This window comes from Myotis yumanensis, unplaced genomic scaffold (genome assembly GCF_028538775.1).
Source record: "Myotis yumanensis isolate MYYU_CA2020_CCGP unplaced genomic scaffold, mMyoYum1.0.hap1 SCAF_1, whole genome shotgun sequence".
NCBI classification, from domain to species: Eukaryota; Metazoa; Chordata; class Mammalia; order Chiroptera; family Vespertilionidae; genus Myotis; species Myotis yumanensis.
In genome coordinates this window covers 132,641,414-132,713,502 of record NW_027223752.1, presented here as the reverse complement: position 1 = coordinate 132,713,502, position 72,089 = coordinate 132,641,414, and the positions used below count along the sequence as shown (strand labels likewise).

Genomic DNA, 72,089 nt, shown 5'->3' with positions numbered 1-72,089 from the left:
AGCTTCTGCACAGCAAAAGAATCCATCAACGGAAGAACAAGAAAGCCCACTGCATGGCAAAACATATTTGCCAATTTTATCTCCGATAAGGATTTAATCTCCAAAATTTATAGGGAACTCATACAACTTCATAAAAGGAAGATAAACAATCCCATCCAAAAATGGGCAAAGGACCTAAATAGACACTTTTCAAAAGAGAACATACAGAAGGCCAATATGAAAACACTATTGCCCAGGGCACGGATTAGTGCACATTGAAAGGAAATTAATTAGAAGAAATATTTTAATATTACTCTTCGCCCTGTCTTTATAAGTGTCAGAGATGAAAGAAAATTAGTAAAATCATCACACAGATGGCCAGTCACTTAGCATTATATATAGACTAGAGACCTGGTGCACGAAATTCATGCACAGGGAGTGGGGGAAATGTCCCTCAGCCCAGGCTGCGCCCTCTCCAATCCGGGTCCTCTCAGGAGATCCCCTGTGGGATCAGGCCTAAACTGGCAGTCAGATATCCCTTTCACAATCTGGGACCACTGGTAGCTAACTGCTCACCTGTCTGGCAGCCTGATTGCAGCTAACTGCTCTCCCCTTCCGGCCTGGTCGCCCCTATGCGCCGCTGCCTCGGCCCCTACCATCATGGCTTTGTGCAGAAGGACATCCGGAATGATGTCTGGAAGATGTCCAGTCTAATGAGCATATTACCCTTTTATTAATATAGATCATACAACATAACCTTTAAGGCAGAGTTGCATTAGTAGAAATGAAGAGACATTTCATTTAAAAATGTATATTAGTTTGCTATGATTCAAATCCACTTGTTTATGACAAAAATCAAGCCTTTAAGCATAAGATTGCTTGTCCTAGCTGGTTTTGCTCAGTGGCTAGAGCTTCAGCCTGAGGACGGAAGGGTCCCAGCTTCGATTCTGGTCAAGAGCACATGCCTGGGTTGTGGGCTCGATCCCCAGTAGGATGCGTGCAGGAGGCAGCCGATCAATGATTCTCTCTCATCATTGATGTTTCTATCTCTCTTCCTCTCCCTTCCTCTCTGAAACCAATAAAAATGTACTTAAAAAAATAAAAGAATAAGATTGCTTTGCTATCAAAGCCAAGTAAGGTGTGTCATTTGATGTCTCTGATGAAGTCTGAGCAGCTCAGTTGCTAAGCAACTTCACTGGGTTCTTATCAAATGAAATCCGTGGAGAAGCAACTAAACCCACCATGAATTTAGGCTATAAAGACCGAAATTTGTGGAGGACAGAGTGTTTCTGGGGCTGGAGACAGTGAGGGTCAGTGGCCTGGGTGCAGGGTAGATGCCAGAATGCGCAGTGCCTGGAAGTACTGGAGGGTCTCTGATATGCAAATCTTCTGGGGGTGGGGTCAGGCCCTGTACTCCCTTAGGTCAGGTCTAGATGGAGGGCAGGGGTGCAGTTCCAGGGTGTCCCCGTCCTGCAGGGCTCCTCCACCTCCCCTTAACCCCCTAACCTGTCCTTTTGGATAAAGTGGGTGGGAAGCAGGTACACAATGTCTGGGCAAGAGGTCCCTCAGTCCCAGATCTCTCCAGGGCAGGGAGGGGTGTTTGTATTGGTTTATTTGATTCTTCTTACATGTTGGTTGAAGGGGGTAGCACGGGAGTGTCTGCCAGACATGGTTTCCTTCCACTTGCTCGCCAGAGCTGCCCCACATGATGCCTTTTCCCTTCTGACTGAGCTAATGCACATGACATCGCCAGGGATGAAACTGGGGCCCCCTTGTATTACCTGGAGATTGCACTCCACAGAAACCTGCCTGTTCGAGGGAGGGCTGGCGTCATTCACTGCTGGAGAGGCTCAATTTAAACCAAGCCTCCGCTTGCCACAGCTTAGATAGGCGCTGGCTGAGTTTGAGGAGGGTTTATCATCCCTTCTGGCTTTTTCCTTGGGAACCACAAACTCAAGATAGCAGAGCTCGGATCCTTCACATCTCAGCACCTGCTCTCCTCAGTCAGCTGCTGAATTTACTTGAAGGATGTAGAATAATTTGTAAACAATACTAAAGTGTGTACAATTAGGCCAAAGCATTATGCAATTGTTTCCTATTAATTTGTATGACTTAGGGTCCTGAGTGTTTGAGGATGTCAGCTCTTACAGATCATAGTGATTTTAAATATTGAATTTAACCAGAGTTTTCAGTGACTCCTTCAGCTGGGCGGCCTCCAGCCCGGATGCAGGGTGCCTGCTTGCACCTCTGCCAATGGCCACTTCTGCCTGGAGCAGCGCCTAGGCCAGGCAGTGAGGCTTGCCTCTTTGTGACTCCTAGCGGGGTAGCCTCAGAGCTGAGCGGCGCCCCTGATGGTGGCCACTTCCTCTGGGGGCCACTCCCGGGCTGCACCTAACAGGTTGTGATTATTAAGCACCTGACTGGTCATAACTAATTAGTACATCTGGGCTAATTAGCATATTCCTCTTCTATTATATAGGATATATATAGGAATGTGAGAGGGCATTCTTCAAAGTTGCTGTCCTACAGGCTGTGAAACACAAACACAGGTGTACAGTAAAACAGATTCAGGGCCAACAGTGCCCCAGCAGCGCAATCCAGAGCCTCCGCCCACCCCAGCATGGGATCCGGGCCTGTCGTGTGTGGGGCGGAGCGGGAGGCAGCATGATCTGACTGGCCACCCTACCCAACTCGGGATCCGGGCCTGCCATCTGCGACCAGGAGAGACGGGGCAGATACTGCGGTATTGGGCGTGCCAGCGGCCACCAGAGGAGCAGGCCTAAGCCAGCAGGTGGTTATCTCTCGAGGGGTCCCAGACTGTGAGAGGGCACAGGTTGGGCTGAGGGACTCCCCCCCGCCCCGCCCCCGCCAGTGCACAAATTACTGTGCACCGGGCATCTAGTATATTTATAGATGCTCAAAGTCAGTAATCATCTGAGAGATGCAAATCAAAAGAGCAATGAGATACCATCTCACACCTGTCAGAATGGCTATCGTCAACAAATCAAGAAACGACAAGTGCTGGAGAGGATGCGGAGAAAAAGGAACCCTCTTACACTGCTGGTGGGAATGCAGACTAGTGCTGCCACTATGGAAACAGTATGGTGTTTCCTCAAAAAATTAAAAATGGAACTCCCATTTGACCCAGTGATCCCACTTCTAGGAATATGTCTCAAGACAACAGAAACAATTATCAGAAAGGATACATGCATCCCTATGTTCATAGCAGCACAATTTACCATAGCTAAGATTTGGAAACAGCGTAATTGCCCATCAGCAGATGAGTGGATTAGAAAACTGGAGTACATCTACCCAATGGAATACTATGCTGCAGTAAAAAAGAAGGAATTCTTACCATTGGCAACAGCATTGATGGAACTGGAGAGCACTATGCTAAGCAAAATAAGATATTCAGAGAAAGAAAAATATCACACGATCTCATTCATTTGTGGAATATAATGAACATAAACTGGTGAACAAAAATAGAACCAGAGTCATAGAAGCATTTAACAGACTGTGGAACCTGTGAGGGAAGGCAGGGGGTGAGGGGGTAAGAGAGCAACCAAAGGACTTTTATGCAAGCATATGAGCATAACCAATGGACACAAACAGTAGGCGTGTGAGGGCATATGCTGGGGGTGGGGGCGGCCAGGCAGAGGTCAATGGGGGGAAAGAGAGACTTATGTAATTCTTTAAACAATAAAGAATTTAAAAATAGAATAAAAGGAAAACATTTACAATAACATTTAGGATTAGATTAAAGTAACATAAATAGTATTGCCAAGTAACATGAACAGAGAATAATGATGCTTATCTCAGATACATTTAATGATGTGACCTGTGGTTTTTCATAGTCTCACACTTCATTTAGTGATCATTTTTATGCCGAAATTGCCTGGTTAGACCATCTTATAGAAGACCACAATTGCAAGTTTAAACTGCACAGGCTCGTAAACTTTGCAGGCACAAAGCACTATCCATTAGGAATCCATAGTGATTGATCCTTGGTGAGCAAAGGCATGACAATTTAGAATCCAGAAATTACAGCACACTGAAATAGGGAGCAGCCAATGACCTCACTGGGGTCTCCACTGAAGGAGCCAACATGATCTATCTAATACCTAATATTAAAATAATTCACATATTGTATTCTAATATTTGTAGAATAATTTAGTGTACTCTATACAAACTGATCAAATAGTGTGAAACTCTTTTTGAACTTTAACGTATAGGATACATCTTCACATTCCTCCCATACCCCCAACTTTATAGCTTTGAGCTCCTATTGTATTTTTCTTGTTCCAGTGCCATACTGGAGACATTGCTGCTAACACCTACATTGCAATGCAGTTAGGCCCCAAACAAAAACAACCTTGCTAATCCTGCCCACAATCATTCATTCAAAAAACAGATCAGGGTTTACCAAGTGGCAAGGAATAGAACTACATACATGCATTAAGGCAGCTCCTACTCTAGAGAAAATAATAATCAAGTGGAGAATATAAAATAGCCTCAAAATAATCTTAGCACTTTCCTTTAATTCCTTTCAATGCAACATAGGCCTAATTACTTTGATTCTGCATGCCTACTGAATATTAATTAGAAAATGTCAAACATTTCCAAAGACAAAAAAATTACCCATTCATTCTCATATTACATAGATATAATTTATATACATATTACCTCAATCTTTTGTTTATAAAGATATTTAACATCTCAACTTTGTTTCTTTTAAAACAAGTCCCTATAAACTGAGCCTTTGGTCCTATTTCAGTCATAGTCAAGATTTCTGGTTCCCCTGGTTACTTTTTAAAAAATTTATCTTTATTGTTGAAAGTATTACAGCTGTCTCCCCCACTCTCCCCTCCCCAATAAGCACCTCCACCCTATATATGTCCATTGCAGGTCTTCATCACACTATTGTCTGTGTCCCAGGGCTATGCATGTATACATATGAGTTGCCCTGGTTACTGTCTCCCCACCCATATCCTACCCCTACCTTCCCTCAGATTCCTCAGACTATTCCATGCTTCTGTGTCTCTGGATCTATTTTGTCCATCAGTTTATTTTGCTCATTAGATTCCCTGGTTCCTTCTTATCTTTGTTTTGCTTTTCAATTTAGTTTTATTGTGGTGAACTATGCCTAACAAAATGTATTATTTTAACCATTTTTAAATGTATAATTCAGTGGCATGAAGCACAGTCACAATATTGTGTAACCATCATCCACTATCGTTTCCAGAACTTTTTATCATAACTAACAGATATTCTATACAAATTAAACACTAACTTCTCATTTCTCCCTACGTCCAGGGCCTTGTAATCTCTATTCAACTTTCCATCTCTTTGAATTTGTCCACTGTAGATATCCCATAGAAATGGAATCATATTTGTCCTTTTTTTCCCCGGCTTACTTCATACTTACCATGTTTTCAAGGTTCACCTACGGCAGCATGAATCAGAATTTCATTACCTTTGTAAAATGAATAATATTCTGTTGTATGTATATACAACTGTTGTTGGTCCATTCCTCTGTTGATAGACATTTAGGTTATTTCCGCCTCTACATTATTGTAAATAATGCTTCTATGAGCCTTGGTGGACACATGTCCATTTGAGTTCCAGATTTCAAGTCCTTTTAGTGTATACCATAAAATGGAATTGTTGGGCCCTGGCCAGTGGGGCTCAGATGATTGGACACCATCCCTTGCACTTAAAGGTTGCCCATTTGATTCCTGGTCAGGGCACATATCCAGGTTGTGGGCTCCATCCCTGGTAGGGGCACATACAGAAGGCAACAAATTGATGTATCTCTGTAACATCAATGCTCTTTCTCTTTCCCTCCCTCCCTCCCTTGTTCACTCCCTCTCCCATTTTCTCTCTAAGCATGTCCTTGGGTGAGGATAAAAAAAAAAAAAAGCTGTGGTACATATACACATGGAATACTACTTGACCATTAAAAAGCAATCTTACCTTTTGTGACAGCATGAATAGACCCAAGAGGTATTATGCTTAGTGAAATAAGTCAGGTAAAGAAAGACAAATACCGTATGATTTCCCTTACATATGAAATCTAAAGAACAAAATAAGCAAGAAAATAGAAACAGATTCACAGATACAGACAACAGAGTGTCAATTGACAGAGGAGATGAATGCTGTGGGCACTGGGTGAAAAAGGTGAAGGGACTAAGAAGTACAAATTGGTAGTTAGAGAATAGTCCCAGGGATGTAAATTATAGCACAGGGACTAATCAATATCGTAATAACTATGTATAGGGCCATGTAGGTACTTGAAATATTGGGGGAACCAGTCTGTAAATTACATGATTTTCTAACCACTATGCTGTACATCTGAAAGTATTCTATACATGTTTAAAAACCCAGTGACCAGAACGCTGTAATGACTGGAACAACTGATCACTATGACGCCCTCTGTGGCCAACGAAAGGGCCGTTCCGGGGTTTGGCCCCCTAGCCAAACTCTCCTGGCCTTTCCTCCTGGCCAGCCCCGCCCCTGATGGGCTCACCCTGTGCCTGATTGCCCCCCCACCCCAATAGGAGGTGGGGCTGGTGGCCAACCTCCTGCAGCCCCTCCTCCTAGCCAGCCCCAACCACAATGGTCCCCCACCACCCTGCTCAGCCTGCAGCCCCTCTCCCCAGCTGGTCCTGCCCCTGATCGAAACCCTCTACCCCAATAAGGGGCGGGGCAGACAACCAACCTCCTGCAGCCCCACCCCATTCCTTGCCCCACCCCCAATTGGCACCCCCACCCCAATTGGGGGCGGGGCCCACAGGCCAATCACCCACAGCCTCTTCCCCCATCTGGCCTGGCCCAGATCGGAGCAGTCTCGCTGGACACCCTGCCACCTTCTCCTCCTCCCGACAGGCCCAGCCCTGATCCACCCCAATCGGGGCCTGGCCAGCTGGACTGCACCCATGCACAAATACATGCACTTGGCTTCTAGTACAGAATAATATTAAATGTAAATGTAACTGAAAATAAAAGTAGTATATCTTAAGTATAGGCAAGGTGTTGAAAACACAATTGTCTTTGATCTCAAAGAACTTATAAAGGAGCTGTGAGAGGTAAACAAATGCAACACATTATGATGTATGCAACGAAATGTGAAGTAGAGTGCTCTGCACACATATCCAAGAGTAGGCTTTAAAGAACACAGAAAAGGCAACCCAGGAGCAGTGACATCTAACTTGACAGCTGAAGGTATTTGTGAAGATTGCCTGCTAAAAATCTGGAGGGAGTAGAGAGGTAAGTGGAGTGGAGAGTATTCCGACCAGAAGGAACTATATAAATGAAGCTCAAAACAAAAAAGTTGGATGAGCTGACAAAACTGAGACTGCAGTATGACTACAGTGTAAGAGTGGAGAGAGAAGGTTATAGAAAGAAGGCTAAGAAATTAACAGAAACCGAAAGCCTGAAGTATTTTGAACTGAATCTGAACATTAATGACAGTATGGTGACAGAATCAGATTTGCACTTTGTAGAGGAGGCTCCCTCTGACTACGCTGGGAAGAAAGGATAAACACAGGCAAGATTGGAGGCAGGAAGACCACTTGTTCACCTTCAAGTCACCTATACTTAGAACATACCCTGGCACATAATAAGCATTTGGTAATTATTTGTTGACTAAGTGAACGATGCAAAAATAATATCCAGGGTCAAGAACTGCTGAGAATACCTCATTGTAATTATTGCCTCAATGATCATTACAAGACATACCCAAGACACAGGAAAATGAGAGAGGGAATGATACAATACCTTACAATGTTATCATCCTATCTAATAAAGAGGGAATATGCAAATTGACCATCACACCATCAAGGAGATGGCAGTGCCCACAGCGGAGGCGGGGTTTCCGTAACAAAAAAGACTGCACTCACAGCAGAGGCTGAGTTCCTGTAAGAAGCCTTAATGAGCAATCAGCAGGGACCTGAGGCTGCTTGGTGCTGTGCCTGGGCAGGGGACCTGACGCTGCACCCCCTGCCTAGTGGGGCTTGACAGGGAACCTCAGGCCATGACCCCCACCCCAGCCCAGGGGACCTCAGGCCATACCCCCTGCCCAGCAGGGCTTGACGGGGGACCTCAGGCTGAACCCCCGACCCCAGCGCTGGGGCAGGGGATCTCAGACCTTGCCCCCCACCCTGGCACTGGGCCAGGGGACCTGAGGTGGCACCCCCCATCCAGTGGGGCTTGACAGGGGATCTCAAGTTACACCCCCTGCCCAGATGCTGGGCTGGGAATCCTCCGGCTGCTCCCCCTGCCCTGGGCTGGGAGACCTAGGGCTGCACCCTCCACCAGGCAGGGCTTGATGGGGTCCTGAGGCTGTGCCCCCCCAACAGGCAGGGCATGACGAGGTACCTCAGGCCATGCCACCCGCACTGGTGCCAGGCCAAGGGACCTCAGGACATGCACCCTGGTCTGGTTCTGGGCCAAGGGACCTGAGTGTGCACTTGGGGACCTGAGGATGCACCCCCTGCCTGGTTCCAGGCCAGGGGACTTGAGGCTGCACCCCCCCACCTGGTGGGGCTTGACAAAGGTGGGGCTGGCTGGGTCTGGATCTCACCCAATGGTGGTGGGGCTGGCGGGGTCTGAGTCTGGGTTTCTGGCGATTTTGGTAGGCGGGGACTTGACTCAGTCCCACGGTGCACCCCAGACTCTCATAGGAGAAAGACTTTCATATACATTTTACTAATTGTCTTTTATCTCTGACAATTCTATTATAGAGAAAGGGCAAATAGCAATATTAAATTATTTCTTCTAATTAATCCCCTTTTAATGTGCATGAATTTTGTGCACCAGGCCCTTAGTTTCATTATAATCACCTTTAGAATGAAAGTGGTGAGAATTTCTGCCTCCCAAGTTGGTTGTTAGATTTAAAATATAAAGGACTGTAGAGGTAGCACAGGCAGGGACATTTTGAAGCTCTTATTCTTGCCTGGGCAGGGGAGGAGGGTGACTGTACTCAAACTTTCATCTTGCTGTCAATCTTCCTCTTGTTCTCTGTAATCACCCTGTATAATACAGCGGTTCTCAACCTGTAGTCGCGACCCCATTGGTGGTCAAACAACCATATCACAGGGGTCGCCAAAGACCATCCTGCATATCTGATATTTACATTACGATTCGTAATAGTAGCAACACTACAGTTATGAAGTAGCAACGATAATAATTTTATGGATGCGTCACAACATGAGGAACTGAATTTAAAGGGCCAGAAGGTTGAGAACCACTGGATACAACCCAAATTAGAAAGATATGAGGAAACTTGTTACTACATAGCTTTTTCTCAAAGCTTGATTCATGATTGCTTTATTTTTTCCAAAGCCCATAACTTGCTCTACTAACAAGACAAAAGATGTCCAAATGCCTAGCAACCCATTTCCCACTTTTATTTTATAAATAAAAGGTGCACCTTTTATTTATTGTTTCATTGGTTGTTTTTTTTTCCTTTCTTTTTCTTTATTTCTTTTCATTAAATTTTTTGAGGTGACATTAGTTAACATGCACATTTAGGTTTAACGTGTGGATTACTAAGTTGGTGCACCTTTTAGTAGTGACCAGTCAAGGACTCACCATCAAGGACTCACCATGCGGGAAAGGCTTTTCTCCAGGAGCAAGTGGGAGATACTGCTTTTGAACATCAGTTTCAGTTCAAGGTTTCCAGACACTCAATGCCAAATCTTCTAGCCAGAGATGTCCTCGCAAGTTCCTATAGGTACAACCATTTTGAAAATCAGTGAGCTCCTGCATTTTCCATTCCAACTTAGCCATAATGCCCTGACGTAGCCAGGCAGACCAAGAGATGACAATGGGGCAAGGGAGAGAGAACCCAGACTGTCTCTGCAAAGTCAGAAGCACTGCTTAGAGTTCACGCAAACGGGTCCCGTCAGCATTAATGTGCTGGGTATTTATTTCCTTGTTGGAAACTCAGCTCCCTCATCTATAAGCTGAGGCCATTGGAATGGATTCCCTATATATCTATTTCAGAGCTAATCTCCGGTGTCCTGCATTGAACATTCATCCAAGTGAAAGCACTGTGTCTGAAGGTTCTCCTCAGCCTTCTGCTTTATTAACGTTGTAGTTTGTGTTTTAAGAAAAGAATGTCTCTAGTTTGCCTGGGGCCTGTGGACAGCCATGGATGATGGGGACGAATGTGTTAGGGTTGGGGGAGGCCAGGTCCTGGTTTAGTGGCCTAGCTACAGCAAGTAACCAGTGGTGCGGCTCAATTAATCGCTTTGCTGGTCTGAGTGCCATTTTCCTTCACTCTAAGATAAGCCAGAGGACACATAAGGATCGATAACCTTAGTTGCCCCTAGACAGAGCTTTGTTAGCTGGAGAGCGGTTTTAGGTTTCCGCTGTACCCTTGTAACTCTCGTATCCTGTGAGTTTTACACACACACTTGTACCACCTTGTCATTAAGCAAATACATGTTTAAAAATCTGTAACCTAGGAGTTGACGTATTTCCTTCCATTGGCAAAACCTGTGGTTGTATTCCTAGCCCACGATCTATATGCTTCCGAGGGTGTATAGGGCCCCCTTCATTTATCGTCGTCATGATTTTATGAACAAAACTTGAATCTGGCTCTAAGAAAACTAAGTAAAATGACAAAGAAAGCAGCCCATTCTGATGCAGGTCATAAGCAGGAATGAGGAGGCCCAAAGCTGTTCCCCAGCTTGGAGCACTCATTCCACAGCTGGCAGCACAAAGCACAGTGACACTGCCATGTAACCGCACCTTCTTAATTGGGAGTGTTCTTGCAGGGGCAGCCAAGATGTTCCTGTTGAAGGAATGCTGCCGCCACAAAGACAGCCAGGCTGCCAGACAGAATTTTCACTGTCATCGCATGGAAATTGGTTTAGTTAATATAATAAATTCCATCCCCAACTTCATTTTATAGGAAATGCCTACTATCTGGAACCTGTGCACTAATGCCTGGTGATTTTCCACAGGGGTTTGAGCTTCATTTTGTGGGAAAATGTAATGTATGTATGTGTCATATATATATTCTCTCAGATGTGTATGTCTGAGAGTACGGAGGATAGAGGAAACAGAATTTGGAAACTTGGCAGCAACATCTCAGAAGCAAGATGTGCAAAAGATTCTATCTAGATGATAATTTCCCAAGTCTAACACAGTCAATTTCCAGAAACATGGCCCACCTTTCATGTTGACAGGAAGATGGCTCTTTCACTGCAGGCTGTTTTATGTGAATCTTTTTGACCCCTGACCTTGGCGCATCCTCTGCGTGTCTATCTTCGAGATTTGAAACCTGAGTGCCAGAGACATGCTGGCTGTTCACAATCGGCAAAAGCAAAGCGATGTGCAGGATTCCAGGGATAAGTTTTTGTTTTGTTTTGCTTGATTTTTAGAGAGTGGAGGGGAGAGAGATAGAGAGATAGAAACATTGAGGAGAGAGGAACATCACTGGTCAGCTGCCTCCTACATGCCCCACACTAGGGATTGTGTCCACAACCCAGGCATGTGCCTCAACCGGAATCAAACAGACAACCTTCTGGTTCCTGGGACTATGCTCAACCACTGAGCGACACTGGCAGGACAAAGTTTTGTTTAATCGCTTGGTGTAGGCAGGAAGAAACCATCTCAGAGAGGTTGGGCACTCCCCTGTGGTCACACAGCCAGCAGGGGGAAAGCAGGAACTACAATGCTTTCAATACCTTTGATGGCTCCCAAGCGCTTCCCATCTCTGGCAGGTGAACATGTGACTTTTCCAGGTCGGGAAGAGAAGTTGGGCAGCTGTTAAAGGTAGGGTCTTCCCCAAAGAAGTGACCATAGAAACAGCATGCAGTGGAGGATTTGTCCGGGCCATTCATGGTTTCTGAATTGTGTCATCTGAATCTTTATCCTTTTTAACAAGTGTTAGATTCCAAGAAGGACTGTTGCTGTAGACCCTGCTCTCCGAATGCACCAGCAAGGCAATAATTTTGCAGCGCTGGCAGCTGTACTGAGGGCTCTGTGTTTTACCCCGTCTCTGACCTACCAAGGATTGTGAGGTGGCCAGATGCTCTGCGCTTCCATGGGAAAGACTAAGCAGACCCATTATTTCAATGAAACTCTTGAGTGAAGTAATCACCTTCAAAAAACAGACACAGGATGGGAAGAGGGGATACGGCCATGCAGGTAAGGACCCTGACTGGGCCCAGGCCAGGTGTGGTGAAGGCATGCTCAGTGAGCACAGTGATACCCTGGGCCCTGTGAGGACCCGGGTGGGTGTGACACTGCAGTTCCCAGTGCAGCAGGATAAAGAGGAGAGCAAATAGCCATACGCAGGTTGTGGGCAGTGCCTATCCCAGCAGTGAGGATGTTCTAATGCTAACCTATCTTGACGGTTCTGGGTGGCAGGTCTAACCCAGTTACAGACCTACTGTGTATCTGTGTGGGCCCCTGGAGGCACTGTGAAGGTGGGAACAGGCTGAGAGGTGGGTCTGAGGGCAGGAGGGAGAAGCTGGGGCAGGTGGGAGATGCTGGGGCAGGAGGGAGAAGCTGGAGCAGGAGGGAGGCCTGAGAGACCACCCCGACACTCCTACCCCCCATCCCATCCCCTGCAGCAGGAATCCAGTTTCCTCCAGGGAACAGGACTGCACACAGGGGGCTGGAAAGGACAGGCGGCCTCTGAGAGAACAGGGCACACCCCTGTCCAGGTGCCCTGCTTGCCCAAGTCCACCAAGCTGGTGCACCCGCAGGTGCAGATCCCATGGCCTCCCCCAGGCCCGGTAGCAGGTCCACCTCAGCCCCCAAGACAAGTGGTGCAGGACCAGCCTCCCCTCCCCAGCATACCCAACAGGCACAGACATCACTCCTGTGGACAGACAGCTTCACTCCTGCGGGGCAACCGAGCCATGGCTTCTGACAAATGGGAGAAAGAGACCCACAGGGACGCCTGGAGTGAGACCTTCGTCCTTTCACCCACACTGGTGGTGGTAGCTCCCCTGGGGCTCTGCTTACCTGCAGGTCCCCGCAGGGCAGGGTGGTCACAGCCACCCCCAGGAGCCTTCCGCCTGGAATAAAGGGAGCACAGGGACCACAGGGTGTCACCACGTGCACAGGCCTCCCTGACCCAAGTGCTCCACTCCCGCAGCTCCTGCCCAGGAGGTCCAGAGCAAGTGCCCAGGGCATCAGACCATATGCACTGTGCGTCAATACGCGTTCCCTGTGCATCAGAGCGCGTGTTCCCAGTGTCAAAGTGCATGCCCCCAGCGTGGACAGCGTGTGCCCCTGATGTCAAGAGCGCATGTGGCTTCCCCTCACCACCAGGCATCTAGAGCAGAACAGAGGTCGCTTCCGCAGGACCCCTTTCAGGACAACATACCAGAGACAGTAGAGAAAGCTGTTGAGCCGGGGGAGCTCCCAGGGCGGAGGGGCCACTGAGCACTGCAGTCCAGGCGCTGGGCCCTTTCTGGGGGCTGGCGGCCAGGGTGGGAAAGGCTTGCGCGGTGTGGCGGGCTTGAGCCACCTGGTGGACAGGTCAGGGGTTAGGGAAGAGAAACAGCGGAAAGGGCCATGCAGCATGCAGCAAATTTTCCTGGCTAAAGATTCACGTCTAGAAAACGCGAATTTTGAGGATTATGTCTGCCAAAGTCAGCTGGAAAGCTGGTCAAACCCCACACGGAGGGAGAACCAGGGCGTCCAGGTCTCACATGGAGATTTCCAGTCCCGTCCGCGGGAAATGGGAACTTGGTTCTTACTGAGGAGATGGGATGGTCAGCTCCAGCCTCCAGAGATCACAGGGGCCCTATGGGGCTGGGCCTGCCCACCAGGTGTGCACTCACCTGCCTTCCAGCTCAGGCACAGCTGTGTCCCCACCTGCCAGCCAGGCTCCCCGAGGCTGCCCAGTCCCCCAGCCATCACATGCCTGCCTTCCTGGGGTGCTGGGCCCCTGCCCAGTCTGCCTTGTGCTGTGGGAAGACCAGCGAGGGTTACACTGAGTCCTCCCTGGGGAAGGGGGTCCTAGGCTCAGGGCGTCTGGTCCTTGTGGATTCAGAATTCAGGGAAGGCTGCAGACCCTGGCCCTGGAGGCCGGGCATGTTCTCTGGGCGGTGGCAGGGTCCAAGCTGCTGACTCCTGGCTGGGTGGTTTGCTGCAGGGCTAGGCTCTTCGGGGTGCTATGCACAATGGGAGGAGTCTGGCAGATGTGGATGTGGCAGGGATGTGCCCTTTCTCCAGCCCACAAGCAGATTCTATGGATACCCCCTCTCCTGGATGGAGGTGCGGAGACCTTCCTTCCCAGGTCTGTGTCCACCTGGATCCATGGAGCCTGCCTGTCCAGGAGAAGCCTCAGACACTATGGCAACAGGACGCCTTACCCTGAGCGCCAGGCCCTGGCTCCCTGGGATCTGGCAGCAGTGTTTGGGGCGCTGTCAGAAAGTAGAAGGGGGTGGGGAGAGTGGGCTCCAGGTGTTGTAGGGACAGGCTTATGCCCTCTGGCACAGGCTTTCTCCTTGCTGATCCTGGGAAGGGAAGGTGGGAGGAAGGGCGCAGTCTGCAGAAAGAGCACGTGTTCTTAGGTTTCTGGGGCCTGGAGGGAAAACCTTAAATGTCTGGCAATTGAAGTCTGAGTTTTGTTGTGCGCGTCTCTGGCGTTAAGTGCAGGCACTGTTTACAACATAATCTTCAGTGTTGTCTCAAGCTTCCAAGAGCCATCCAAAATGCTATCTAATGACATTCCTAGGACTTTAGACAATAATATTATTAATAGCATCCAGTTAAATCCAGGTTCTAAGGACGTAACTAGATGCTATTTAAAAGAAACTGAAATTCATCAGGTCATTTCCCATTCCACTGTGGTCTCCACATGTTAACATCTTGCTCATTCTTTTTTTTTTTTTTTTTTTTAATATATTTTATTGATTTTTTACAGAGAGGAAGGGAGAGAGATAGTTAGAAACATCGATGAGAGAGAAACATCGACCAGCTGCCTCCTGCACATCTCCTACTGGGGATGTGCCCGCAACCCAGGTATATGCCCTTGACCGGAATCGAACCTGGGACCTTTCAGTCCGCAGGCCTACGCTCTATCCACTGAGCCAAACCGGTTTCGGCAACATCTTGCTCATTCTTGTCACCAGACATATCTCTTATACTGTTGAATATTAATAATCTCTGTTTCCCTGATTTTTTGAGGTGACCTTTTTCTCCTATTCTTTTAATAAAGGAAAACACTCCCTCTGGTCCTTTGGGGGGGCAACTATTTGATTGAAGGGTTTCTAAATGTCTGTACATTTTGCAATTACTGTACACATCTTTTTCTTCTTGATTTTTTTCTGTTTTTCTCCAAAACGTGTACAGTAACTGAAAAATGTATTCACTTCTTGGCCATCGCCAAGGGCATTTGCAGGTTTCCTGCCCTCCTGACAACATTTGAGTGTGTTTAGGAAATGCTGTTTGGAGCCCGAGGCTGGGCCACATGAGTGCGCTGGGAGAGGGGATAGAGGGCCTACAGGGCAGGGAGACCAGCATTCTGACCCACTGCCTTCCCTGCCAGGTGGGCACATGGAGGGAACGCTGCCGTGATTGGTCCCTCGTAACCAGGTGACCACAGAATGTGTTCTGGTTGGCTGGGGCCCGCCAGGAGCTCTGCCTTCAGTTGAGAAGCAGTTGTGGCAGGCGGTGGAGCTTTGGCTGTGCTCTCTTCTTGCAGTGGTTGTGATTCTCAGCAGTTGCCTGATCAGCACACCTTTTAAATACTTGAGACTGCTGGCTGTCCTCACAGACTAGTCAACTCTGTGGAGGCGGCAGCAGCTGACAGCTGGGCGGGGGCGGCGGGGGCCCCTGGGTTTGCCCTTTTGGGGGTTGGGCGGGGCGGGGGGTGGTTAGGGGGACTGTTGAGTGAAGGCAGTGACAGCAGCAGGAGTAGAGGTTCCTCATGGGGAACAAATTCAGCTGCTGCCTGAAGCCCAATGCCAGCCCCAAGGTGGGCCAGAGCTTGGAGTGGGTGAATCCGCACCCTGAGTCTGATGCCTGTGAGGTGACTCAAGCTGCCTGGGCACATGAGGACTTGGGTCTCCTGTTCTGCAAATGCCACCCTGTGCTGCGCCTCAGTAACCGGCAAACGCCCAAAGGTAAGGAGTGACAGGGGTTCGCTGATCTCAGTCACACCTCTGGGCTCTGCTGACCCCAGGACCCCCTAGATGGGCACCACCTCAGACTCCTCCTTGCCTTCTTTCTGGCATCCCGAACCTTTATTTCCCCACCCCCGTCATGTCTGGCCAGTTTCTTTCCCTGTTCAGTACCCAACTACCCAGTTCTTTCTTCCATCCCCATTCAGCCTGAGACACTCCAGTTGGCCCATCCTGTTCCTGGCTTTCTGTAGTGTCTCCTGGGACTCCAGGAAGAATTGTGGGTATATTTTCTCCTTTTTCTCAGTGAAAACTTTAACATCCCAACTTCCAAGGTTCCATCTCATCTCCCTGTCCTTACCTAGCCTTTTGGTTCTTAGTGAAGGAATCAGGTAGGGCCCAGTGATACCCTTGTTTCCACCTGTTAAGACAGTTGATACTCTGAACAGTTCTGCTGCAAAGATTTTAGGGGTTGTTAGGTAAACTCAAAATCGATAACCGACAGAGAACCTATATAGTGTTATTACATTGGCTGTTTTCAGTTGCCTGGATAGAAGCTATTTATTCCTTCCAACTTATAATTTGAACACAGAAGGAAATGGTGGGAGAGGGAACTCAAAATTTCTCGAATCATGTGAAATGTTACTGCCAGTCCTACAGAGAATAGTTGCCTGTTTGTTTTTTTACTTATAGCAGAACCCAGGGAGTTCTGATTACTTTGATATGTCCACGTTGACACAAAATTTCCTCAGTCTTCCTTCAGTGACCTAACAGACTTCCCTGTCACATTGTTTGTCCCAAAGGAGCGGGTATGGTTCACAATAGTGTTGGTCAAAAGTTTCTAAAGAGAACACACATATGTAGACTTTAGTTTGTAACATAAAGTCTTGGCAGTTAAGATGTAAAATTGTGTGCAAGAATGTTTGTCCTCATCGTCTCCCGTACTGCCAGCAGGTTCCTGTTTAACTGTAAGAATGTTGAGGTCAAAGTTCTGAAGACCAGATGCCTGAAGAGGGGTTTGGGGAGTGGAGAAGTGGGAGGAGAGAGGGAGAAGTGTGGAAATATGGTACTTGGTTTAAAATAATTCTGGGTAACAAATATAGCTAATGAAGACTGTGATTTGTGAAGTAGGAAACATACATTTACAAAGATGTTAAAGCCTCTTTGGCCCTTTTTTTTTCATTTAAATGGTAGAGATTATTTCATAGAGAAAACACATCATAGCTCTTATTCTATTTAAACTCTAGTTTAGCTTTTAATTTCTTTAAAAGTTAGAAAAATTAAGCCTAGGGTTTCACCTGGATGGTGGCTATGTCTTTATAACTGAAAAGTACTCCCTGTTCAGTATATTAAAATAGTATGAAAAAACAAGCAACTTATGTGACTTAATGAATTGTACCTTTAAACACAAAACAAGTGAGAACCTGTGAAATTTTCTGTTCACTCTGTTTGGTGCTATAAGGTAAGCCTCTGTCTGAGTGGTTTTATAAACCAGTTAGTAGATGGGTAGTGTTGGATGAGAGACCAAAATAGGACCTTTATATATTTAAGATTTACAGCTCACTCCCATGTATAGCCCATTTGGTCCTTCTAACTGCAAACAAGTCCCGTGTATATTCTTCTATTGCTGATGAAGAAACTGAGACTTAGAGATGTGAACGGATGTGTAACCAGCTGCTGAACAGGACAGGCTGACATGCTGGTGATTGATGTGCCAAATTCAATTTGTTGATGCACACAGCGCTCCTTAGAATGCAGCCTATATGTTATAAACTCTCCACAAAGTGAGCCTATTTAACTTGCTCCAGTCTTGATTATTTCCATTTGATATTATTGTATACAACTCAGAAACAACAATTACCACTCCATCTATGTCTAAAACATCAACAACAACAAACTGATGAACAAAATAGATCCAGAGACATAGAAATATGAAATAGCTGATGAATCTCAGAGGGAAGGCTGGAGTGGGTGGGTGGGTAGGACTAGATCAAGCAAAGAATGCAAGTGAAAACTTTCACATATATGCATAACCCATGGACACAGACAATAGGGGGGTGACGGCCTGGGCGTGGGCTAGAAGGGGACAATTGTGGAAAATAGGGGACATCTGTAATACTTTGAACAATAAAGATTGAAAAAAATCACTTTGATGAAAGTGTAAAAAGTCACTGTCGTGAAAGTTTCCCCGTAGATTAAAACATTGAGCTTTTATACTACCCTTTTAAACGTGCCACGATGAATAGCCCCAAGTAAGCCACAGCTAACTAAATAAGTTCATTTTGTGAATGGAGTTAGAATTAGCCAAATGGTAAAGAACATTTGCCAAATATAGCTCATGACTTGGGCATATTTGATGTAATAGCAGGTACCTGACAGTAATTGGCCACAGTTTAATTTGTTTCTTAACACGGTTTCTGAAATGGGCTGGTAATATCAGCGTGAAAGAGACTGACTATATTTCTAATTGATAAGTAGAAGTGGGGAAACACATAAATAATCCATAGATTATTTAGGTGCAAGTTAGAAAAAAAAGTCTAAGACATAGCCGGGTTTTACTGCACATGTATAGCAAGATTCTGCAATTTTGAATTTTCTGAGTAGAATTTTTATATTGTTGCCTTTACTAAAATCGGCTGATTACCATTACTTAAAACGTATTCCCATGCCCTAACCGGTTTCCCTCAGTGGATAGAGTGTTGGCTTGTGGATTCAAGGGTCCCAGGTTCAATTCCTGTCAAGGGCATGTACCTTGGTTGCGGGCACATCCCCAGGAGGGGATGTGCAGGAGGCAGCTGGTCTATGTTTCTCTCTCATCAATGTTTCTAACTCTCTTTCCCTCTCCCTTACTCTCTGTAAAAAATCAATAAAATATATTTTTAAAAAAGTCTTCCCAACAGGAAGTGATACAAGTTGATGTGTAGCTATTTTTTAAATTACCAATTTTTCTACTCAGCAAAATTGTATGCCTTTTCTCTTCTTCCTTCAGGTTTAATCCCTTCTGGCCATCCTGGGGCTGGCACAATTTTCCGGAAGAAATGTCAAATGATTGGTAAGTCAAGATAGGATTTAGGTCACAGGTTTTTGTTTGAACAAATAAAAAACATTTCACTTGTTTACATATGAGGATTGAATTTGTGATCTTACATAGTGCTCAAGCACAGGATCCTGTCCCATATTAGAATTTGAAGCTATTCAAACTCTCTCCCCTATGTAATGCTGCCAGAGTACCTCAGAGGAACAGAGCCCTATGGGGTTCCCAGAAGCCAAGCAGGAGCACCTACAACTATGTCAATTTCCTGTGTCCTGTTTGTTTTAGGATAAGAACCAGAACTGTAGGACTTTAATGCTTCTGCTTGCCTGCTTATTTCCTTAATGTTATGTTCAATCGAGTTTACTTGCTTAAAAAGGCACAAGGATCGAGTCTCAGTTGATTGTGACAGCAGAAGTACAGGCAGGGAAGGGTCCATCTTATTTGCATCCATGCAGCTCAATACAAAGTGGGGGTTTTAACATGCGTTTTCATGGCATGTGTGCATGACTGTCTGGAGCTGATCATTTTGCTTAGGATTGCTGCATTTCTCAGTTTCTTCCAGAGCCAGGGGCTGCTCAGCTGTAGAGACAGGGTGAGAGACTAAAGGAAGTGCTATCCCATGCCCCTCTCCTCAGTCCTAAGGAATGTGTGCCTATGATGCCCCTGCCACGTTAAAGGAGGCAGAGTGGGAAGCAGAGTTCAGCCCAAGACCCTCTTTGGAGCTTTTATTTTTCTTCAGATCTTTATTGGAGCAAAATGATTTTGTGTGTTGTACACTTGTTTACTTAGCTTAGCCCCATCATTTTAAAGTTTAAATTGGATAGGTTACTTTGCAGTTGAGTAGAGATGCATTTAATTTCTTAGTAAGATATTCTAGGTGGTTACCTAAGGGTTCGGGATGCTTGCAGGTGCCTGGCCAGAAACTGGTTCTTAGAGCCCTCAACTGTTAGATCCTCGTGGGTCAAGTACAGAGGGTATCCGTGTAGAATTGGAAACTACGACTGAGTAGTGGCTCAGAGGCACAACAGATAAGTTTTTTTATTAGCCAAGTTTCTCCCCTGGCTTTGCCCTTTGCCCTTTCCTTCTGGACATGAGAGACTTTTATTTGTACCTAAAACAGAATATCCATTAGGTCAAAAGTATAAAACTTAGTTTTAAGATACTGCTTATGCGACTCATCTTGCCAGCTGCTTTAAATTTTAAATTTTGTTGGAAGTTATAAAAGAAATGGAATAAAATTTGGTCTTATCTATATATATAAAAAGCCAGCGACTAGAACACCATAATGGGTGGGATCAGGCCAGTCCTTTTGACGCCCACTGTGGCCAGTGAACTGACCAGATTGTGGGGGGGCTGGCTGGCCAACCTCCTGCAGCCCCTACCCCAGGCCCGCATCACCCCTGCTGGGCCCCCACCACTCCCAGTAGCCTGCAGCTCCTATCCCAGGATGGTCCTTCCCCCTGATTGCTCCCCCTCCCCAATAGGGCACTAGGCTGGCCAGCCAATCTCCTGCAGCTCTAATCCCCAGTCAGCCCACTCCTGATCACCCACCACCACCCTGATCGCCCGTGGCCCCTCCCCACAGCCAGCTCTGCCCCTGATCACTGCCCCACACACATCCAGCCCCTCCCCACAGCTGGCCCCACCCTCAATTGGCCTCCCCCACCCCAATTGGGGGCGGGAATTCTGGACATTCACCCATGGCCCCTCCCCGCAGACAGCTTGGCCCTAATCAGGCCCCAGTCAGGGAAGGCTGGCTGGCCAACCTTCTGCCATTTCCTCCTCTCAACTGGCCCGCCCACATCTGTCCTGATTGGGGCCTGGCCAGCCAGACTCCACCCTTGCACGAATTCCTTCACTGGGCCTCTAGTTTTGTATATTAATAATCTTTCAGAAAATCAGTAACTTCTGTTTTTCTGTGGCATTTGTATCAGTATTGATCAGTTCATTCTTTGTATTCTTAGTGGGAGAAAAGAGGAAGAACAACTATTTCTACCATGTAAGTACATACTCAAAAAGTTATGTAAGAAATTAATAATTTGAATTAAAAATTGTCTGCCATAATTGTTAAAAATCTATTATGAGTCCAGTATCATTAGCATGAACCTGTTTTGGAAGATTTTCTTAATCACTTCTGTTACCTTAATTAACAAGTTTACATATGCAGGAAAGTTTTGGTTTAGTAATGGTCATTTTTAAGGGGTTCTGACCTTTAAGTTAAATGTCAGTAACATGGTTGTGATAAAAAGATCTACCTTAATTTTTTGCCTTAACTTTTAATTTTGTTTTTTTAACAAAAGTAACAACCATATAATAGCTACGGCAATTTTTGTGTTATCTATTGACTTGTTGTTTTAGCAGCTGACAGCTTAGCTTCCTCCCTCCAGTGTGGTGTTCTTTCCCTCCTTCTGTTCTCCCAACATGTATCATGGTTGTTAGTAAATCTGAATCAGTGTTTCTGTTATCATGACTATGCAAATGTTTGTTACCGTTGAGCCCTCTAGTTCTCTGGCTGTGCCTTTTCCTTGTATGCCCTTCATTCTTTTGATCAAAAAATGTATACGCACTCTGCATGATTATGTTGGTGTTTATTAACTTACTTGAGGCCCCATGCCTGTGATTCAGGCCCTGGTGGGGGGTGAGGCCTGTGGGGATTGGCCCGCTGTGGGAGCCGCCAAGCGGCACTCCCACTGTGGGAGTGCAGTGACCACCAGGGGGCAGCTCCTGCATTGAGCGCCTGCCCCCCACTAGTCAGTGCACATCATAGCGACTGGTCATTCCACCGTTTGGTCGTTTTCCACATTAGGCTTTTATTATATAGGATAGTTCATTTTCAAAATTTGAAAGAATCTTCAGAAGTGAATAATTTTGTGAATACCTGTTTTCAAACTGATGGCCATTCTGGTCCAGGCACTGCTAACAAAACTAAGCAGTGGAATTGCAAATGTCAAGAATTAATATTTTAGTCGATATTTGTGTGCCCTCAATTTGTCACCTATTGCTGGTTTTCTATCTCCCTCTTAAAAAAAAGTCTAGTCAGAGATTAGAATAAGTTTTCTTTATTCAAAGCATAGTCTGACTTTACCTATTATTTTGAATCAATTAAACCTGAAAAGGAGTGAAAATTGAGTTATCATCTGTTAAAATGTGTATTCATTTTTGGGACCCCCTGGATTACTGAAATTTGAGCACTGCTACTCTTCTTCAGAATAATCCAAACCCCTCTCCCTCGTCAACATGATCTCAGGTAGTCAAAGGCAGCAGGTAGGCTGGTCTCTCTGATTTCAGAAATAACTGCTTTATATCTAACAATCTAGTAACTTGGCAGAGAAAGATAACTGTTGGACAAAAACTCTACATTTATGCTACATTAACATAATACCTAGTAAGTTTTCATTTTTATGTAGTGAAGTTAATTTTTTTAGTGTATTCACTTCTTCTTTTCTATTTTTTTTCCCAAACATGCTGTGACATTTGTCACAGGCCTGTCAAAAATATTTTCCACGTACTGACCACATTTGTTCCATTTGTCATTGGAAGCCATCTCCCTAGCCTTTTGTTATCCTCCTCTACTATGCACTTGTTCTCTGAAGGCCTGCTCTGTGTCTGCTTTGAAGCATATTTCTTTAAAGTCATCTGGGATCTCACATACTGCTCTCTTATGTTGGATCCCCGATTTCTTAGATCAGCGATTTTCAACCTTTTTCATCTCATGGAATGCATAAACTAATGACTAAAATTCTGTGACACTCCAAAAAAATATGTGTCTTACCAATCTAAAAAAAAAATGTATAATTGTGATTCATTCACTTTTGGCATCTATCGTGGTGTTGGTTGTTGTCATTTTGTTATTTGACAATGTAAGGGAAAATGTCAATGCCCCTGCCCAAATAGTCAGGTATTCCATTTTGTAAATATTCTTGCCACACACCAGTGTGCTGGGTGGTACACTGGTTGAAAATCTTTGTCCCGTGTTTATGTTTTCCTCTGTGTTGTTATTCTCCTTTGTTTCACTGAAGCACTTTTTGCTGGGAAAGGATACATGGGCAGAAATTGTTTGAAGATCTAGCCCCTCTGAAATGCCTCCTACTTAACAAAGCAGAGAATTCTAGGTTGAAATTAATTTTTGCAGTTCTAAAGACATTTCTACTGTTTTCTCATTATAGTGTTGCTCTTAAATATATTGGCAATGTATGATACACTGTATATTTGCAATTTCAATAATTTCCTCCACCCTTTCTTCTCTGGAAATGTTTAGAAGCTTATCTATTCCTGGGATTATGAAATTTGATGGTATGTTTTGGTATGCACCTTTTCATTTAATTGTGGCCATCAAGACTCCAGGTCTTATCTACTTTCAGGGGATATTTTTGTTTCTTTTATACATTCTTTACTCCTTCTTTTTCCTAACAGTCCCATTACTCAGACATTGGAACTCTTAGACCAGTATTCCTGGACAAAGCTCTAAATATTTCCCCCCTCTTATTTCCCATTTTGTCTTTTTCTGCTTCCTGGAGGTTTCCTTGACTTTGTTCACCAACCTCCTTTTTTAAAAATTTTTATTGATTTCAGAGAGGAATGGAAAAATAGAAACATCAATGATAAAAGATAATCATTGATTGGCTGCTTTCTGCACGACCCCTACTGGGGATTGAGCCCGCCACCTGGGCATGTGCCCTTAACCAGAATCAAGCCCGGGACCCTTCGGTCTGCAGGCCAATTCTCTATCCACCAAACCAAATTGGCTAGGGCCACCAATACTTTATAATTCTGTTTTGTTTATCTAGTTTTTAATTGATAGTGTTCTCTTATACCCTGTCATTTTTTATAGCATTTCATTCTTTTACCAATGCAATGTTTTGCTTTTCTGAAGTTTATTTATTTATTTGTTTTTTTGTTTACTAGAGAGCTGGTGTACAAAGTCGTGCTCAGGTGGGGTCCCTCGGTATTTGGGACGGATGGGGGGTGCGGCTAGCAGGAGGGAGGGACCTTGGGAAGTTGGCCAGCCAGCCCCCCCTTATTGCCAGCAGCAAGCAAGGCACGGTTAAGGCACGGCCAATTCCATGAGGAATCGGGCTCCCTCCTCCCTCCTGTCTGGGTCCGGGGTGAGGGTGAACCAGATTTGAGGATGTCAGGGCCCCAGCTGCAAGGCCTGGGTCAGTGCGCATCATAGCTACAGGATAGTGGTCCAGTTGTTCCGGTTGTTGGGCTTTTATATAGAAAATTTTAATCTTGACCTGAAGATACTTTTCTATTGCTTTTCAGAGAGAGTAGAAGAATGGGAGGTAGGAAGCGGGAGAGGGGAGAGAGAGAGAGAGAGAGAGAGAGAGAGAGAGAGAGAAACATCTATGTGAGAAATACATCCACTGACTGCCTCTCAAATGCTCCCCAACCAGGGGAAGGGAGTGAATCTAAAACCCAGGTACTTGCCCTTGACTAGGAACCAAACCCTAGACCTTTTGGTGCAAAGGACAATGCTCTAACTACTGAACATCACTGGCCAAAGGAAGACTGGATCAGGGTGGGGGAAGCCTGCAGGGTGGAAGGGCCCCTGGGGCAGGGGCTGTGGGGTTTTCAAACTGGCCCTGCCCCCAAACTGAGTGGAGGTCCCCAATGGGGGCAGGGCTGACCTGGGCGAGGGGTCTGGGGAAGTTTGCAGGCTGACCTTGCCCCCAATTGGGGTGGGGGTCCCTGCTTGGCGGCGGGACTGGTCTGGGTGAGGGGCTGAGGGTAGTTTTCAGGCCAGCCACAATCCCAATTGGGTTGGGGTCCCCACTGGGGGCGGAGCCGGCCTGGGTGAGGGGCCTAGGTGGTTTGCAAGCTGACGTCATCTCCAATCAGGGTGGGGGGGTCCCTGCTGGGGGTGGGGCTGGCCTAGGCAAGGGTCCTGGGGTAGTTTACAGGCCATCCAAGTCCCCTGCTTTGTCAGGACAGTCCTGTGGAAGATGCCCGGTCTAATTAGCATATTACTCTTTTATTAGTATAGACTAGAGGCCCAGTGCACAAAAATTTGTGCACTCGGGGGAGATGGGGGGGGTCCCTTAGCCCGGCCTGTGCCCTCTTGCTGTCTGGGACCCCTCGAGAGATAACGACCTGCTGGCTTAGGCCTGCTCCCGGGTGGCAGAGGGCAGGACCAATCCCTAGGTGCAGGCCCTGGTCTGGCTCAGAGCAGGGCTGATTGGGGAGTTGGAGCGCTGCCCCCTGTCATGCACAGAGCAGGGCGGATCAGGGGGTTGGGGCGCCACACCCTGTCACACTCAGGGCAGTTCCGATGGGGAGGTTATGGCTCTACACTGTCAGACAAAGAGCAGGGCCCGTGGTGGGTGGGGTTTGGGCGCTGCACCCTGTCACACACAGAGCAGGGCCGATCAGGGGGTTAGGGCGCCGCACCCTGTTACACACAGAGCCGCAGGGCAATCAGGCGGTTGGGGAGCTCCCCCCTATCAGGCACAGAGCAGGGCTGATCAGGGGGTTGGGGCACCTTCCCCTGTCACAAACAGAGCAGGGCGATCAGGGGGTTTGGGCGCTGCCCCCTGTCACGCTGATCCCATTGCCTGGAGGCCTCGCGGCGCCACTGATCCCGGTGCTGGGAGACATATTACCCTTTTACTATATAGGATAGAGGCCTGGTGCATGGGTGGGGGCCAGCTGGTTTGCCCTGAACGGTGTCCTGGATCAGCGTGGGGATCCACACTGGGGTTCCTGGCCAGTCTGGGTGAGGGGCTGAGGGCTCTTTTCAGGCTGGCGGGTGACTGAAGCTCCCAACCGCTCCTTTTTTTCTTTTTCTTTTTTTTTTTTTTAATTCTGGGCCAGCTTTAGCTCTGAGGCTTGGCTCCAGCTCTTAGACCTCAGCTGTTGAAAGCAGATATCTGGCTTGTTTGTGTTCTATCATCGAAACACTGTTTCAACTCCAGCTCTGAGATCCCGGCTGGCTGAAAGTAGGTTCCTGGAGTTTGTTTAGCTTCTATATTTGTAACAATGTTTCAAACTGCAAGCTCAGAGGCCGGCAGCAGCAGGAGGGGAACGTTGGAGTCCTCCATCACTGAAGCAAGCAAGCCTAATGTTTGCTTCAAGATGCCTGGCTGCCGGCCACCATCTTGGCTGGCCGTTAATTTGCACATCGCCCTGATTTGCCAATGGGAAGGGTAGCGGAGGTACGGCTAATTACCATGTTTCTCTTTTATTAGATAGGATAGGACAACCCATTTGCTGATACCACAGATTCTAAATTGTTCTATGAAAGTAATAACTAAGAAATATGATGTTCTTAGCATGTAGATTTTAGGAAATGCTTTCAATCTGCTTTTTGTTTATAAGTTCAGATTTTTTAAATTAAATTCATTGGGGTGACATTGGTTAAAATCCTTATTTAGATTTCAAGTGTACATGTCTCTGATACATGATCGCTACATTGCATTGTGTGTCCACCACCTAAAGTCAAATAATCTTCCCTCAGCATATATTTGGTCCCCTTTACCCTTTACTTACCCCCACACCCCTTCCCTCTGGTAAACACCATACTGTTGTCTATGTCTATGAGTTTTAGTTTTATTTTCCACATATGAGTGAGTGCATATGCTCCTTAGCTTTTTCTGTCTGACTTCATTTAGCATATAATACCCATGTTGTGACAAATGGCAGTTCTTCCTCCTTTCTTATGGCTGAGTAGTAGCATCATACACACACACACACACACGCACACACACGCACACCACATCTTCTTTATCCAAACATTTACTGAAGGACACTTTATTTTCATGTTTTGGCCATCAGGAATAATGTTACAATGAACATATACCTTTGCAAATAAATGTTTTTTCAATTTTTCTGGTAGATAACCAAAAGAGGGGTTGTTGGATCATATGGTAATTCTATTCTTGTTTTTGTGAGGTAATTACATACACTTTTCCATAGTGGATGTACAGTTTATGTTCCTACCAGCAGTGAATGAAGGTTCCTTTTTCTCCATAACTTCTACAACACTTGTGATTACCATTCTGCTTTGGTCTGTCTTTCTTGTTGGCTTCCTTCAGATGTGTGGTGGTCCCTGGCTGTCTTTTTATATCTAACAAGAGGCTCAGTACACAAAATTCGTGCACTGGGGGGTGGCGGGGGTTGTCCCTGAGCCTGGCTGCACCCTCTCCAATCTGGGACTTCCCCCTCATCACAATCCAGTACTGCTGGCTCCTAACCAATCGCCTGCCTGCCTGCCTGCCTGATTGCCCCTAACCACTTCTGCCTGCCAGCCTTATCACTCCCTAACCACTCTCCTGCCAGCCTGATTGCCCCCTAACCGCTCCCGTGCCGACCTGATTGATACCTAACTGCTCCCCTTACAGCCCGATCACCCCCAACTGCCCTCCCCTGCTGGCCCAATCGCCCCCAACTGCCCTACAGGCCTGGTCAGCTCCAATTGCCCTCCCCTGCAGGCCTGGTCACCCCTAACACCCTCCCCTGCAGGCTTGGTCACCCCTAACTGCCCTCTCCTGCCTGCCTGTTTGACCCCGAATGCCCACCCTGCCAGCCTGATCGCCTGCAACTGCTGTCCCCTGCCAGCCATCTTGTGACTTCCATCTTGTTACAGCCATCTTGTGACAACGTCGCGTGACACTACCTAGGCTTTTATTATATAGGATATGTTAAGATGAGGCAGTAGGCAGGATTTCAACAGGTACTTGATACTAAGGTTTGAGTTGTCACTTAGACTCTTAGGCATGATAATTTTTCTAGCCTTTGCTATTGAACTTAAATCTGAGGAACCCTGGGTTCTCTGTTCTATTCCATTAGTCTATTTGTCTTTTCTTGTCCCAGTACCAGGCAGTTGTGAGAACCATGTCTTGCTGTTATAGCTTCATTTCTGGTATTGTGATCCCTCCAACTTTGTTCTTCTTTCTCAGCATTGCTGTGGTTATTCAGGGTCTTTTTTTATTCCATATAAATTTTAGAAAAGTTTGTTAAAGATCTTTGAAATGTGCAGTTGGTATTTTAATGGGGATTGCATTGAATCTGTAGATTGCTTTGGGTAGTATGGACATTTTAATGATGTTGATTCTACCAATCCATGTGCATAATATGTTCTTCCATTTGTTTAGATCTTCCTCTATCTCTTTTTTCAATGTCCTGTAGTTTTCTGAGTAGAGGTCTTTTACCTCCTTAGTTAAATTTATTCCTAGTTATCTTAATTTTTTTGGTGCACTGATAAATGGGATTTTTTTTTCATTTCTCTTTCTGTGAGTTCATTAACCTATATAATAAGAGAGAAACATGCAAATTAACCATCTCTCTGCTATGCCCAAGCCACGCCCACAAGCCAATCCGAGTGACTATGCAAATTATCCAACAAGGATGGCGGTTAATTTGCATACGCAGGTGTCAAGTGCCCCAGAAGGCAACGGTGGCCGCAGCCACGGGCTCCTGGGACCTTCACCAGCCCCAGGAGGCACGCCAAGCCACACCATGGGCTCCCAGGACTTTCACCAACTCTGGGACCATCACTTCTGTTATGCTCACCAGCCAATCAGGATGAGTATGCAAATTAACCCAACAAAGATGGCAGGCCTGTGGGCAGCGTGCATGTGCATAGGCACCCAGCGCCTTCGGGCAGGTGTCTCATCCTGGCCGCTCCGTGTCAGTGTGCAATGCGTGGAGGCATGGAGCAGCCGGCCACAGCAGGTCGGGATGCCTGGCTTCCACTCCATCCCAGCCGTTGTGGGTAGGTGAGCAGCACACGCCAGCGTCCCGCCCCGCCCAGACTGCTCTGGGCCTGTGGTCAGTGCGTAAGAAGAGCCTCTGGACAGGGGAGGGCGGCCAGTACTCCCCACATGGTGGCAATGGCAGCTGTGAGCGTGCCATCCGGAGCCTGTGGGTCGAGGTGAAGTGCCAAGAAGTGGCTGCACAAGTCCCACCTCCTGGCCCAGTAGGTGTGTGATCACAAGGACAGCCACCATGGAGGGCCAGATTGATGTCCTCCTGGCCACACCCTGGAGGTTTGCATATCTGCAAAGCCATAGGCCTCCGGTATACATATCCTCTCCTCCCCCCCTTGCATGTGAACATCCCCCAAGGTGTTGTCACCCTTGTGTGCCTGCAACAGTCCTGGAACAAGGCGGACTCAAGTTCTCCCCACCCCTCCACTGCACTTCCATCAACCCTAGCATGCCTAAGACCCCACAGGATGTGCACTCGTCCCCTCCGACACGCTCACGTCCTTTGGAGAGTGGCTGAGTGTTCTGGGTGCTGAGGGTGCGCGCCTGTGAGATGACAGTGAGAGGGTGGAGTGGTGATGCCCTGTTCCCGTGGAGGCCAGTGCAGCTTGAAATCACCTCTGTGGGGCTAATGCAGGTGCCTAGGTGGGAGCAGGTGCAGACAGACACACCTGGTGGGCACGGGCGGCCCTCACTGAGGTGCCTTTGGTCAGCATTCAAGATCAAGAACCCAGAGGAGGCGAAGAGGTCCGTCCTCTCACTGAAACAGTGGGATAGTCGGGGTGATTGCAGAGGAGGAATGTGCATTTTGGGTGCCAGCACCCATGAGCAAAGGCTGGCCTGACTGAGCCTCGCTCGTATGGGTCCTAGCGCACACCTGCCAGGGGGCGGGTGACAGAATGTGCTTTTCTGAGTTAATGAGAGAAAACATTGATTCTCCCGCTCCCCGTGAAGGTGGAAAGTGAAGTGGGGAGACATGTGGAGAGTGAGCGTGGTTCCCTGTCTGGGGGTTCCAAATCCGCTGTTGGTTCCTTTCACCGCTGACTAGAGATAGACAGAGTGTCCTCCCAAAATGTATACACACTTTGAATACCTACTAATTCCAATTGTTTTAAGCATGAGAAGAAAGAAACAACAGTGGAGCTGTCATCTGTTAAAAGTGTAGGAACAAACAGGCAGTCGGACATTCCCCGAGGTCTCCTGGATTGGAGACGGTGTAGGCCATACTGAGGGTCCCCCTTTCCCTCCCACCCCCATGCATGAATTTTTGCACTGGGCTACTAGTCTATACATACAAAGAGCCAGGGTCCATAATACAAAACAGCTGAAGGGACAACCGAACACCACACTTCACATGCAGCAGGCTCGGGTGAGCAGGGACTGGCGAGCGGGTTGAACTGCTGACCTCTCAGAAAACGGGAGAGACAGGGCTGATCAGCTGCTGTAGGTTCTGGTGAGGCCCAGAGAGAGAAGCAGGGTCTGATCCGCAGCCTCCGTGGCAGCTGCTGATCAGCCCTTGCCTCTCTCTCTCTCTGGGCCTCACCAGCAGCCGCAGCTCGCTCTCTCTGAGAGGTCAGCAGTTCAGCCTGCTTGCCAGAAGCCTGGGGTGGCTGCTGTTCAGCCACGCCTCTCTGGTCAGGCCCAGAGATAGGCCCAGAGATGCTGACTGGCATAGAAACTGACCAATCATACAAATCTGGGTGAACTGAGAAGAGCCAATGGCTGCCTAGGAGGCAGAGCTTTTGATGCTGACTGGCATAGAAATTGGCCAATCAAAACCTAATCTGGGTGAACTGTGAAGGCAGAACTTAAGGTGGGGGCTGAGGAGAGGTTTTAAGGGCAAAGGTTGTTTGGTGTAAGGTGTAAAGTGTAAAAAAGCGGTTCAATTTTTTAATGATAAGTTTGGCTGTACAGTGCATAGGGCTGGCTCTCAATCAAGATACAGTGATTATGTATTTTTGTCTGCCAAGTGCATCTCCTCCTGCTGAAAAAGGCTTCCCTCCCCCCTTTAAGCAATCCTATCCTATATAATTTATTTATACTAATAAAAGGGTAATATGTTAATTAGACTGAGTTGACCCACCATCTTCTGGATGTCCAAATTCCTTCTGGACAAAGCCATGGTGGTAGGGGCCAAGGCAGATGCAGTTAGGGGTAATCAGGCTGGTAGGGGAGTGCAGTTGGGGGTGAGATTACGCTGGCAGGGGAGAGCAGTTGGACGAAACCAGGCCAGCAGGGGAGGGCCATTGAGGGCAAGATCAGCCCATCAGGGGAGGGCAGTTGGGGGCAATTGGGCCAGCAGGCAGAAGCAGTTAGGGGCAATCAGGCAGGCAAGCAGGCGAGTGGTTAGGAGCCAGCAGTCCCAGATTGTGAAAGGGATGTCCAACTGCCGGTGTATGGATTGGGCTTAAACGAGCAGTCGGATAACCCCTAGGGTTTCCAGATTGGAGAGGGTGCAGGCTGGGCTGAGGGACACCACCCCCAGTGCACAAATTTCATGCACCGTGCCTCTAGTGCTGCTATAAAAAAGAAGGAACTTTTACCATTTGCAACAGCACAGATGGAACTGGAGAGCATTATGCTAAGCGAAATAAGCCAGTCAGAGAAAGATAAATATCACATGATCTCACTCATATGTATGATATAATGATGAACATAATTTGATAAACAAGAATAGATCCAGAGACAAATGGCAGCGGGGGCGGAGGGGTGGTAAGAAGAGAAACCAAAAGACTTGTATGCATACATATTAGCATAACCAATGGACACAGACACTGGGGCGGTAGGGGCTTGCCCACCCGGCGTGGGAATGGCAGGGGCAGTCAATTGAGGAAAAAGTAGACATGAAAAAATTTAGACAATAAAAAAGAACCATAATAATAAATAAGTAAATCTAAGGAACCGCTTCCCTTTCTTGAAAAGATTGTAAAAGTCAATCTATTCTACCATTTGTTCTGAATGAGTGAACATACAGTAGGATTTTTGCCTTGTGTATTCTAGTGACCTACTGAAATACCTACAAAGACTATCTTGTCATTAGCATTTAGGTTCTTTGATTCTTTTTTAGTATTTGCATTTTTATCTCTATGGTTTTCTGTGGAGTTTATTGAGTTTATTGAGGTTGTAAGCCAGCAACAGTAAAGTTTTAACCATAAAGAACAATTGTTTTACATATTCAAGCAAGATGAGAGGAACATAATCATCTGGCAGCCAGTATATCCAGGATTTGCTATGAGATTTAATTCTGCCACCATAGTGGGTACTAGATACTTGGTACTGGAAATTTTGAAAAATTGGGAGTAGACCTGGACTGATGGGGAAGTACTCAGTGTTGCTTTGATTGGATCTAACAGTACTATAATGTAAAGTGTTGCTTTACTAAATGAACCCCCATAGACCTGTGAGCCCATGTCTGATTAAAAGTTTTCAGTGTTTTAGCACTATTTTCAAATAGAACACAATGTACATTTATAATGGAAAAAAATTTAAATAGAGGAAATGGAAACAAATATCACCCAAAGTTTTACTAACTAGTCTATATTTTGGTGCATTTATTCCTATTCTTTTTACTCCCCCCTATATAGGTTTCTGGTCATAATTGACTTTATTATGGTGTATTATATGCCATATTGCAGCTGTATAGTAGTAAACCTTCCATTTAGTAAAAAAGTATTTGGATGAGTTTTCATATTTTAAGCTGTATTTGTCTGATGAGATCCGAAAAGTAAAGTATATGTTAACGGCATGGCTTAAGAAACATATCAGAGTTTTAGCTATAGTTAAGATATTTCTAGCTTGAAGGAGAATTTATTCCTCCAAATAATGATTGTTTTCAAATTATGCCATCTGGAGCTTCTGGTTACTGAGGAGTCAGTGGCTTTAAAGGGAAGCATCTGAAACAGGCAAATTGATATTTTATCTATAATAATAAAAGTATAATATACTAATTTGACCCCACATCCTCCTGGACAACCAACTTCCAGATGAAGCCAGGGCTGCGAGGGAAGCCTGGGTCCCGGGTGCCAGAGGGAAGCTGGTGCTGGCAGCAAGGGAAAGGAAGGCCTACTCCTGCATGAATTTTGTGTATCTGGCCTCTAGTATAATATAAAGATATTTCTGATTATTGGCTACTGGCAGTTTTTAAATGCTCTGTATTTTAAAAGATATCAACCGGATAATCTCCCTTCCTGTCTTTTGTGTATATGAGGGGCACACTGGTGGGAAAGTGTGACAGCATGATGAAAGCTATTTTACAGGAATATGAGGAAGGAAGGCTTATCTGAATTAGTTTATAATAACACAAGAAAACTGATTCAGTAGGCAGTGAGGCAGACACGAACAGAGTAGGAACGATAGGCCAAGTATGTCACCAAAATAGAAAGCTGTTGGTGCCTAGCAATGGGCAAAACTGGGAAACCAAGTATTGTAGGGTGGGACCTCACCCAAGGGTGACCTTTCCTCCCTTAGCATATCACCGGTCATGCAGTTTACAACCCCTGAACTTTCATATCTCTGGTCCCCTCACCTTTCCGCCCCAGCATATGGACACCCTTAAAGAGAAACAAAGGGCCCAGAGAATAGCCTCATACAACTTCCATGCATGCCCTTGCATCCTGACTCCCGTAGCATTAAGCCCTGAGGACAAAAGAGGTTCTGGCCTGATTCTAAAAATCTTAGTAACAAAGCCTCCAGTCTGCTGAGCTTAGAGACAGAGTTTTGGTCAAAGTAGAAGTAATATCTAGGCCTCAGTTGGTTTCAGCTTCAGGCCCAGCTTAGGTCCCCTAAGACCATCCCTAAAATTTCTGCCTTTAGGTAAAAGCCCTTAAGATGAAGGACCCAGCACCTGTGCTCTCTCCCTTGAGCATGCCTGTAGTTTTCCCCGCCCTCTTCTCAGGTGCTCTCACTCTGGAGCATGCCCTTGCCTTCCCCGTCTTGTTCCCCCGGTCGTGTATATTCTTCCTTCCTTACTTCTAAGTTCCAGGGGCCCTTCTTCTGCCTCTGTAACTTGTGTGTTGAGCCCACGCAGCAACAATGGCTCACTTCTACCTCTGTGACTTTCTAAATATACTTTCTCTTATAATTTAAGTTCTTGGCTCTAAATTCTTCCTCAGCAAAACTCAACGACAAAAGTCAAACCTCTGGTGCCATTTTGCCACTAACAAAATGAAGCTTATTAAAATTGTTGGTATTCTGTCATATTAAAGAATACTACTATTACTTTCAACTACTTACAGTGACTAGAATTGGGTTTTGGTTTTACTCTAAGAGGATTTTTGTAACATCGTTTGGGCTATTTCCATATTTGATTATTGCTGTATTGTTGGGCTCTTAAATTAATGGGTACTTCTAAAAGACATGAATATTTCTAGTGTTTTAAAGATAATTTATTCTCTAGCATATCTCAAAAAATCATTGTCATATGTCTGACACCACTGCAGGTAAATTCTAATTTGTATCAGTAGGAGGATTTGCCTTCCAGTTGCAATTGATTTTAGACAATTGGTCAAACACTTGTGGCACGCTTAATTTGCCCCAGATTCTGTCCTGAGAAGGTTGGAGGTATAAGAGGAGTGAAAGTCCTGTCTTCCCTAGAGAAGCTCACTTTTTATGAGAGGGATGCCCTGGAAGCAGTTGATACCATGTAACAAGTAGTAACTCAGGTGTGTGAGTGCAGAGAAAGGGACAGTTGTTTCGTGTGGCTACTGGCAGAGGTGTCCTGGAGGTAGATGGGAAGTGGGGTTAACCTTGCTGAGAAACAGTGGAAGAAAAAGGCCTTGTAGTCAGAGAGAGCATCTGAGTGAGGCAGGGTCCTGATAAGTATCATGTAGCTTAGGAAATCTATATATATAAAAGCCTAACCAACCGAACAACCAGTAGCTATGATGCATACTGACCACCAGGGGACAGACACTCAATGCAGGAGCTGCCCCCTGGTGGTCAATGTGCTTCCACAGCCAATGTCCCACAAACCCTCCCCCCACCAGCCAGCCAGCCTGATGGCCCCGATGGCCTGGCCAATCTCCCGCAGTCTCTCCCTTGGGCCGGGCAAACTCCCATAGCCCCTCCCCCCACGTGACTGGCCAACCCTTTGCAGCACCTCCCGCTGACCAACCAACTTCCCATGGCCGTAACCCAAGGCTGGTTGACCAACATCCCACGTTTCCTCCCTCCAGCTGGCCCCAATGGTCCTGATTGAAACCTCCAATGACCCCTCCCCTGGTCAGCTGGCCCCAATGGCCCTGATCAGGCTGGCTGGCCAACCTTTCATGTCCCGTCCCGCCTGCCAACCTCCCACAGCCCCAATCAGCCCTGATTGAGGTACCCTACTCGTACATGAACTCATGCATTGGATCTAGTATATATATATATATATATATATATATATATATATATATATATATAAATAAAAGCCTAAAAGACCGTTACAACCAGTCAACCTGTCGCTATGATGCCCACTGACCACCAGGGGGCAGACACTCAATGCAGGAGCTGCCCCTGGTGGTAAGTGTGCTCCCAAAGCCAACCTCCTGTGGCCGGCCAACCTCCCATAGTCCCTTCCCCTGGCTGGTTGGCCCTGATCAGCCCGGATCAGGACTGGGCAAGACAGCCCCAATGGGCCCTGATTGGCGGGCAGGCCAAGGGACCCCCTACCTGTGCATAAATTTGTGCACCAGGCCTCTAGTAGAATTTGTAATATCATGTTAAGTACCGTATTATCTGAGGTTCTCTTTTGAGTAATGTAATAATAGTCTTATTTCAACATGAGGAGAGAGTTAAATTCTCAGAGTTGTTTGATCTATTTTTGGATGTGAGAGAATCTTAAAACAATACTTTTTAATTCTCAAGGTAAGGAAACTGAGGCCCAGAGAGAACTCTGGTCCCTAACTTGTGAGCCGCAGGCCAGCCCCAGCACACACACACCTCTGCCTCAGATACATGTATTTTGTCACACTGTCTCCTGAACTAACATTTATCATTGGCTTTTATGTACTTCAGTAAAAGCTCTTGCTTCAATATTATAGAAGGCAGTATGTCTTAATGTAGAAAATAAATAGTAGAAATAGAAATCTTGGCAGGATTCATTTCTCAAGGAAAAAACACTAAAATCTTATTTTAAATGTTTTACATTGTTATAAAGGGAATTAATCATAGGTGTTTGCCAAGTTGGATTATAGGTAGTATGTCAAGGGCAGCATTTGATGACCCCCTCGTCAATTCTCATCATTGGAAGAGAGAGCATGCAGTGTGTTTACCGTAGAGCTGCACATGGTATTGCACTGAAGCAGTTCATAGGGTATGAGAACAATTGTAATGCTTAATTGTCTGACATTTTAACCAAGGAAAAACACACTTTTATAGGTTTAACTTACTGTGATATTTTCCTCTCTTCCCCTTCCCCTTCAGGTGTCCCCTGGTCACCTTAGGGAAAAGTACAGCTCGTGTGCTACAGTATTTGTAGACAGCACTATTTCTCAGTCTGATTTGAAAATCACCTTGCAGTGGTGAGTACAAATAGGGGACAGAACCCTTATCCTGCCCATATGTACTTTCATTTGATTGTCCTTTTCAGTGCTCAGGTTAAAACACTGGTGTCAATTATATATTGATTTCCACTTCCATTTTAATCTTAGAGTGACTGGAAGAAGGGAAACCCACTTAACAATTAAAAAATCCCCCCAAAAGTGTTTATCTTTACTTGAGGCATTACTGTTCCTGAGACATTGTTGAACCAATGAAAGGAGAGGTGCGTTTTATTGAATGTTTCTGGAATAGAGTATTTCTTCATGAGATACAGGCCTAAAACCATGTGTACTACCCTGGAAGCTGCTCTTGGAAGAAGGGACAGCTTGTCCCCTACTGGCACCAGAGTGTATCTGCAATTACAGTTCATTGGATTGTGTCAGGTTTCCCCCATCCTACTTTCTTTTTTCCTGCACCATTTCTATATTGAAATGCATTCTCCTTCCAGGAAAAATGCATCAAAGCAGTCTAACGGAACAACTTTTCAAAATAATTTCTTTGAGGGTTAAATTTGTTCAACTGAGGTTTTAATTTCATAGATGAATTAAATTTAGTTATATATATATATATATATATATATATATATATATAGATATATATTTACACATCTTCAAGAAACTACATTATATCGATCCATATGTAACAAAATCAAAGCAAAATCATGAGAGAGGTGAAGTTTGGGAAACATAGTCACAGTCAGGTTTACGCTTAAGCAAACATAACAGTGTCATGATGATGAAAACTATTCATTAAATTCTGTGAGTTCATAGTCCACAATTGGAGATGCACTTTAAAAACACCCTAATATGAAACTCTCAAGCTTACTTAAGAGCAAAATAAAACCAAAACTTGGATGTAGAGCTTCCTGAATCCCATTGGTGCTGTCCAAGGATCATTATTGGTGTCTCTCCAGGATGAGAGGGTTGACTTTCCAGAACACAGTTTGAGAAATTCTACCTGAAAATATTAAAATCCTCATTCCTGATTTTATTTTTCAGTCCTAAGAAATAATTTATTTATAAACTTAATTTTGTTTATATTGTATCAGCTTTTTGGCTAATTAAATTCTCAGTAACTTCTACTTTAATTATAACAGCCAGTTCACAATCATAATAATGTAAGTTTCTTCTCTCATAACAACAGTTGAGATCAAATTGAGTTTCAGCAAAACTGGAGCCCGTCTCTCTCTAAAGTCCTGAGCTTTGGCACCCAACTCACAATCACTGAGTCTTTTTCTTCAGTCTGGCCACTAAATCCGGGAGTAAAAACCAGTCCTTTCTGGCTGCATTTCATAGCTTCTTTTGAATTAGATGATTCTGGTGTTACAATATATAATTCAAGAGTTGTTTTGAAGATTAGCCTTACTTAGACAAGTGGGTGTTACGTCTTTTCCCTCCAAATTCGTCTAATTTTTGGAAGTACAGTAAATTTTCATTTGCTCTTATCAAGTTTTGAAAATGATCATTCAGTACATTTACTATTGGTAAATTAAAGGTTTAGTTGGAATATTAATAGAGCTCATTAGCTTTTAGGAATGGTTTTGAAAAAATGTTTATTCTGGGGTAATAGTGCATTGTTCTCAATGGGATGGGTGAGCCTTATTAGAATCACTTACGCAATTTTTGTCTAAATGTGTCTCTAAAAACATGCATTCCATTTCTCCTTCCCTAACACACTCTGTCACTCTCACAAGACTTCTGATAAGCTGAGGAGGGATGGAAGGCATTTTTATGTGGAGAAAAGCATTTGGGATGATTTTGATTTTAACTCTACTTCATGTGTTCTCAAACTTTGCTGCACTTTGTCATCACCCGAGAAGCTTCCAAAGTTAACGAATGCCCGTTAAATCAGAGCATCTCAAGGTGGAAGAAGGCAGTTTGTAAAACTCCTCTGATGATCCCAATGCACAGCCAAGCTTGGGAACCACACTGCCTGGGTAGAGGGTAGAAGAAGGAGAACTGCTTCTCACTCTTGGTGGGACCTTGAGCAAGTCAGTTTTAAGCCTTGGTTACTTTCTCTGTAAAATGGGTTGTTGAGTTAAATATCATCACAAGTTCATTGGTTCCTTTCAGCTTATATGCTTCAAATTCTATGATTTTAAAATCATTTTGAAGATGAAACTGTTTGAAGCACTACAGAAGTGCCCATCTTTGATGCTAACAATGCTACAGGCCTTTGTACAACTGCTAATATTCTATAACCTAGTTATAAAATTCAGATTTGCTTTTCCTCAATTATTTGGAGCTTCATTTCTGACATTTGGGGCAAAGAGAAAAAGCATATAACTTGATCTACAGCACTCCTTTGTTTCATGTTACACAGCATCTGGGAATAACATAGGGATATAGGAACTTACGCAGTATGTGAGGACTTACATCTGCTCATTAAAATTTTATTTAAACTAATTTGGAAATAAATGTTTTTAATACTACACGGTGTATAATTTTACTTCATTGCATTCTTATATTTGCCATTACATTTTCTTAACAATTATGTAAAAGTGACCTTAAATGATACGCTTCGGTATAGAGCATTTTATTTAACTTTAGGGGAAGAAGGAAAATAGGTGGGCAGGTGGAAAAACTACTGTGGCTTAAATTTAAGCATGTGTGCAAGTAGATCTAACTTGTACAGGATGAAAGGTTCTCTGAGTAGAAAGGCAAAAGATAGGGCAAGAGTGTAATAACTTATATGTTATAATGATCACCCAAAACATGTCTTCTAACAGCATATTCCTTAGCATTTTGGTTTTCCTAATTTTAGTAACTGACAAAGAACTACCACAAGGCAGAAAGTGCTTGGGCGATACTTTCTGAATGAGGATCTCATGGCCACTGGGCAGCTGGGATGGTCTTCCCCCACCACAACCCTTTTAAAACCTGTCTTCAGACCTGACATAAAGTCAATTGTTACTTTTTCTTTTCTCCACAGCCTGGCACTAGCAATATATTACCACATAAAGAAGAGGTGAGTTTTAAAACCAGTCTTGTTATTCTAGCTAATAAACTTACAAGATATAAAGTTCGTGTTCGATTTTTAACTATCAAGATTATTGGAGTAAGCTATAGTGCTCTTATTACATTGTTGAAATGAACCATTTGTTTTAGTCTTAGTACTCCTAATGCATAAGGTATTGAGGATCCTGAAGAAAATTTGTTTATGTGGGTTATATTAATATTTACTGTATTAGAAATTAAAATTGAGAATTTAAAAATGAATTCCTTGTATGTTGAAACATGGTTTTTATAGCACTGTTGAAATTTTGAGCAGGATACTGCTTTGTTGTGGCGGATTGCCTTGAGCGTTACAGGGTGTTTACAGCTTCCCTGGCCTCTCCTCACTAGATGCCAGTAGCATCATCTTCCCAGGCCCCATTTTGACAACAAAAGCTGTATCCACCATGGCCGAATGTTTCCTGGGGGGCAGAAACACCCCTGAAAGCAAGTCATAGTGGTAACAAAATTCTTTATAAAAGAGAATCATTTTCCACAATAAATTGGTCGAATGGAAATTGTGTCACTTATTTACATTTTGCAAATCTCTTTATGTCTGGTTCAACAGAAGACAGCTGATTCTCACTTACACCCTGTCTTCAATCCTTAGTGATTACCTCAGTCATTTCAATAATTTGTTTTGAATAAACAATATGCAGACCCAGCCTCATGTATCTTTATGGCTAGAAAAGTTTGTATTTTCAAAGCCTTCAGATAATTTTGGATATTCTTTGATACTATACCAGAAGTCTACAGAACCTGTCTTCTGAAATTAGTTACAATGGAATTTTAAATCCTATCCTTGAACTTGTACTAAGGTCTCTGTTAAATTAGTACCCATGCATACATCTTCTATGCTAAATGAATCTCTTAAATTGTAAGTAATTTTCAAATAACATTGTGCATTGGTCATTTGGAAAGTATCAGCTCACATTTCTTTTTACAGTATCAAAACTCACTTTTGTTAGGTAGCATCACATAACCACCAGTCTTCCCAGAAAAAACTTTAGGTATTGAAAAACTGTTAGGTTACAAAAAGGATACAAGTTTTCCCCAATCTTGATTTTGAGCTTGATAGCTGGAACTGTGCAATTGGCAAGAAATGTATAAGTTATTTTCCTGGAAGTGACAGACTCACTTTTCAGTCTTGAGTGCACGACACTTGTATTATCAAATAAAAATATTATTCTCTGAGAACAGTAGGGCATTCATCTCACAACTAATTTCAAGTGCTTTTCCTTAACAACCACATTTCAGTATGCAGAAATGCTTAATGCATACTTCCCCTTGCAGCATTTCTCAACCTGTGGGTCACGACCCCTTTGGCGGTCAAATGATCCTTTCACAAGGGTCACTTAAGACCATCCTGCATATCAGATATTTACAGTACAACTCATAACAGTAACAACGTTACAGTTATGAAGTAGCAACGAAAATAATTTTATGGTTGGGTCACAACATGAGGAACTGTATTTAAAGGGCCAGAAGGTTGAGAACCACTGTAGAGTATAAAAAGAAGATTCAACTTTTAATTACATTATTCATTGTCACTGCTTTATCAAAGATGTGCTTAAGTAAAGCATATTTCTTGTCAACAAGTGGCAGTGAAGAATAGAATAACTACTAGCACAGATTGGGACCCCTGCCTTGATTCTTGCTCAGAAACCAGTTTTACTGACTTTGGCTTTTATCCAGTCATTGCAAATGTCAGTGTAAATGCAGGCAGTGCCTTAATATTTCTATACAAACAGTTTTGGCCTCCTGGGTCTCCTGGAAATGGTCTAGTGGAACCACTGAAGCTTGAAAACACACTTGGAGAACCACTGTGTAAATGAGCAGAGTGTAGTAGTGTGGAATATTAAACCTAAAAACCCCCAGAAGACTGGTTTCCCTCACTCAGTTGGTTGGAGCATTGTCTTGTACACCAAAAGCTGGCAGGTTTGATTCCAAGTTAGGGCAGCACATACCTAGGTTGTAGGTTCAATACTGTAAGGCCACATAGGTAGTTTTCCAGTTCCATGTATAGGAGGCAGCCAATCCATTTTTCCCCCTCAAATCAATAGAGTGGTCACTTCTAAAATACAAAGGCAAATTTTAACCTCAGATTATTGTAAAGAATCAAGAAGAATATAATATAGGAAACTAGTAAGAGAAAAAACAGTGGAAAAAAAAAACAGGAATCTCATTCTCACATGAAGAATTGCCCACTACTACTGCGTTGTAAAATGTTCCTGTGTCTGCCAATGAGAGGTTAGAGGACTGGCCATCGATTTGGTTGCCTAGCGTTGCCTATTAGGGAGGGTCAATGCTTATAAAGGCAGCTCTGACAGGTCATTGTAGAAAAAATTTCAGAGAATTTGATGTGCTGAATAAAAAGAGGTCAGAAAATTCCTACGGGATCTAAGAGAAGAATTTGTAGAAGGACTTTCTTTGTTGAAGGTTAAGCTCCCTCTACTCCCAGCAGATGTGTTGCTAACACAACAATTCCTGGATTAGTTTTTTTTCAATCACGTTCTTGTTTTCTAGAGATGCAAATAGATCCAAGGACATTTTTGATGAGAGACTCCATCCTGTCACAGTAAGTGCCAGTTGTATTGAGGTTGTCCTTTTCTCTCAGACAGTTGTGCTTATTCCATGCTGATTTGCTTCAAAATTAATCACTAGTAAAAAATTACTTTCTCCAGCTTGGAGTTCACATTACCTTCCTTTAAGTTTTCTTCCCCATCACATGTTGTATCTAATTATTTTACAAAAGGAATCTCTATATATAAAAGCATAAGCGACTGTCTAACTGGTAGCTATGGCACCCACTGACCAACAGGGGGCTGACACTCAATGCAGATGCTACTGAGTTGCTGTGACTTGGCAGCTGTGGTTCTCAGGTGATGAACCCGCAATCAGAGAGGAGGGAGTCGATTCTGGGGTGTGTAACCCCGAGAACTGCCCTCTTGTAATCCCAGACCCTTTGGGGGATGTTGGAGAGCGGTTTCAGCCTGATCCCTGCAGGCCAGACCAGGGGAGCCCACCTGTGCACAAATCTGTGCATCAGACCTCTAGTGTTATATAAGAAACTAGAGGCCCAGTGCACAACATTTGTGTACTGGGGTGAGGGGTGCCTCAGCCTGACCTGCACCCTTTCACAGTCCGGGAGCCCTCGAGGGATGTTGGAGAGCTGGTTTTGGCCTGATCCCCGTAGGCCAGGCCGCGGGACCCCACCTGTGCTCAAATCCATGCACCAGGCCTCTAGTTTATAATAATAAAAGTGTACTATGCAAACCGACCAAACAACCAAACAGCAGAACGACCTTCCAGATGAACTTTGGATGACCATGCTATGACACACACTGGTGCCAGGCCTGCCAAGGTGGGTGCAATGTGATTGGTCAGGGGGCCCAGCCATCGCCCCATGATCGCCCTACAGAGGGAGGCCAAGGCCCCAAAGAGGGAGACACATGCCTCTGGCTGGCGGGGCGATCGATCGGGGTGGGGTGGCACTCCGTGATCGCCCCAATGAGGGAGGCCCAGGCCATCCTCTGGGCGGTGACCATTTGTGGAGCCCCAGCTGGGTGGGCAGAGCCCCACGACTAATTGTCCTAAAGAGGAAGATCCAGGCTACCCCTACAGACAGCACTGTCGTGTGTGGGCAGGGCCACCCTCTGCAGAGTGATTGATCTGGGGGCCCCTACAATCAATCAACCCACAGAGGGAGGCCCAGCCCACTGGCTAGCAATGTGGTGGTGGGTGTGCAGGGCCAGCCAGTGATCACCCCGCAGAGGGAAATCCCAGGCCAGCCAATGATCACACCCCACGCCTGTTGTCCGCAGAGGGAGATGCCAAGTGATGGGGTAGGGGTTGGCAATGCCACACCAATGGCAAGCAGTGGCAGGAATGGGGGCATGGCCAGCTGCCCGTAGCCAGGAGAAGGTAAGCCCCAATAGGGCCTCATCACCAGTCAAGCCTAGGGACCCTACGTGAGGGGTCCCAGATTGTGAGAGGGCACAGGCTGAGAGCCACCCACCCATGCATGGATTTTGTGCACTGAGCCTCTCATGTTATATAAGAAACTAGAGGCCCGGTGCGTGACATTCATGTACTGGGGGTGGAGGATCCCTCAGCCCAGTCTGTGCATTTTGCAGTCTAGGAGCCCTTAGGGGATGTCTGACTGATGGCTTACATCCTTAGCACTGCCGCGGAGGCGGGAGTGGCTCCTGCCACAGCCACTGTGCTCGCCAGCCATCAGCCTGGCTTCTGGCTGAGCAGCACTCTGCCTGTGGGAGCACACTGACCACCAGGGGTCAGCTCCTGTGTTGAGGCTCTGCCCCTTGGTGGTCAGTGGGCATCACAGCGACCAATTTTCCTCCATTCGGTCGATTTGCTTATTACCCTTTAATTATATAGGATAGGTCAGTAAGAACTGAGTTTCAGCTTTGTATAATTAGTGAGCTACAGTGGACAACATGCCTGAAAAACAAAAATGTATATTTTTAAAAGAAAATTTTCAATAGCATCAAGCAATATGAATATTTGTACATAAACCTAATAGATATGTCAGGATCTATAGAAGACAATTAAACAGCTATTTAAATATTGAATTAATTAGAATGACAAAAATTTTCAAATGTCTTCAGATATGCTCTATAACAATATGTGGCTGGTGAGCACTGTATGCACAGCACAGCCTTAGAGCCTGATGGTTACATTCTCAAAGTTGATTGCAGAGAAGTATGACATGATAACCAACAAGTCTTTGGAGCCTAAAAATAGTTCACATTTAGACAGAATATTGTAGGGGAAGGTGGAAAGGAATATATAAATATTCTGAGGTTGTGCCTGTATTTATCTTTATTGAGTGTCAATATTCAGTCGCTGTTTTTTAAGGTCCCATTATTTATATTTAAAAGGCTAAAATACATGTCAGCCAATCAAAATTATTGTAAGCGGCACATGGGCACAAGTGGAACATGGTTGTTACAAAAGTACTTAATATTTTTCTTCAATGGATGCTTTCTTTCAGGAAGAAAAGGTTCCTGAGGAATTCTTTCATCATAATCCTGATCCCGAATCAATTTACAGATTTATTCGACCTTTCTTCATTGCCTTTAAGGCAACAGGAGGATATGCCATAACAACATTGGTAAGATAGTTCTTCCTTCAGAACTTTATTAAGGGAAACCTATCAAAGGATGTAAAGTTCACACACTTGAGCTTAAAAATCACCATGATTTAAAATGTCCTTGCTTTTTTCACCACAAAGCGATTGTTTTCAAAGGCAGCAGGAGGGAGAGGTTTCCAATTTCTCCCTCCAGACCTCAGGAGACATAGGCACATGCAGTGCACCCAGGCATACATACAAGGTGTGCTGATGGGGCAGGATGGGGGCAATAACAGAACCTTCTGGGCCCCAGGCAGTGTCAGGTTCAGTGTAGATCTAAGCTGAGTCGCAGGCCGCATTCCCCAGGCAGTTGTAATGTGTGTCCTGACTGAGAACTAGAGCCCAATGTTCTCTGTTCCTTCGATGATGGGTGTTCATCTGTCCTTGCTGTCCTCTTGTGCCTGCCTGTGATGTTTCCAGGATTCTAGTGCCAGTAGGACATGAAAGGGCTTTGCTGGTTGTCTGCTCAGCTACAGCTGTGTAAGGGGCTCTGTGTCATTCATCCAGGATTCCTGTGGCAAGAGTGTGTCATTTGGAATGAGTGGTCCATTCTAGTGAGAAGGAATGGGGATTGTATCACTCCTCCCTCGAACAATAATAAAGGGGAAAGTCTCCTGCTTGGTCTGAGGGAAGAGTACTTAGTGCAGTGACTCCTCCGTCAGTGTTCAGTCAGAATTTTGGAGAGGCAGCCTGTGCTTCCGAATAGAGACCCCTCAGTGGGCACTGGATTAGACACAGGCTATTCCACGTATCTGCCAGCCCGCTGGAGTGCTGAGCACAGCTGATCAAAGGCGGGAGTGGTGCTCCCACTTGAAGAGCTAGGGAACTCAGCAAGGAGAGCATCTGGGGTAGAAGAGGGTGAGTGCTTTTCAAACACATTAAGATGATGCACCTGTGAGACAGAGGGGCATCTCTAGAGATCATCCTACTATATAAAAACCCTGAGTTCGTCATAATCGGAGGTTCAGCCAACCGAAAGTCAGTCCTGCAGTCAGCACTTGGTTGCCGTGGTGACCCAGCACTGACTGCTGTGGCTGCAGGCACTATGACCCAGCACTGACTGCTGAGGGGACTGCAAACCAGGCCCAGAGAGAGGCCTGAAGAGAGAAGCAGGGTCTGATCCATAGCCTGTGTGGCAGCTGTTGATCAACACTTGCCTCTCTCTTTCTCTCCAAGACGGGCCAGCAGCAGCATCTCTATTTCTCTCCAGGTCTCCACCGGGGCTGCTCATCAGTGCCACACTTCTGAGCAGGTTCTGTTGATAGACCCAGAGACACTGACTGGCATAGAAACTGACCAGTCAGAACCAAATCTGGGTGAAGTGTGAGGAGCCAATGGCTGCCTAGGAAGCAGAGCTTTTGATGCTGATTGGCATAGAAAGAGACTAGTCAGAACCAAATTGGCCAGCAGAGGAGGGCAGTTAGGGGTGATCAGGCAGTCAGGCAGAGGCAGTTAGGGGCAATCAGGCAGGTAGGCAGGTGAGCAGTTAGGAGCCAGCAGTTCCAGATTGTGAGGGAGATGTCCGACTGCCAGTTTAGGCCCATGGGATTGGGCCTAATCTGGCAGTTGGACATCCCCCAAGGGCTTCCCAATTGGAGAGAGTGTAGGCTAGGCTGAGGGAACACCCCCCTCCATGCACGCTTTTGATGCACCAGGCCACGCGTTTGAATATGTGGAATTTGAGCATGAATCTGAGCTACTGGCAAGGAATTAGTATTAGCTATTCCAATACCAAGAAAATGTGTGAATAAAAAGTGCATGGAAGCAGGAAGAGTAACAAGAGCAGGTATTTAGTGGATATTTATGGAATGAGCAACTTCTTGTCAGCATTGAGCACTTTGACCTCACTCTCTGGAACCGCTTATCTTCCTTCTATTTTATTGTTTCTCCCTGTTTTCGATAGCATCCTAAGCTATGCCTGATGATTTCTCCTTCAGAGCTGAGTCCTTACAGATCTAAGTGCAGAGGATAGAGGAGAGCCATGGTTGAATAAAGTGTTTGCTTTTATGGAGCTTCTGTCCTAGTGAGGAAGAGATAAATATTTCTTTAACTGAGTGTTGTTAAAAGGTGAATATCTCAGGTAGTAGTAAATATCACGAAGGTACAGCAGGGTGACGTGATATCATGCTGAGAGGGGCTTGCTACTTGAGAGAGGTGATCAGGAAGAGCCTCTGTAAGAGATGACATCTGACCCTGGCCTGACTGAACTGAGGAAGATGAGGAGCTCTGGCGTTATGTGCAGAGGGAATAAGTGCCAGCCTCTGAGATGGGAACTTATACTTGGTATTTGAGTAAGAGTGAGGTATGGCCAGTGTGGTCAGAGTGTGGAATGAGGGAGAGAATGTAGGTCATGTGGTCCTAGAAGGGCAAGTGCTACCTGATTGGGCCTTGCAGCTTGCAGGCCATGGGAGAAAGTGACATTTTTATTTGTTTGGTGGAAACACTTTGGCAGAGTTGAGCAGGGTGGGGAAGTGCTCTTGATTACAAAAGCTATCCAGGCTGCTTTGGGGAGAATGATGGTAGCTGGGAGTCTGAGTGGAGGCCGAGAAGTCAGGGGCAATAACAGTCACATGGGTGAGAAGTGACAAATAGACTAGGAAGCAGCCTCACTATCAGTGACAGACAGCGATAACAAGAGTTGCTAACAATTTGCAACAGGTCAACTCAATTGGATGTCTTTGGCCAAGCACTTAGGCAAATGGTAGTGCCCCCCATGACATTAGGGAATGTGTGGGGAGTGGGGAGCTGCGGTGAAGAGCTCTGGCTTGTATGTGCACATGCACCGATGACCTTAGCAGTAGTAGTTTCGGTCGAGTGACAGTGCCAGGGGCAGACTACAGTGGGTGAAGGAGAGAGTGGGAGATGAGAAGCAGCTTTAGGGCATTCACTGTGAGCAAACAGAGAAGAGGCAGTCTAGGGATTGTGGGGAGTGGGATGGGTATCACATAAATACATTCATATTGGGGAGAATCTCTGTCACAGGAAAGTGTTCAAGAAGAGGTAATTGTGGGTGGTGTCCTTCAGAAGTGGGATGGGATTGACTTCACTGCTAGAAGAGTTTCAGTGAAAAGAGAAATCTCAATTCCACTGACACAGGAGGGCAAGTGGTATAAATGAATGAGCAATGGCACATTCTAAATCTGTAGAAGTGATGAAGGAAAGTTGAGTGATTTCCAATGTTGTGTATGTCTCTAATTCCCAGAAAGTTGACAGTTGAACCTTGTAAGGAGGTTCATTCATAGGATATCTGGGAGCATTTAGCTTTGAAAGATTGGTGCAAACTTTCACTAATAGCACATAATATTCAGTAACCTTTTGCTTTCTAAAATACAGTTGGGTTTTAACACCTTGGCTAATGTGGGCTGTCAATCTGATAATCTCAGACAGTAAACATATTCTCCTTCAAAGAACCCTTTGACGAAACAGCAAATCACAGCTTGCCTCTATAATCTTTGCTTAGCCGTTAACTTCACCCAGTTCTTTGTAGAATAGACATGTAATACATGTGAAGAAATCATGAGATCTCACCAGCTATCTGGCAGGTTTAGAGGAGAACCAGGGAGATAGAGACTGGCAGCTCTGCTACCAACTGAAACCAACAGAACTGACCAAGTCAGGTTGTGTAAGACAGAGATGGATTTCACGGAATCGTGATGGAGATGTGAGGCTTAGGGGATATGAAATGTCTATCCTTGGTGGGCGTGTGTGTTTCTTACAAAGGCACTAAGTCCACGAATACCTGACAGTTGTAGAGACCTGCCTCAGACACACCTGTTTGCACTGCCTGTCCTGCTGCACCACACAGCAGCCACTGGGGGGACTCTCTTTAAAAAAATTTTTAATCCTCACCAGAGGATATTTTATCCATTGATTTTCAGAGAAAGTAGAAAAGAAAGGGGAGGAGAGGAGAAATACAGAGAGAATCATCAGTATGAGAGAGAGACATCTATTGATTGCCTCCCGCATGAGTCCTGACAGGGGCCAAGAGTGGAACCAGCGACTCTTTGGTGAGCAGGCTGGAAATTCACATGGGAAAGTAGGCAGTAGAAGTGTCTGATTTGCAACTGTTTCTTGGCCTCTGGCTTTGGCTGGCCAAGCAGTCTCTCTAGAAGCTATGAATAAAAGGCATGTCAAAAACTGATGAAATCTATCATTCCTGAAAGTTCTTATCACAGCACTTAAACTGAACTAGAATCAAAAACCAGTGTTCTACTTTGCAGGTTTACATAGAAAGACTTTTATCTTATGCTGAAATCGACATTTGCCCATCTAACTGGAAACGCATTGTTTTGGGAGCGATTATTCTGACCTACAAGTATCTGCACGATGAGGCTATGTGGAATTTTCACTTCTTCTCATTGCTAAGGGGCATTACAATCAAGAACTTGTGAGTTGGCAAGATTTTGATGAAGTTTCAAACCATTTTCGAATACCTTATTTGCCCCCATAAAGTTTACAAAATAAGAAATATTTTGAAAGGTTGCATTGTGCAGAGGACTGAACTAGGCATAAAATTACATACATTTTTCTATCCATATTTGCTTTGACATTTCATACTCCTCATTAATTAGTATGTCTTCATGTGTTATTATTGTAATAATCTGTGTGATAATTTGGTATATTTCTCTGGTAGCAAAGTTTGTAGAAGCTCAGATTCAAAAACAACAGTAATGTAAATACCTTCAGGCCTTTCTTAACGCTTTCCATCAGTTCAGGTCTTTTATTCCCCGGTTTTCAAAATTTCATTTATTTTCAATAAGACTTTACATTCAATATCTATATATAAAGAAAAACCTAAGCGACCGGCTGCCCAGCCAGTAGTTATGATGTGCACTGGCGACCTGGGCAGATGCTTAACACAGGAGTGAAACCATAGGAATGGGAACATGGAACAGACTGATGAATCTCAGAGAGAATGGGGGAGTGGGAAGTGCGGGAAGAGATTAACCAAAGATCTTATATGCATACTAGAGGCCCAGTGCACAGATTCGTGCACCAGTGGGGTCCCTCGGCCTGGCCTGCAGGGATCAGGCCGAAACTGGCTCTCTGACATCCCCTGAGGGGTCCTGGGTTGTGTAAGAACACAAATCTGTGCACCGGGATTCTAGTTATTTCATATTAGTCTCAGGTGTACAGTATAATGGTTATAAAATCATGTGCTTTGCAAAGTGTTTTCCCCAGTATTTTTAGTACTGACCTGACACCATGCGTAGTTATTGCAGTATTATTGACTCTCTTTCCCATGGTGTAATTTATATCCCCATAACTGCATTGTAATTGCCAGTCTGTACTTCTCAATTTCTTCACCTTCTTCACCCAGCGCCCCCAAACCTCTTCTCCTCTGGCAACCATCAAAATGTTCCCTTTACCTCTGAGTCTGCTTCTGTTTTGTTTGTTCATTTATATTGCTTTTTAGTGAAATCATATGTTATTTGTATTTCTCTGACTGACTTATTTCACTAACATTATACCCTCTAGGTCAAACTATTCTCTCACAAATGGCAGGAATTCATTCTTTTTTATGGATGAGTCATAATATTCCACTGCTTTTTTATCCACTCATCAGTTAATGGGCACTTGAGTTGCTTCTACAGCTTAAGGATTATGAATAATACTGCAGTGAATATAGGGTGCATATATCCTCTCAATTAGTGCCCTGGTTTTCTTCAGATATATACCAGGGGTAGAATCACTGAGTCATAGGCAGTTCAATTTTTAATTTTTGAGGAACTTCCATACTATTTCCCACAGTGTCTGCACCAATATACCGTGCCACCAAAAGTGCACGAGGGTTCCCTTTTCTCCACATCCTTGTCAGCACTTGCTGTTTGTTGATGATAGCCATTCTGACAGGTGTGAGGATATCTCATTGTGGTTTTAATTTGCATATCACTGATGATCAGTGATGTTAAGCATCTTTTCCTATCTATCAGCCATCTGTATGCTCTCTTTGGATAAGTGTCTTTTCAGGTCCTCTGTCCATTTTTTAATTAGATTGTTCGTATTTTTGGTATTGAGCTGTATCTGTTTTTTATAAGGTGTTGCGTTATATATGTTTTTTATAAATTTTGAATATTAAACCCCCTATTAGATATATCAATGTCACATATGTTTTCCCATCAGTGGGTTGTCTTTTTATTTTGTTGCTGTTTTCTTTTGCTATACTAAAACTATTAGTTTGATATAGTCCCATTCCTTTATTTTTTCTTTTATTTTGCTTGCTCAGGGTAATCTATCAGCAAAGCACTAAGAGAAATATTCCAGATTTTAGTGCCTATGTTTTCTTCTAGGAGTTTTATTGTTTTGACACTTACATTTAGGTTAACAATCCATTTTGAGTCTATTCTTGTATATGGTGTAAGAAGTGGTCTAGCTTTAATGTTTGAATGTATCTGTTCAATTTACCCAACATCATTTATTGAATAGACTGTCTTCATACCATTGAATGAAGTCTCCTCTTTTGTCAAATAGTAATTAAACATATAGGTGTGGGGTTATTTCTGGGCTTTCAATTTTGTTTCATTGATCTATGTTTGTTTTCATGCTAGTACCATGCTGTTTTGATGACTATAACCCTGTAGTGGAGGTTGATATCAGGTAGTGTGATACCTCCAGCCTCTTTTGTTTTTCTCTCAACTGCTGTGACGAATTGTCCAGGGTCTTTTGTGGGTATGTATAAAACTCTGGATTAGTTGTTCTACTTCTGTAAAAGATGGCATTGGCATCTTGATAGGAATTTGGTTGAAAGAGATTATTTGAGGTGGTATGGACATTTTAAAGGTGTTAATGCTTCCTGTCCATGAGCATTGTACATGCTTCCATTGATTTGTCTCTTCCTCAGTTTGTGTTTTGGTGTCTGATAATTTTCCAAGAGTTTTCCCCTCAAAGATAAGAGTGGTGGTTCTGAATGGATCCATTTGTTGCTGTGGTGATGTGCCCAGTCCTTTTGTTGGCACATCTCTATTTTACTAATCCTCTTCCTGCTATCAGCCTGGTAAAATGTCTGCAAGTTCTTCAGGGCTAAGAAACAGCATACATCATTCCTTTTATCTGAGCACTAGAGTGGAGCCCTGAGAGTGAGCAAGAAGAAGAAACCTACAGCTGCACTAATGGGACTCTGATAATTGAGCCCCTAGTCAACAGCTGTTGTGCACAAGAGACATAACCTCCTTCCCTTTGTCCCAAACTCAAAGTCCTTCCCCTTGTCCCAAACTCAAAGGGGACCACAAATGGTTGAGCCTTGTTTGCCTGGTTGAACATTAGTGTATTAGCCCAACTGGGTAGCCTTTATTTAATTCAAAACTAAACTCAGAGCCAACCTACTATCTTAGAATGACAATATTGAAGAGAACCATTTTGACTAAAATTGCCCTGTGGTGGTTTTGTGTTTTCCTTCTTCCCCAGAAATGAGTTGGAAAGGCAATACATATGTCTACTGCGGTTTCGTCTGTATGTTTCTACCAGTGTCTATGCCCAATACTATTTTGACCTTCGGTCCTTAGCAAGTGACCATGGATTGTTGCGTATTGCATTGTCTCCTCTTCGAAAAGAAAGAGCACTGAACCTAGAGGTAAAGCTGTGGAATCACAAAGTGGGGTTTTCTGTCAGACTCAAAAACCAGTATCTGTGCATAAATCATATTATGTAGAGACTAGGAAAATGAAAAGCTGTTTTAAACTAACACATTGAATAAGACTTATTAACTCTCTCACATCATATTAGCAGTATTTTTATGGTGTATATAAGAATCCTACATTATAAAAATTACCTTTTCTGTGACCACGATTCAGAATAATTTAAATCCATTTTAAACTTTGATGGTTTTTTTAAAACTGTATTCTATTTTATAACCATACATGAATAATTTCCTACAATTGTATCATTAATCATATCTACAACCATATTCTACTTATCACTCTTAACTCAGTTTGCAAATTCATGTCTTTTCTGTATAGATCACAGTTCAGTACCTTCAGTTTGTTAGACAAAAGTAACCTGAGATAGTGATACTTAGATTGTAGAATATGTACTTCAAACACTGGGTGTAGAAAGTATATGGGTTTTTAATGGCAATTGTAAAGTATGTGCGACAAAATAATATTTATGGCTTATGAATTCTGGGGAGTATACAACAAAATTATAACTAAAATGGACAGTTTTTGTGGTGGTACTTAATAGTCCTTTAGAGTGCGTCTGCCTTAATGTGCAAGTGAAATAGTACCTTGATGGTGCATCAGTCACTAGACCTTTTGAGCTTTCAGTAAAATACAGCACATGCCTGCCTCATTAAAATTTCCTTAGAGTAAACGCTAGCTAATGAAGATTGGATAGAATGTAAATAGCTGAGTAAACAATAACATTTCCCAACTGTATATTTATTATATTTAAGGAACCAAGTGTACAGACAACAGATGATCCTGTTGTTAGGAAGACTGTCACACCTTTGACATCTTGAAAAAACTCAAACTAAAAAAAAATACTGAGTTCCCCTTTGCTCTGTCAATCTAATCAGAGTCCCTAAACTACTTAACTTCATGGATGAACATAAAATAGGATCCCAAGGACCATGCAGTGTATATGCCAGCTCTACGAAGAGGCAATGAGTATAATCCATATAAAGAAGTGGGACTGTGTGGCTATCAGTGATGCTTTCTCTGTGAAAGCTGCAGCTCCTTTATTTTGAATGTACCTGTGTTCTATCTTATGTCTCCCCCTAGGCCATTTCCAGATATTGTGAAAACAAAAACCTGTGCAGGGTGGCCACAAAAAAATCTGGCAGCTGTGCTAACCTTACTGATGTGCAGCGTGGCCATGCCATCTTATCTTAAGGAGGAATGAGGGCTGTGACATGGTGAGCGCCTCATCTGCAAGGACTGGAGAAGAATCACTGCTTCTGCTCCAATCCCAGATAAGTTCTTTTCTTTTAAGGGAGACGGGGGTGGCGGGGAGGGGGGGGGTTGACATAATGAGTATCTCACCTACCAAAACAAGGACTGTTGAAGTATAATATTCCCTATTCTGGCAAGTTTAGTATTTCCTCTTAAAAATAAGTGAAAGGTTTTAACCTGATGAGGATCTTTTTTAGCCTATGCTTCATTTATGATCCTTAGTATTTTTCATTTCCCTTTGATTATTTTTATTACTAGAGGATATTACATTTGTTTAATTTTGTTTTCATTTTTGGATACAAAGGAAATGTCTCTCTTAAACTTTTAACAATTTCTAGTTTACCTGCCACTTGACGTTTTCTATTCAGCTTTGGTCCTCTCACTTAGTAAGTTTAAAGTACCTATTTCTGTATACTAGTATAGTTTCAAATGCTTTAATGTTTACTTTAATAACGTGGAAAATGGATTATTTTACAGTAGAAAATGCCTTAAATATTTATATTGCTTCCTAGAGCAAAATGGCTACTTTTTAAATATATATATTATGTGCTGTTTCCTTTCCTCCTGAACCTTTTGGACATTGTTACCATATATGAATTACTTTAAAATAATTTTAATTATGAGTTTTCATTTCAGTTTTTCTGACTTTGAAGATTTCTCTTTCTTTTTAATTGATGTCAGAGGGAAAGGAAGGGAGAAGGAAAGGGAAAGGGATAGAAACATGGATATGTGAGAAATATCTACCAGTTGCCTCCCATCCAGTGTCTGGGACTGGGGATCAAACCTGGCACCTGGGTATGTGCCCTGACTGGTCACTGAATCCTGGACCCTTTGGTGCCTGGGAAGACACTCCAATCCACTGAGCCATCTAGCCTGGGTGAAGATTTCTCTTTCAAAGAAATTAAATAACAACTATTCTCATTATAAAAATCATATATTTTGTGCTCTTTAGCCTTTGAAAATTCTTGTGTAACTGGCCTTAAAACTGCCCCAATGAACTAGTGAAGTGTAGATTTCTGGTGGTACAGACGCTGGATACAAAGGGTGGCTGTTCTGTATTACTTTCCAGGACCGCCTTGCTAGGAGGTATTTCCCAGGGCTTAAATTGAGTAAGTGACTTACTCTACCTATAATGCATGCCATTAGCTATCATGTCTAGAAATTGGTTTTAAAGAAATTAGACAACCAGTATCTAGAAAATAAAATTTCATTGTTTGTGATCTACATCTTGCTTTCCCTGTAGGACTGTCTGTGTTGCACTATTGCCTTTTTGAGTTAAAATGTGTCCATGATGTCAGCATTTTCTCTCCTAACTCTGCAGTTACAATGGCGAATTCAAAAAACACCTTAGCAAGGAAGAATTTTACAAATTTGAACACTTCCATGATGTTTCTTCTTGAGTCTTTGCAAGCATAACCTTTCAAAAAATTTAACATGTTTAGAGTTTATAATACAGTTGAAAGAAGTGAGTAGAAAATATTCACTAGGCTAGGATGTGAGTCAAAAGGGTCATTAAGTTGAGTTTAAATATTTTCCAGGTTTTACTGGGTTGCATGTAGGCATATTTAATATTTCATTAAAGTTATCAGAATGTTGGCAGGAATAGTTGAAGTAATTAAAATTTATTGTAAAGATTAGGTGCTTAAAGCCAGTCTCTATATTAAAAAGTAAGGAAATAGTAAGATCTTTTATTGTAACTTTTTTTATTAATGTCTTAGTATATACTGTATACTTACTGTGTACAGTGATGTAAGTTCCACAGTGATAGATTAAAAGGCTTCATAATACATTAAGTTTGCTACTTCAGTAACTAATTTAAGTGGGCATACTACACTGAATTCCCATTTGAAAAATATAGTTTCGTACTTTTTCAGTTTACTTTGCCTCATTTTTAAAGTGAACATGAATAAAATGAGATTTTAAATTTTTTATATCGTGATATACATTTGAAAAGTTTTGTTAACTGAAAATATGAGAATTTATCTTACATGTCAACATGTGATCATGATTTAAAAGCCGGGCCGAGTGCAATGTGGCACCCCAGGACCGAGGAGCTGCCTTGCCTGCAGCCGTGATCTTGATCCTGATCTCGATCTGAAAGCAGGACCACAGGCAAGGCAGCACTCCAGGACTCAAGGCGGCCCGTGATCTAGATCATGATCAGAAGGCCGGCCACAGGCACGGTGGCACCCTGGGACACAAGAGCCTCCTTGCCTGTGGCACATGATCATGATCGTGATCAGAAAGCCAGGCCTCAGGCACGGCTGCACACCAGGACCCAGGAGCCACTGTGCCTCTGGCCCGAGATTGAGATCAGGAAGGTGGACCACAAGCAAGGCGTTACCCCGGAACCCAGGAGCTGCCTTGCTTGCGGCCCGTGATTGTGATTTGAAAGCCGGGCTACAGGTAAGGCGGCACACCAGGACCCAGGATCCGCCTTGCATGCAGCTCATGTTCGTGATCATGATCGTGATCGTTATTGGAAAACCAGGTCTCAGGCAAGGCGACTGCAGGGACCCATGAGGCTCCTTGAATGTGAACGGTGATCGTGATGTGAAAACCGGGCCGCAGGCAAGGGGTCCGCAGGAGACCCAGGAGCCACCTTGCCTGTGGTTTGTGATTGAGATCGGAAAGCAGGACCACAGGCAAGGTGGCACACCTGGACCCAGTAGCCGTCTTGCCTTTAGCCCATTATCGAGATTTAAAAGCCAGAACTGCAGGCAAGGCAGCACTAAAGGACTCAAGGAGGCCCGGTGATCATGATCAGGATCAGAGGGCCAGCCGAAGGCACAGCAGCACACCGGGACCCAGGAGCCACGTTGCCTGTGGCCTATGATCATGATCGTGATTAGAAAGCCCGGTCTCAGGGAAGGTGGCACCCCAGCTCCCCGGAACCGCCTAGCCTGTGGCCCATGATCGTTATTTCAAAGCCGGACCACAGGCCAGGGGGCATCCCAGGACCCAGGAGCCGCCTTGCCTGTGGCTCATGACCGTGATCATGATAGAAAGGATAGGCCTCTGGCAAGGCGGCGGCTCGGGACCCATAATCCTCCTTGCCTGCATCCTGTGATCAATTTTGGAAAGCCAGGCCCCAGGCAAGGGGTCCCCCAGAGATCCAGGAGCCACCTTGCCTGTGGCTTGTGATCATGACTGAGATCGGAAAGAAGGTCCGGAGGCAAGGCGGCCTCTGGGAACCAAGGAGCCGCTGAGCCTGCGGCCCGAGATAGAGATTGGAAAGCTGGACCGCAGGCAAGGCAGCACCCCAGGAAACAAGCCGGCACATGATCATGTGATAAAGCTGGGTTGAGTACAAGGCGGCACCCCAAGACCTAGAAGCCACCTTGCCTGCAGCCCGTGATCATGATCATAATCGTGATCTGAAAGGAAGGATACAGGCAAGGCAGAAACCCAGGACACAGGAGCTGCCTTGCCTGTAGCCCATGATCATGATTGTAATTGGAAAGCGCGGCTGCAGGCAAGGGGGCACCCCTGGTCCCTGGAGCCACTGTGCCTGCGGCCCATGATCATGATTTGAAAGCCGGACCACAGGCCAGGCTGCACCCCGGGACCCAGGAGCTGCTTTGTCTGCAGCCATGATCGTGATCTGAAAAAAGGACCACAGGCAAGGGGGCAACCCAGGACCCATCAGCCAACTTGCCTGTGGCCGGTCATCATGATCATGATTGGAAAGCTGGGCCGCAGGTTAGGCAGCAACCCAGGATGCAGAAGCCACCTTGCCTGCAGCCCATGATCGTGATCGTGATTGGAAAACAAGGCCGCAGGCAAGGCAGCACCCTGGGTCCCAGGGCCCGCCTTGCCTGCATTCCATGATTGAGATCAGAAAGCCAGACCATAGGCAAGGTAGCACCCCGGACCCAGAGGCTGCCTTGCATGCGTAGCGTGATTGTGATGGTGATGGTGATCGTGATCTGAAAGAAGGACCACAGGTAAGGCAGCACCCCAGGACCCAGAAGCCAACTTGCCTGCGGCCCGTGATTGTGATCGTGATCATGATCGTGATCTTTATCCTGATCCTGATCAGAAATCAAGGCTGCAGGCAAGGAAGCACCCTGGGTCCGAGGAGCCGCCTTGCCTGTGGCCCATGATCATGATCGTGATCAGAAAGCCCGGTCTCAGGCATTGTGGCACTCGGGTCCCAGGAGCCGCTTTGCCTGCATCCCGTAATTGAGATGGGAAAGCCGGACCACAGGCAAGGTGGCACCCTGGGACGCAGTAGCCGGCTTGCCTGTGGCCCATGATTGTGATTTAGAAGCCGGGCTTCAGGCAAGGGGGCACCCCCCTACCCAGGAGCCGCTATGCCTGCGGCCTGTGATTGAGATTGGAATGCACAACCACAGGCAAGGCAGAACCAGGGACCCAGGAGCTGCCTTGCCTGCAGCTCCTGATAGTGATTTGAAAGCCAGGTCGCAGACAAGGGGTGCCCTGCAGACCAAAGAGCCACCTTGCCTGTGGCTTGTGATTAAGATCAAGATTGGAAAGGAGGACCTCAGGCAAGGCAGCTCCTGGGCACAAGGGTGCCACCCTGCCTGTGGCCCGTGATTGAAATCGGAAAGCAGGACCACAGGCAAGGTGGCACCCCGGGACCAAGGAGCTGCCTGCCTGCAGCCGTGATCATGATTGTGATCCTGATCCTGATTGTGATCTGAAAGCAGAACCACAGGCAAGGTGGCACCCAAGGACCCATCAGCCATCTTGCCTGTGGCCTGTGATTATGATCATGATTGGAAAGCAGGGCCACAAGCTAGTCAGCAACCCAGGACCCAGAAGCCACATTGCCTGGGGCCTGAGATATTGATCATGACCTCGATCATGATTGTGATCGTGATCATGAACCAAAAGCATAACTGCAGGCAAGGCAGCACTCCGGGAACCCAGAAACTGCCTTGCCTGCAACAGTGATACAGATCATGATTTTGATCTGAAAGCAGGACCACGAGCGAGGCGGAACCATTGGACCCTGGATCCGCCTTGCCTGTGGCCTGTGATCATTATTGTGATCATGATTGGAAAGTAATGCCCCAGGCAAGGAATTACCCTGGGTCCTCGGAGCCCCCTTGCCTGCATCAGGTGATTGAGATCAGAAAGCGGGACCACAGGCAAGGTGGCACCCCAGGGAAAGGGGCCGACTTGCCTGCGGCCTGTGATTGTGATCTTGATCAAAAAGTAAGGCCTCAGGCAAGGTGGCACCCCGGGTCCCAGGAGCCGCCTTGCCTGTTGCCCATGATGGTGATTTGAAAGGCGGGCCAAAGGCAAGGCGGAAACCCGGGACTAAGGAGGTGCCTTACCTTCAGCCATGATCGTGATAGTAATTGGAAATTAAGGCCACAGGCAGGGCAGCAACATGTGTCCCAGAGCTGCCTTGCCTGCTTCCTGTGATTGAGATCAGAAAGCCACACCACAGCCAAAGTGGCACACTGGGACCAAGAAGCCACCTTGCCTGAGGACTGAGATCGTGATTTGAAAGACAGGCCACAGGCAAGGCAGCACCTCGAGACTTATAAGCCGCTTTCCCTGCAGCCATGATCATGATCTTGAGCTTCATCAGAAAGCAGGACCACAGGCACAGCGGCACCCCAGGACACATCAGCCAACTTGCCTGTGGCCCGTGATCATGATCATGATCAGAAAGCAGAACCAAAGGTCAGGCAGAACCCTGGGTCCCAGGAACGCCTTGCCTGTGGCCCATGATCATGATTTGAAAGCCAGACCACAGGCAAGGTGTCACCCCGGGAAAAATGGGCTGCATTGCCTGCGACCTTTGATCGTGATCTTGATTGGAAAGTAAGGCCTCAGGCAAGGCAGCACCCTGGGTCCCAGGAGCCGCCTTGCCTGTGGTCCATGATTGTGATTTGAAAGCCGGACCATAGAAAAGGCAGCACCCCGGGACCGAGGAGCTCCCTTGCCTGAAGCCGTGACAGAGATGATGATCCTGATTTAAAAGCAGGACCACAGGCAAGGGGGCACCCAGGGGCAGAAAGGGGACCATGATCGTGATCATGCTCTGACCTACGGCCTCAGGCATTGCATCACACCTGGAAACACGAGCCCACTTGCCTCTGGCCCATTATCATGATCATGATCTGAAAGCCTGGCCTCAGGCATGGGGGCACCCCGGGTCCCAGGAACCACCTTGCCTGTGGCCCATGATTGTGATATAGAAGCCAGGTATCAGGCAAGGGGGCACCCCATGACCCAGGAGCCTCTGTGCCTGTGGCCCGTGATTGAGATCGGAAAGCTGGACCACCGGCAAGGTGGCAATCCTGTTCCCAGGAGCCGCCATGCCTGTGGCCCACAACGTGATTGGAATGCCGGACCATAGGATAGGTGGCACCCCGGGAAAAAGGTGCCGCCTTAACTGCGGCCCGTGATTGAGATAGGAAAGCCGGACATGAGGCAAGGTGGCACCCTGGTCCCGAGAGCCATCTAGCCTGTGGCCCATGATGGTGATTGGAATGACGGACCAAAGGCAAGGTAGCAACCCGGCACCCTGGAGGTGCCTTGCCTTCAGCCATGATCATGATCTTTATCATGATCTGAAAGCAGGACCACAGGCACGGCGGCACCCCAGGACCCAATAGCCAACTTGCCTGTGGCCCATGATCATGATCATGATCAGAAAGCTAGGCTGAAGGTCAGGCAGAACGCTGGGTCCCAGGAGCCGACTTGCCTGTGGCCCATGATCATGATTTCAAAGCTGGACCACAGGCAGGGTGGCACCCCGGGACAAAGGGGACGCCTTGCCTGGGGCCTGTGATCATGATCTTGATTGGAAAGTAAGGCCTCAGGCAAGGCAGCACCCTGGTTTCCAGGAGCCGCCTTGCCTGTGTCCTGTGGTTGAGGTAGGAAAGCCGGACCGCCAGCAAGGTGGCACCCTGGGTACCAGGAGCCGCCTTGCTTGTGGCCCTTGATGGTTATTTGAAAGCATGACCACAGACAAGGGGGGACCCCGGGACCCATGAGCTGCTGTGCCTGCAGCCCGTGATTGAGTTTGGAATTCATGACCAGAGGAAAGGCGGAACCCCGGGACCGAGGGGCTGCCTTGCCTGCAGCCCCTGATAGTGATTTGAAAGCCAGGTCGCAGACAAGGGGTGCCCCAAAGACCAAGGAGCCACCTTGCCTGTGGCTTTTGATTAAGATCAAGATCATAAAGGAGGACCGCAGGCAAGTCAGCTCCTGGGCATAAGGGTGCCACAGTGCCTGTGGCCCATAACTGAGATCAGAAAGCAGGACCACAGTCAAGGTGACACCACGGGACAAAGGTCCGCCCTTGCCGGCAGCCAGTGATTGTAATCGTGATCAGAAAGTAAACCCTCAGGCAAGGTAACACCCTGGTCCCAGGAGCCGCCTTGCCTGTGGCCCATGATGGTGATTTGAAAGCTGGACAACAGGCAAGGTGGAATCCCGGGACCAAGGAGGTACCTGGCCTGCAGCCATGATGGTGATCTTGATCTTGATCTGAAAGCAGGACCACAGGCATGGCGGCACTCCAGGACCAACCAGCATTCTTGCCTGTGGCACCTGATCATGATCATGATCAGAAAGCTGAGCTGAATGTCAGGCAGAACCCTGGGTCCCAGGAGACGCATTGCCTGTGGCCCATGATAGTGATTTGAAAGCTGGACCACAGGCAAGGTGGCAGCCCGGGACAAATGGTCCGCCTTGCCTGGGCCTGTGGTCGTGATCTTGATTGGAATGTAAAGCCGCAGCAAGGCAACACCCTAGGTCAAAGGAGCCTCCTTGCCTGAATCAAGTGATTGAGATGGGAAAGCTGGACCACAGGCAAGGTGGCTCCGAGGGACACAGGAGCAGGCTTGCCTGTGGCCCATGATGATGATTGCAGTCGGAAAGCCAGGATGCAGGAACCCTGGGTCACAGGAGCCGCCTTGGCTGTGGCCCATGATCGTGATTTGAAAGCCTGACCAAAGGCAAGGTGGCACCCCAGGACAAAGGGGCCGCCTTGCCTGTGACCTGTGATCGTGATCGTGATTGGAAAGTAAGGCCTCAGGCAAGGCAGCACCCTGGGTCCCAGGAGCCGCCTTGCCTGTGGCACTTGATGGTTATTTGAAAGCCAGACCACAGACAAGGCGGCACCGCGGGACCCAGGATCTGCCGTGCCTGCAGCCATTTTCGAGTTCATGAACGTGATTTAAAAGCAGGACCACAGGCAAGGGGTCAGCCAGGGACACAAGGGAACCCGTGATCATGATCATGCTCAGAGGGCCGGCCTCAGTCACTGCGCCACACCCGGACCCAGGAAAAGCCTCGCCTCTAGCCCATTATCATGATCGTGATCTGAAAGCCTGGCCTCAGGCATGGGGCACCCCTGGTCCCAGGAGCCGCCTTGCCTGTGGCCCATGATTGTGATTTAGATGCCAGGCTTCAGGCATGGGGGCACCCCAGGACCCAGGAGCCGCTGTGCCTGCAGCCCGTGATTGAGATTGGAATGCATGACCACAGGCAAGGCGGAACCCCGGGACCCAGGAGCTGCCTTGCCTGCAGCCCCTGATAGTGATTTGAAAGCCAGGTCGCAGACAAGGGGTGCCCCACAGACCAAAGAGCCACCTTGCCTGTGGATTGTGATTAAGATCGAGATCAGAAAGGAGGACCACAAGCAAGTCAACTAATGGGCGCGAGGGTGCCACCCTGCCTGCGGCCCATGATTGAGATAGGAAAGCCGGACAAGAGGCAAGGTGGCACCCCAGGTCCCGAGAGCCATCTAGCCTGTGGCCCATGATGGTGATTGGAATGACGGACCACAGGCAAGGTGGCAACCCGGCACCCAGGAGGTGCCTTGCCTGCTGCCACGATCGTGATCTTGATCATGATCTGAAAGCAGGACCACAGGCATGGCTGCACCCCAGGACCCATCAGCCAACTTGCCTGTGGCCCATGATCATGATCATGATCAGAAAGCTGAGCTGAAGGTCAGGCAGAACCCTGGGTCCCAGGAGCTGCCTTGCCTGCGGCCCATGATCATGATTTGAAAGCCGGACCACAGGCAAGGTGGCACCCCGGGACAAAGGGGCCGCATTGCCTGAGGCCTGTGATCGTGATCTTGATTGGAAAGTAAGGCCTCAGGCAAGGCAACACCCTGGTTCCCAGGAGTCGCCTTGCCTGCGTCCCGTGTTTGAGATAGGAAAGCTGGACCACAGGCAAGGTGGCACCCGGGGTACCAGGAGCCGCCTTGCCTGTGGCCCTTGACGGTTATTTGAAAGCCAGTCCACAGACAAGGCGGCACCCCGGGACCCAGGAGCTGCTGTGCCTGCAGCCGTGATCAAGATCATGATCGTGATTTAAAAGCAGGACAGCAGGCTAGGGAGCACCCAGGGACACAGGGGAGCCCGTGATCATGATCATGCTCAGAGGGCCGGCCTCAGGCACTGCGCCACACCGAGATCCAGGAGCTGCCTTGCCTCTGGCCCATGATCATGATCGTGATCTGAAAGCCTGGCCTCAGGCATGGGGGCACCTCGGTTCCCAGGAGCCGTCATGCCTGTGGCACATGATTGTGATTTAGAAGCCAGGCTTCTGCCAAGGGGGCACCCCAGGACCCAGGAGCCGTCTTGCCTGTGGCCCATGATTGTGATTTAGAAGCCGGGCTTCTGCCAAGGGGGCACCCCAGGTCCCAGGAGCCATCTTGCCTGTGGCCCATGATTGTGATTTAGAAGCCGGGCTTCTGCCAAGGGGGCAGCCCAGGACCCAGGAGCCGCTGTGCCTGCAGCCCGTGATTGAGATTGGAATGCATGACCACAGGCAAGGCGGAACCCTGGGACCCAGGAGCTGCCTTGCCTGCAGCCCCTGATAGTGATTTGTGAGCCGGGTCGCAGACAAGGGGTGCCCCAAAGACCAAGGAGCAACCTTGCCTGTGGCTTTTGATTAAGATCAAAATCAGAAAGGAGGACTGAAGACAAGTCAGCTCCTGGGCATAAGGGTGCCACCGTGCCTGTGGCCCATGACTGAGATCAGAAAGCAGGACGACAGGCAAGGTGGCACCCCGGGACAAAGGTGCCGCCTTGCCTGCGGCCAGTGATTGTGATCATGATCTGAAAGTAAGGCCTCAGGCAAGGTAACATCCAGGGTCCCAGGAGCCGCCTTGCATTTGTCCGGTGATTGAGATAGGAAAGCCGGACCACAAGCAAGGTGGCACCCCGGGTCCTGGGAGCCGCTTTGCCTGTGGCCCATGATGGTGATTTGAAAGCCGACCACAGGCAAGGTGGCATCCCTGGACCCAGGAGGTGCCTGGCCTGCAGCCATGATGGTAATCTTGATCTTGATCTGAAAGCAGGACCACTGGCACGGCGGCACCCCAGGACCCATCAGCCTTCTTGCCTGTGGACCCAGATCATGATCATGATCAGAAAGCTGAGCTGAATGTCTGGCAGAAACCTGGGTCCCAGGAGCCGCCTTCCCTGTGGCCCATTATCATGATTTGAAAGCTGGACCACAGGCAAGGTGACACCCCGGGACAAATGGGCCGCCTTGCTTGGGCCTGTGGTCGTGATCTGTATTGGAATCTAAGGCCGCAGCAAGGCAGTACCATGGTCAAAGGAGCCTCCTTGCCTGAATCAAGTGATTGAGATGGGAAAACTAGACCACAGGCAAGGTGGCACCTAGGGCCACAGGAGCAGGCTTGCCTGTGGCCCAAGATGATGATTGCAATCGGAAAGCCGGGATGCAGGCACCCTGGGTCCCAGGAGCCGCCTTGCCTGTGGCCCTTGATGGTTATTTCAAAGCCAGACCACAGACAAGGCGGCACCACGGGTCCCAGGATCTGACGTGCCTACAGCCATAATCGAGATCATGATCGTGAGTTAAAAGCAGGACCACAGGCATGGGGGCTCCCAGGGACACAAGGGAGCCCGTGATCGTGATCATGATCAGAGGGCCGGCCTCAGGCACTGCGCAACACCCGGACCCAGGAGCCGCCTTGCCTCTAGCCCATTATCATGACCGTGATCTGAAAGCCTGGCCTCAGGCATGGGGCACCCGGGGTCCCAGGAGCCGCCTTGCCTGTGGCCCATGATTGTGATTTAGAAGCCGGGCTTCAGGCAAGGGGGCACGCCACAAACAAGGAGCCACTGTGCCTGCAGCCCGTGATTGAGATTGGAATGCATGACCACAGGCAAGGCAGAACCCCGGGACCCAGGAAATGCCTTGCCTGCAGCTCATGATAGTGATTTGAAAGCCAGGTTGAAGACAAGGGGTGCCCCCAGACCAAAGAGCCACATTGCCTGTGGATTGTGATTAAGATGGAGGTCAGAAAGGAGGACCACAGGCAAGTCAGCTCATGGGCACGAGGGTGCCACCCTGCCTGTGGCCCGTGCTTGAGATAGGAAAGCCAGACCAGCGGCAAGGTGGCAATCCGGGTCCCGGGAGCCGCCTTGCCTGTGGCCCATGATGGTGATTTGAAAGCCGGACCATAGGGTAGGTGGCACCCCGGGACAAAGGTGCCGCCTTAACTGCGGCCCGTGATTGAGATAGGAAAGCTGGAATAGAGGCAAGGTGGCACCCCGGGTCCCGAGAGCCGTCTAGGCTGTGGCCCATGATGGTGATTTGAATGACGGACCACAGGCAAGGTGGCAACCCGGCACCCAGGAGGTGCCTTGCCTGCTGCCATGATGGTGATCTTGATCATGATCTGAAAGTAGGACCACAGGCACGGCGGCACCCCAGGACCCACCAGCCAACTTGCCTGTGGCCCATGATCATGATCATGATCATGATCAGAAAGCTGAGCTGAAGGTCAGGCAGAACCCTGGGTCCCAGGAGCCGCCTTGCCTGCGGCCCATGATCATGATTTGAAAGCTGGACCACAGGCAAGGTGGCACCCCGGGACAAAGGGGCCGCCTTGCCTGGGGCCTGTGATCGTGATCTTGATTGGAAAGTAAGGCCTCAGGCAAGGCAACACCCTGGTTTTCAGGAGCCGCCTTGCCTGCGTCCCGTGTTTGAGAGAGGAAAGCCGGACCACAGGCAACGTGGCACCCGGGGTACCAGGAGCCGCCTTGCCTATGGCCCTTGATGGTTATTTGAAAGCCGGACCACAGACAAGGCGGCACCTCGGGACCCAGGACCTGCTGTGCCTTCAGCCGTGATCGAGATCATGAACGTGATTTAAAAGCAGGACCACAGGCTAGGGGGCACCCAGGGACACAAGGGAGCCGGTGATCTTGATCATGCTCAGAGGGCCGGCCTCAGGCACTGCGCCACACCGAGACCCAGGAGCCGCCTTGCCTCTGGCCCATGATAATGATCGTGATCTGAAAGCCTGGCCTCAGGCATGGGGGCACCCCGGGACCCAGGAGCCGCATGCCTGTGGCCCATGATTGTGATTTAGAAGCCGGGCTTCTGCCAAGGGGGCACCCCAGGACCCAGGAGCTGCTGTGCCTGCAGCCCGTGATTGAGATTGGAATGCATGACCACAGGCAAGGCGGAACCCCGGGACCCAGGAGCTGCCTTGCCTGCAGCCCCTGATAGTGATTTGTAAGCCGGGTCGCAGACAAGGGGTGCCCCAAAGACGAAGGAGCCACCTTGCCTGTGGCTTTTGATTAAGATCAAGATCATAAAGGAGGACCGCAGGCAAGTCAGCTCCTGGGCATAAGGGTGCCACAGTGCCTGTGGACCATGACTGAGATCAGAAAGCAGGACGACAGGCAAGGTGGCACCCCGGGACAAAGGTGCCGCCTTGCCTGCGGCCAGTGATTGTGATCGTGATCAGAATGTAAGGCTTCAGGCAAGGTAACACCCCGGGTCCCAGGAGCTGCCTTGCAATGGTCCCATGATAGAGATAGGAAAGCCGGACCACAGGAAAGGTGGCACCCCGGGTCCCGGGAGCCGCCTTGCCTGTGTCCCATGATGGTGATTTGAAAGCCGGACCACAGGCAAGGTGGCATCCTGGGACCCAGGAGGTGCCTGGCCTGCAGCCATGATGGTGATCTTGATCTTGATCTGAAAGCAGGACCACAGGCACGGCGGCACCCCAGGACCCATCAGCCTTCTTGCCTGTGGCCCCTGATCATGATCTTGATCAGAAAGCTGAGCTGAATGTCAGGCAGAACCCTGGGTCCCAGGAGCCGCCTTGCCTGCTTCCCATAATCGTGATTTGACAGCTGGACCACAGGCAAGGTGGCACCCCGGGACAAATGGGCCGCCTTGCTTGGGCCTGTGTTCGTGATCTGTATTGGAATGTAAGGCCGCAGCAAGGCAACACCCTGGGTCAAAGGAGCCTCCTTGCCTGAATCAAGTGATTGAGATGGGAAAGCTGGACCACAGGCAAGGTGACACCGAGGGACACAGGAGCAGGCTTGCCTGTGGCCCATGATGATTGCAGTCAGAAAGCCAGGATGCAGGCAGCCTGGGTCCCAAGAGCCACCTTGCCTGTGGGCCATGATAGTGATTTGAAAAACTGACCACAGGCAAGGTGGCACCCCAGGATAAAGGGGCCGCCTTGCCTGTGGCCTGTGATCGTGATCATGGTTGGAAAGTAAGGCCTCAGGCAAGGCAGCACTCTGGGTCCCAGGAGACGCCTTGCCTGTGGCCCATGATAGTGATTTGAAAGCCTGACAACAGGCAAGGTGGCACCCCAGGACAAAGGGGCCGCCTTGCCTGTGGCCTGTGATCATGATCGTGATTGGAAAGTAAGGCTTCGGGCAAGGTAGCACCCTGGGTCCCAGGAGATGCCTTGCCTGTGTCCTGTGGTTGAGATAGGATAGCAGGACCACCGGGTTCTCAGGACCCGCCTTGTCTGTGGCCCTTGATGGTTATTAGAAAGCCCGACCACAGACAAGGTGGCACCCCGGGACCCAGGATCTGCCGTGCATGCAGCCATAATCGAGATCATCATCATGATTTAAAAGCAGGACCACAGGCAAGGGAGCACCCAGGGACACAATGGAGCCCGTGATCATGATCATGCTCAGAGGGCCGGCCTAAGGCACTGCACCATACCGAGACCCAGGAGCCGCCTTGCCTCTGCCCCATGATCATGATCGTGTTCTGAATGCCTGGCCTCAGGCATGGGGGCACCCCGGGTCCCAGGAGCCGCCTTGCCTGTGGCACATGATTGTGATTTAGAAGCCGGGTTCTGCCAAGGGGGCACCCCAGGACCCAGGAGCCGCTGTGCCCCCAGCCAGTGATTGAGATTGGAAAGCATGACCACAGGCAAGGCGGAACCCCGGGGCCCAGGAGCTGCCTTGCCTGCAGCCCCTGATAGTGATTTGAAAGCCAGGTCGCAGACAAGGGGTGCCCCAAAGACCAAGGAGCCACCTTGCCTGTGGCTTTTGATTAAGATCAAAATCAGAAAGGAGGACCGCAGGCAAGTCAGCTCCTGGGCATAAGGGTGCTACCGTGCCTGTGGCCCATGACTGAGATCAGAAAGGAGGACCACAGGCAAGGTGGCACCCCGGGACAAAGGGGCCGCCTTGCCTGGGGCCTGTGATCGTGATCTTGATTGGAAAGTAAGGCCTCAGGCAAGGCAACACCCTGGTTTTCAGGAGCCGCCTTGCCTGCGTCCCGTGTTTGAGAGAGGAAAGCCGGACCACAGGCAACGTGGCACCCGGGGTACCAGGAGCCGCCTTGCCTATGGCCCTTGATGGTTATTTGAAAGCCGGACCACAGACAAGGCGGCACCTCGGGACCCAGGACCTGCTGTGCCTTCAGCCGTGATCGAGATCATGAACGTGATTTAAAAGCAGGACCACAGGCTAGGGGGCACCCAGGGACACAAGGGAGCCGGTGATCTTGATCATGCTCAGAGGGCCGGCCTCAGGCACTGCGCCACACCGAGACCCAGGAGCCGCCTTGCCTCTGGCCCATGATAATGATCGTGATCTGAAAGCCTGGCCTCAGGCATGGGGGCACCCCGGGACCCAGGAGCCGCATGCCTGTGGCCCATGATTGTGATTTAGAAGCCGGGCTTCTGCCAAGGGGGCACCCCAGGACCCAGGAGCTGCTGTGCCTGCAGCCCGTGATTGAGATTGGAATGCATGACCACAGGCAAGGCGGAACCCCGGGACCCAGGAGCTGCCTTGCCTGCAGCCCCTGATAGTGATTTGTAAGCCGGGTCGCAGACAAGGGGTGCCCCAAAGACGAAGGAGCCACCTTGCCTGTGGCTTTTGATTAAGATCAAGATCATAAAGGAGGACCGCAGGCAAGTCAGCTCCTGGGCATAAGGGTGCTACCGTGCCTGTGGCCCATGACTGAGATCAGAAAGGAGGACCACAGGCAAGGTGGAACCCCGGGACAAAGGTGCCACCTTGCCTGCGGCCAGTGATTGTGATCGTGATCAGAAAGTAAGGCCTCAGGCAAGGTAACAACCTGGGTCCCAGGAGCCGCCTTGGATTCGTCCCGTGATTGAGATAGGAAAGCAGGACCACAGGCAAGGTGGCATCCCGGGACCCAGGAGGTGACTGGCCTGCAGCCATGATGGTAATCTTGATCTTGATCTGAAAGCAGGACCACAGGTACGGCGGCACCCCAGGACCCATCAGCCTTCTTGCCTGTGACCCCTGATCATGATCATGATCAGAAAGCTGAGCTGAATGTCAGGCAGAACCCTGGGTCCCAGGAGCCGCCTTGCCTGTGGCCCATGATCATCATTTGAAAGCTGGACCACAGGCAAGGTGACACCCCGGGACAAATGGGCCGCCTTGCTTGGGCCTGTGGTCGTGATCTGTATTGGAATCTAAGGCCGCAGCAAGGCAATACCCTGGTCAAAGGAGCCTCCTTGCCTGAATCAAGTGATTGAGATGGGAAAGCTGGCCACAGGCAAGGTGGCACCTAGGGCCACAGGAGCAGGCTTGCCTGTGGCCCAAGATGATGATTGCAATCGGAAAGCCGGGATGCAGGCACCCTGGGTCCCAGGAGCCGCCTTGCCTGTGGCCCTTGATGGTTATTTCAAAGCCAGACCACAGACAAGGCGGCACCACGGGTCCCAGGATCTGACGTGCCTACAGCCATAATCGAGATCATGATCGTGAGTTAAAAGCAGGACCACAGGCATGGGGGCTCCCAGGGACACAAGGGAGCCCGTGATGGTGATCATGATCAGAGGGCCGGCCTCAGGCACTGCGCAACACCCGGACCCAGGAGCCGCCTTGCCTCTAGCCCATTATCATGACCGTGATCTGAAAGCCTGGCCTCAGGCATGGGGCACCCGGGGTCCCAGGAGCCGCCTTGCCTGTGGCCCATGATTGTGATTTAGAAGCCGGGCTTCAGGCAAGGGGGCACGCCACAAACAAGGAGCCACTGTGCCTGCAGCCCGTGATTGAGATTGGAATGCATGACCACAGGCAAGGCAGAACCCCGGGACCCAGGAAATGCCTTGCCTGCAGCTCATGATAGTGATTTGAAAGCCAGGTTGAAGACAAGGGGTGCCCCCAGACCAAAGAGCCACATTGCCTGTGGATTGTGATTAAGATGGAGGTCAGAAAGGAGGACCACAGGCAAGTCAGCTCATGGGCACGAGGGTGCCACCCTGCCTGTGGCCCGTGCTTGAGATAGGAAAGCCAGACCAGCGGCAAGGTGGCAATCCGGGTCCCGGGAGCCGCCTTGCCTGTGGCCCATGATGGTGATTTGAAAGCCGGACCATAGGGTAGGTGGCACCCCGGGACAAAGGTGCCGCCTTAACTGCGGCCCGTGATTGAGATAGGAAAGCTGGAATAGAGGCAAGGTGGCACCCCGGGTCCCGAGAGCCGTCTAGGCTGTGGCCCATGATGGTGATTTGAATGACGGACCACAGGCAAGGTGGCAACCCGGCACCCAGGAGGTGCCTTGCCTGCTGCCATGATGGTGATCTTGATCATGATCTGAAAGTAGGACCACAGGCACGGCGGCACCCCAGGACCCACCAGCCAACTTGCCTGTGGCCCATGATCATGATCATGATCATGATCAGAAAGCTGAGCTGAAGGTCAGGCAGAACCCTGGGTCCCAGGAGCCGCCTTGCCTGCGGCCCATGATCATGATTTGAAAGCTGGACCACAGGCAAGGTGGCACCCCGGGACAAAGGGGCCGCCTTGCCTGGGGCCTGTGATGTGATCTTGATTGGAAAGTAAGGCCTCAGGCAAGGCAACACCCTGGTTTTCAGGAGCCGCCTTGCCTGCGTCCCGTGTTTGAGAGAGGAAAGCCGGACCACAGGCAACGTGGCACCCGGGGTACCAGGAGCCGCCTTGCCTATGGCCCTTGATGGTTATTTGAAAGCCGGACCACAGACAAGGCGGCACCTCGGGACCCAGGACCTGCTGTGCCTTCAGCCGTGATCGAGATCATGAACGTGATTTAAAAGCAGGACCACAGGCTAGGGGGCACCCAGGGACACAAGGGAGCCGGTGATCTTGATCATGCTCAGAGGGCCGGCCTCAGGCACTGCGCCACACCGAGACCCAGGAGCCGCCTTGCCTCTGGCCCATGATAATGATCGTGATCTGAAAGCCTGGCCTCAGGCATGGGGGCACCCCGGGACCCAGGAGCCGCATGCCTGTGGCCCATGATTGTGATTTAGAAGCCGGGCTTCTGCCAAGGGGGCACCCCAGGACCCAGGAGCTGCTGTGCCTGCAGCCCGTGATTGAGATTGGAATGCATGACCACAGGCAAGGCGGAACCCCGGGACCCAGGAGCTGCCTTGCCTGCAGCCCCTGATAGTGATTTGTAAGCCGGGTCGCAGACAAGGGGTGCCCCAAAGACGAAGGAGCCACCTTGCCTGTGGCTTTTGATTAAGATCAAGATCATAAAGGAGGACCGCAGGCAAGTCAGCTCCTGGGCATAAGGGTGCCACAGTGCCTGTGGACCATGACTGAGATCAGAAAGCAGGACGACAGGCAAGGTGGCACCCCGGGACAAAGGTGCCGCCTTGCCTGCGGCCAGTGATTGTGATCGTGATCAGAATGTAAGGCTTCAGGCAAGGTAACACCCCGGGTCCCAGGAGCTGCCTTGCAATGGTCCCATGATAGAGATAGGAAAGCCGGACCACAGGAAAGGTGGCACCCCGGGTCCCGGGAGCCGCCTTGCCTGTGTCCCATGATGGTGATTTGAAAGCCGGACCACAGGCAAGGTGGCATCCTGGGACCCAGGAGGTGCCTGGCCTGCAGCCATGATGGTGATCTTGATCTTGATCTGAAAGCTGGACCACAGGCACGGCGGCACCCCAGGACCCATCAGCCTTCTTGCCTGTGGCCCCTGATCATGATCTTGATCAGAAAGCTGAGCTGAATGTCAGGCAGAACCCTGGGTCCCAGGAGCCGCCTTGCCTGCTTCCCATAATCGTGATTTGACAGCTGGACCACAGGCAAGGTGGCACCCCGGGACAAATGGGCCGCCTTGCTTGGGCCTGTGTTCGTGATCTGTATTGGAATGTAAGGCCGCAGCAAGGCAACACCCTGGGTCAAAGGAGCCTCCTTGCCTGAATCAAGTGATTGAGATGGGAAAGCTGGACCACAGGCAAGGTGACACCGAGGGACACAGGAGCAGGCTTGCCTGTGGCCCATGATGATTGCAGTCAGAAAGCCAGGATGCAGGCAGCCTGGGTCCCAAGAGCCACCTTGCCTGTGGGCCATGATAGTGATTTGAAAAACTGACCACAGGCAAGGTGGCACCCCAGGATAAAGGGGCCGCCTTGCCTGTGGCCTGTGATCGTGATCATGGTTGGAAAGTAAGGCCTCAGGCAAGGCAGCACTCTGGGTCCCAGGAGACGCCTTGCCTGTGGCCCATG

At 47.6% G+C, this 72,089-nt stretch overlaps 1 protein-coding gene across 1 annotated transcript; it reads left to right on the top strand.

The window, feature by feature from the left end:
• The first annotated feature begins 15,880 nt into the window (after positions 1 to 15,880).
• LOC139015106 (cyclin-Y-like protein 1) lies at positions 15,881 to 53,305 on the top strand. Its single transcript, XM_070422434.1, has 9 exons — positions 15,881 to 16,076; positions 28,824 to 29,023; positions 36,216 to 36,313; positions 39,264 to 39,299; positions 41,852 to 41,903; positions 44,340 to 44,459; positions 48,698 to 48,864; positions 51,882 to 52,047; positions 53,195 to 53,305. Exons 1-9 carry the CDS (start codon positions 15,881 to 15,883, stop codon positions 53,303 to 53,305), a joined length of 1,146 nt encoding a protein of 381 aa, XP_070278535.1.
• Positions 53,306 to 72,089: the final 18,784 nt, after the last annotated feature.

Coding starts and splice junctions, on each gene's coding strand:
- LOC139015106 (XM_070422434.1), top strand. CDS start 15,881: ATGGGGAACAAATTCAGCTGCTGCCTGAAGCCCAATGCCAGCCCCAAG. Junction 39,300..41,851: donor TATTACCACATAAAGAAGAG/GTGAGTTTTAAA, acceptor CTTGTTTTCTAG/AGATGCAAATAGATCCAAGG. Junction 44,460..48,697: donor GATATGCCATAACAACATTG/GTAAGATAGTTC, acceptor TCTACTTTGCAG/GTTTACATAGAAAGACTTTT.